General features: G+C 49.4%; 1 protein-coding gene and 1 long non-coding RNA gene across 2 annotated transcripts; one reads left to right on the top strand and one right to left on the bottom strand.

The window, feature by feature from the left end:
• Window positions 1–21,047: 21,047 nt before the first annotated feature.
• LOC147096406 (uncharacterized) lies at window positions 21,048–28,098 on the bottom strand. Its single transcript, XM_085973816.1, has 3 exons — window positions 28,056–28,098; window positions 22,875–26,747; window positions 21,048–21,159 (listed from the first exon to the last, which is right to left on the bottom strand). Exons 1-2 carry the CDS (start codon window positions 28,096–28,098, stop codon window positions 24,658–24,660), a joined length of 2,133 nt encoding a protein of 710 aa, XP_085829942.1. The 3' UTR covers window positions 21,048–21,159; window positions 22,875–24,657.
• Window positions 28,099–28,962: 864 nt separating this feature from the next.
• On the top strand, window positions 28,963–64,075 carry LOC147096405 (uncharacterized). Its single transcript, XR_015074903.1, has 3 exons — window positions 28,963–29,220; window positions 53,210–53,405; window positions 62,823–64,075. It is a non-coding gene; the product is annotated as an uncharacterized LOC147096405 (long non-coding RNA).
• Window positions 64,076–72,089: the final 8,014 nt, after the last annotated feature.

Genomic DNA, 72,089 nt, shown 5'->3' with positions numbered 1-72,089 from the left:
GACTGGGCAAGCCACATTTCACTGAATGGGTTACAGCTAAGTAAACATCACGGTAATGCATTTACGATCAACTAATGTCTGTATAATTTCTGCACGCCACCCTACATTGTTCCTATCAGCAAGGTGTAACATCGTGGGCGTCAGCCACATTAGCAACTAAAGATCAGGTTAGCCTTTTTTTACTTCTTTGCTGCCTTTACAGTTTCTCGTTTCTTTTTCATAGACCTTGGTATTCTCACACTGAACTACAGTGAAATTCATTAACACACCACCTCACACTGATCTATAGTGAAATTCATTAACACACCGCCTCACACTGATCTATAGTGAAATTCATTAACACACCGCCTCACATTGATCTACAGTGAAATTCATTAACACACCACCTCGCACTCATCTACAGTGCAATTCATTAACACACCACCTCACACCGATCTATAGTGAAATTCATTAACACACCACCTCATACTGATCTATTGTGAAATTCATTAACACACCACCTCACACTGATCTATAGTGAAATTCATTAACACTCCACCTCACACTGATCTATAATGAAATTCATTAACACACCACCTCACACTGATCTACAGTGAAATTTATTAACACACCACCTTAAACTGATCTACAGTGAAATTCATTAACACACCACCTCACACTGATCTATAGTGAAATTCATTAGCACGCCACCTCACACTGATCTATAGTGAAATTCATTAACACACCACCTCACACTGATCTATAGTGAAATTCATTAACACACCACCTCACACTGATCTATAGTGACATTCATTAACACACCACCTCACACTGATCTACAGTGAAATTCATTAACACCAACTTACACTGATATACAGTGAAATTCATTAACACACCACCTTACACTAATCTACAGTGAAATTAATTAACACACCACCTCAAACTGATCTACAGTGAAATTCATTAACACACCACCTCACACTGATCTACAGTGAAATTCATTAACACACCACCTCACACTGATCTATAGTGAAATTCATTAATGCACCACCTCACACTGATCTACAGTGAAATTATTTAACACACCACCTCACACTGATCTATAGTGACATTCATTAACACACCACCTCACACTGAACTACAGTGAAATTCATTAACACACCACCTCACACTGATCTATAGTGAAATTCATTAACACACCACCTCACACTGATCTATAGTGAAACTCATTAACACCAACTTACACTGATATACAGTGAAATTCATTAACACACCACCTTACACTAATCTACAGTGAAATTCATTAACACATCACCTCACACTGATCTACAGTGAAATTCATTAACACACCAACTCACACTGATATATAGTGAAATTCATTAACACACCACTTCACACTGATCTATAGTGAAATTAATTAACACACCACCTCAAACTGATCTACAGTGAAATTCATTAACACACCACCTCACACTGATCTACAGTGAAATTCATTAACACACCACCTCACACTGATCTATAGTGAAATTCATTAATGCACCACCTCACACTGATCTACAGTTAAATTATTTAACACACCACCTCACACTGATCTATAGTGACATTCATTAACACACCACCTCACACTGAACTACAGTGAAATTCATTAACACACCACCTCACACTGGTCTATAGTGAAATTCATTAACGCACCACCTCACACTGATCTATAGTGAAATTCATTAACACACTGCCTCACACTGATCTATAGTGAAATTCATTAACACACCACCTCACACTGATCTATAGTGACATTCATTAACACACCACCTCACACTGAACTACAGTGAAATTCATTAACACACCACCTCACACTGGTCTATAGTGAAATTCATTAACGCACCACCTCACACTGATCTATAGTGACATTCATTAACACACCACCTCACACTGATCTATAGTGAAATTCATTAACACACTGCCTCACACTGATCTATAGTGACATTTATTAACACACCACCTCACACTGATCTATAGTGAAATTCATTAACACACCACCTCACACTGATCTATTGTGACATTCATTAACATACCACCTCACACTGATCTACAGTGAAAATCATTTGCCAATTACACGTCTATTCTGAAATTTATTAATGTCTTCTTGCATTTTGTCTTCCTCAGTATTAACTCTACCTCCCAATTTGGTGTTATCGACAAACTTTGAAATTGTTCTTCTGATTCACGAGTCCAACTCGTTTATTTTAATGGTGAACAATAGTGATCCCAGTGCTGATCCCTGTGGAACACCACTTCCCACCTTTTGCCAGTCTGAGTAGCTACTCTTAACCCCTACTCTGTTTTCTGTTTTGTGACCAGCTTGCTATCCATAACAGTATGTAAGATCGACAAGATGACCAAGGTCAGGCCGTGTGGAGGGAAGGGCCAGGCAGCAGAATGGATGGAAAGCTGGCTACAAAACAGAAATCAGAGAGTTGGAGTTAAGGGAAGTTTGTAGCGATCTTTCCATCCATTCTGTTGCCTGGCCCTTGACTCCACACGGCCTGACAGTGGTCATCTTGTAGACCGTACATACTGCAGACACAGTGCACCAGTGGTGGAGGGGGTGGACATTGAGTCCTGTGGCAGGGGCGCTGATGAAGTGGATTTCTCTGTCCGTGAGTTTTGAGGCATCGCTAGTTGCGTTTTTCACCTCTTTCCACCTTTAAATAAAACCTTGCTGCCAGTTTATTAAAGCCATTAACAGCCGCTCGGGTGGGACACACCAATAAATGAGGCCTTGTAAGTTTCCCTCAGAATGACAGGCCTGAACCTGAGTTAGAAAACATTTAGTAATTAAACCAGACTGGGCGGGGCCTGAGGTGCCAGTTAGTAACGGAAAATTGGTGGCCAGCGTACTTCACACCAGGGCTGAGGACCCGGGGACTCGGGTTTCTGTGTCATTTATTGATTAATTTTGTTTATTGCCCAATCTCAATCAGACTGGCGGGTCATCTTGCTGTCTGACGGAGGCGAGGATCCCCAATGGAGGGCTCTCTATGCGGGAGTCCTTCCCAGCATCATTGGGGATCTGGGGTGGAGACTGTTGCAGGGAGCTGTCATGTGCAATAGTTTAAGCTCCTTTCCGGACTCCAAGGTCAGATGTGATGTTTGCGACCTAGAGGAGTCCACGGGCCGTGTATATATTCAGTGTGAGAGGTTACAGCCCCTGGATAGTTCCCTGAAGGGGCTGCTCCTCAACTCTTGGTTGCACTTTAGCCCCACGCTCCTAATCTTTGGCCGCCCGGTGCGGAGTGGGGGTGGGTAAGTGGGAGGATCTTCTCCTGGACCTGCTCTTGGGCCTGGTGAAAACAGCAATTTGTAGGCCCAGGATGGGCGGGGCCCATAGGGGTTCACTCTGGCTGCCTGCCTCTCTCCCATGGTCTTGTCCCTGCCCGGGTGGCCCTGGAGAGGGAGCAGGCGGTGTCCACCGGTTCACTTGATACCTTCCTCGACTAGTGGACATGGAAGGTATCAAGATGCGATAATCGATCCTCACAATCACATTGTGATTTAATTATTAATTGTGTGTGTGTCACAAATACATTTCTTCTATTTTGATACAAAAGTTCTACTAGACATGTTAAACTACTAGTTATTTAATCAGGGCTGCAGCTGCTGAAAGGTTGACTGTACTGAGGTTTGTGGCCAGAGCTGGCAGACGTGTTGTTCTGAAGTCTGATGTCTCACACCTGAAGAGTCTGTTTATGTCGTGTTGTAATGACCTTTTTCTGTTGCCTGGTGTCAGAAATAGAAATCAAAGGAAGATGATGCCCCACTCTGTTAATCAACTCTTTGACACATTTCCATTTCTTAATTTACAAAGATCACAACTCCATTAGTGAACAATGGATTGCCAGTCTGCCACTTTTTAGTGAGGCTTGAAAGGATTCGCTGTGAAGCTACACCTGCCCATCTGTCTGTGTGTCACTGTGTTTGGATTGTGTTAGACAACAGTCCTAGTATCTCGCCTACATCCATTACAATTTTTGAAATGTTAGATTGTACTTGGAAGAAGTTGAGTTTGAATCTAACAATTCTGAAATTGGGAGCTTTTAATGATTTCTGTTTTTCACATAACTATATAGTGATGTGATCAGTCAAAGCAAATTAACAGATGGTGCTATTTACTGAACACAACTGAATAATACTACAAGGATGCTATCGCAGTCTTCCTCAGTATTAACTACACCCCCCCAATTTAGTGTCATCAGCAAATTTTGAAATTGTACTTCTGATTCCCAAGTCCAAATCATTCATGTAAATGGTGAACAACAGTGGTCCCAGCACCAATCCCCGTGGAACACCACTTCCCACCTTCCGCCCATCTGAGTAAATACCTTTAACTCATCCCATCACTATAACTGGACTTGTTTCCATTCCCGTACCGAGGGGATTGCTGTACCAGATGGGAGGGGCATCATTTGGGGACTCTCGATTCTCCACCAATTCCCATTCCCCTTCTTTCTGGTGGATAACGGAGGTGCCACTGTGTGTAATGTGTAAGTCAGTAAGAGTTGTCAGCGAGGATTAATCAGCACTTTCTAATTGGAGATGATAATCAATGGAATCCTTCAGACAATGAATTGTAGATTTTATAGCAAAGATTAATATACGATTGAAGTAAAAGTTCATAATTTTGTTGTAAAATATTTCAGGAACACGCATCAGAAATTAAGGGGAAAGATCAGACAGCAGTACTTAAAGGGACTCTGCAGCCCCAACAACTCAATCAGCTATATATCCAGAATATTAAAATCCTGCCCAGTTATAGGGGTTATTAACATCAGCAGATACAAACCCCAACTGTCAGAATGAACATGGTTCAGTCCTGGATGTGATTAACAGCAGCAATAACAGCAGAATCAAACCTCTGCAGTCACTTGTGAACTTGCTGGTGTCTCAGCAGGTTGGATGACTGATTGAATCCCTTCTCACACACTGAGCAGGTGAACGGCCTCTCCCCGGAGTGAACTTGTTGGTGTGTCAGCAGGTTGGATGACTTTGTGAATCCCTTCCCACATGCGGAGCAGGTGAATGGCCTCTCCCCAGTGTGAATGCGCTGGTGTCTCAGAAGGTCAGAGGAATTAGTGAATCCCTTCTCACACATGGGGCAGGTGAACGGCCTCTCTGCAGTGTGAATGTGCTGGTGTATCAGCAGGGTGGATGAATTAGTGAATCCCTTCTCACACACAGGGCAGGTGAACGGTCTCTCCCCAGTGTGAATGCACTGGTGCTCAATGATGTGAGATGATTGCCTGAACCTCTTCCCACATTGAGAGCAACTGGTCTCTCCTCAGTGTGAAGTCGCTGGTGTGTCAGAATGTGGGATGACTGATTAAATCCCTTCCCACACTCGGAGCAGGTGAACGGCCTGAACTGCACGATGAGTTTCCAGCCGGGACGGGGAGTTAAATCCCTTCCCACAGTACCCACATTCCACAGTTTCTCCGTGGTGTGGGTGTCCTTGTGTCTCTCCAGGTTGGACAGTCGGTTGAAGCCTCATCCACACACACAACACATGTACGGTTTCTCCCCGCTGTGAACGATGTGATGTTTTTTCAGACTGTGTAACTGGTTAAAGCTCTTTCCACAGTCAGTGCACTGGAACACTCTCACTCGGGTGTGTGTGTCTCAGTGCTTTTCCAGTCACACCGATCTTTGAAATCTTTTCCCACAGACAGAACAGGCAAACATTTCTCCTTCCACATTCAAAGGCCGATGATATTCCCTGTAAAAGCAGTTTACAAAAGACATCACTGTAAGTTCAGGATTAAAATTCGGAACAGATAATTCTAGTTTCTATGGAACATTCTCTCCTCTCTTATTACATAGAATTACACAGATTGTACAGCACAGAAACAGGCCAATCGGCCCAACTGGTCCATGTGGTGTTTATGCTCCACACGAGCCTCCTCCCATCTCTCTTCATCTCACCCTATCAGCATCTCCTTCTATTCCTTTCTCCCATGTGTTTATCCAGCTTCCCCTTAAATACATCCATGCTCTTCGCCTCAACTACTCCCTGTGGCAGCAAGTTCCACATTCTCAGCACCCTCTGGGTGAAGGAGTTTAATCTAAATAGGACTTCCCTGGGCAGCCAATCAGCACTGCTGCCTCTTTTGTGCATTTCCTGGCGAGGCAAAACAGTTGATATTTTCTGATCAAAAAGAGCTGAGGTCAGCAGCATTAGTCCTGTTTTGCCTCCTTTGGAGACCAGATGTACGAGTAGAGTGAGTGCAGCCTTCACAGCAACCGCAATAAAATTGTTACAGTTGTGAAGGAACTTTGTGTAAGTGCACTGGATCACAAACAAAATATGTGTGTTGATTATTGTCTTATTACCTGATGTGCCAAATAACTTCCTGAATCCAAGAGGTTAAAGCTTAAAACTAAAGGCTTTTATTAAGTAAGAACATGGCATCGAGTTAACACAGGGCAACCATCATTCATCACTGACCCAGCCCTTATGAGTAAGACTCACACAAATCCGGAAGGATCCAGAGGGGCGGGGCTAGGGAGGAGCATTAGTGGCTACACCGGTAGAACATTCCAGACATTAACAAGTACAACAACAACAGACAATACAAATGCCAGAACACAGAGTTATTGCATCACATTACCCTACTGTAAAGTGCCTTGAGATGTTTTAAAAGCTCTATATAAATGTAAATTGTTGTTGGTGTATAGCGAACTCTGTTGAACTTTAGTGAAATGATCAATAACCAAGAAAGATCATTTCTTTGTTTGGTTCTGTTAGTTTTCATAGAATCATGGAAACGTACAGCACGAAGGAGGCCATTCGGCCCATCGTGCCTGTGCTGTCTCTTAGAAAGAGCACTCGTGCTTCATCCCACATCCCTGCTTGTTGTCCGTAACCCTGTAAGATCCTCATCCTCAAGTACCCGCCCAACTCCCTTTTAAACTCATTGATGGAATCAGCTCATGACCTTTTCAGGTCGAGCGTTCCAGCTCCCGACAACTCTCTGAGTTTTATTCAATTGTTACCACAGTTGCTTCTGTGGAGGTTTAATAATAAATGCATTTTGCTATGAAAGCAATTAAAACATTCCTGGTATATAAATAGACAGATGCATCAAAATATTAAAATTGTGGGAGGGAGGGCAGTGCTCGCCCAGGGCCCAATAAACAATGGAATTCTTGTTTCCCAACCCAATGCTCAGAAGATGAAGTCCCAGAGCTGCCTCTGGCTCGGTTCCACCTGCCCTATTCTGACAAGCTGAGGTGTTGGTCAGTGCACTGTGATTGCCCTGTGGGCAGAAAATGGCAAATCTAGAAATATGACCAAAATAACACATTTTAACCCCAAAGCTGTAAATCCCCGTCCCACACACTCTCCCTCCTCCCTGTGCTGAAATCCAAACCCATCGCACCATCTCCAACATTTCTTTCCTCCACTCCCAGTTTCCCCCCTCCCTCTACTCTGGTTGGGTTCAGTTCCACACCCGCTGTGTGAGAATAAAATCAATGAGTCAATGATTGTCCCTCTTGGTCACTGGGACCCTGAAACCTTCAGTTCCACACCTGCTGTGTGCAGAGTGAGAATAAAATCAATGAGTCAATGATTGCCCCTCTTGGTCACTGGGACCCTGAAGCCCTGCCCACTCTCTGTTCCTGTACAAAGATGGCCATGCATGCACCCTGCTGCAGGTAGAACTGGTCTGTCTTTCCTTCACCAAGATGGCGGCGTGTAACCCGAGCCTGTCACTGAGAAAAAGCCTCACCGCTGCCGTCCGGTGGAACACATTCAGCCGCTGGATCTCATTTGGGCCTGAGACCGTTCTCCAACTTTATAAACCCTGCGGCGTGGCCTACCCGCAGTTTATATATTTATATATATATTTTTTAAACATTTTTAAAATATTTTTTTTGGTTAATTTTTTTGGTGCTTTTTTTAATGACATTCACAGAGCTCAAGTCTCAGCTCTTTGTACAAAGTCACAAGCCCTCATGCCTACAAGGCAGGGGTCCCAGTCTCTGCAAGTTAATGCTGTGATCTCCAAGCTTCTTGATCATCTTCACTTGTTCATCCGGATAGTGGGTCTCCAGGAATTCACAAAGTTGAAGGTCGGCATTCCCAGTGGAGAGTTTGTGCAGATCCAGCAGACTCTGGCCGACATTCTTCTCCATCTGCAGGGCTCTCTGCATCGCCGAGCGGAGCCTCCCGCTCTCCCAGCCGAATAGATGGACTGTAAAGAAGCTTAAAAACACTGGATTAATTTAAAAAACGAATCAAATTAAATTAAAATCACATTGGCCGGGGTGATGATGCACTCCAGTCCCCACGGCACCCACCTGTCTCGGAAGGTCTCAAGTGTGCCGGCAGACACCGCGTGCTCCATCTCCAGGGCAACCCAGGCGTGAACATAGCCGTGGAAGAGAGGCAGGCAATTGGGCCGAATGACCCCCTCGACCGCCCGCTGCCTAGACCTGTTATGGCCACTTTGGCCAGGCCCAGGAGCAGTCCCACAAGGAGGTCCTCTGACCTGCCCTCTCTCCTCCGCACCAAGTGGCCGTAGATCAAGAGCGTGGGACTGAAGTGCAGCCAAAAGTCGAGGAGCAACTGCTTCAAATAATGGAACAGGGGCTGCAACCTCTCACATTCCACATAAACATGGAACACGGAATCCTCTAGGCTGCAAAAATAGCAAGAGGCCTGGGAGTCCGTGAACTTACTTAAAATCTTATTGCACGGGACCGCGCGCCGATGAGGAATTCCGTCCGAACAGGGGTCAGTTCGGACGGGATCGCCCCACGTGTCTGAGCCTCCTTGATACACCTAGTGGAGTCGAGGCCCAGTGCCGCTTTCAGCATCTCAATGGATTTGGCCGTGAGCCGGACGTTGGCCCAGGACAGGCGCTGCACCAGCTCCTCCAGCACCATCCAGCCCGCTCCTCCGCCATTGAGCAGGTCCCCGACCCTGGTCACCTTACCGGGCACAGCCCTGCCCTCCGCCAGCCGCCCGATCCAACGGTCACGGAGGTGCGGATTCCTGAGCAGCGGCTCCTGAAAGAGAGCCTCCACTCCTGACAGGGGAGAACTCCGCCTGGAGGCGACGCTGTTCCAGACCCATAGCAGTTCCTGGTAGAAGACAGGCAGCTCCCGCTGGTAGGCATGTGCATGGCCCAATTCCACAAACAGGAGCTGCGTGTCGTAGTTGAGGCCGTGCAGCTGGCGGAAGAAATACGTCACCAGCGCACACCATCGAGGAGGATTCTCGACGTACTGGTATCTTTGCAGGGTCTGAAGATGGAAAGTCACTGCCCGGGTGCGAAGGCACACCAGCGCCTGACCGCCCTCCCGAAGCGGGAGACTCAGAACCATGGCAGAGACCCAGTGCTTCCCTTTGTCCCAGAAGAAGTCGATGAGCTTCTTCTGCATCTTAGCGACAAACGCAGGGGGCGGGATCAAAGTGACCAACCGGTACCACAACATGGCGGCCACCAGCTGGTTTATGACCAGCGCTCGACCCCTGTAGGACAACACTCAGAGCAGTCCTGTCCAGCGCCCTAGGCGAGCGGTGATTTTGGCCTCCAGCTCCTGCCAGTTCACCGGCCAGGCTGCTCAGCGGGGCTGAGGTAGACTCCCAAGTAGAGGAGGTGCATGGTGCTCCAGGTGAAGGGCCTGAACTCCTCCGGCAGGGAGTCCACCCGCCACTGACCCACCAGGAGTCCGGAACATTTCTCCCAGTTGATCCTGGCGGAGGATGCGTCCGAGTAAATCTGCTGGCATCCTCGCATCCTCCGCAAGTCAGCGGGATCCGTGACCATGAGCAGCATTTCATCGGCGTAAGCTGAGAGGACAACTTCCACACCTGGCCCTTGCAGAGCCAGTCCCATCAACCTCTTCTGCAAGAGGTGCAGGAAAGGCTCCATGCAGACGGCGTATAACTGACCGGACATGGGGCATCCCTGATGCACCCCCCTCCCGAAACAAAGGGGCGCCGTCAAAGACCCGTTAACTTTTATCAGACACTCTGTGGCGGCATACAGAAGTCGGATCTGGGCGATGAAATGCATCCCAAACCCAAATGCGTGCAGAGTTCTGAAGGGATACTCATGATCCACCCTGTCGAAGGCCTTCTCCTGATCCAGGGAAAGGAAGGCAACCGACAGACAAGCCCTCTGGGAATGGTGGACCAGGTCCCGGACCAGATGGATGTTATCATGGATAGTCCGGCCCGGGACCGTGTAGGACTTGCCGGGGTGGATCATGTGGGCCAGCACAGTGCCAAGGCGGGCAGACATGGCCCTGGCAAAAATGTTATAATCCGTGCTGAGAAGGGAGACCGGGCGCCAGTTTTTTTAAAAGGCGGAGATCGACCCTCTTAGGCAGCAGGACAGTGACCGCCCTGCGCCAAGAGAGGGGCATCTCCCCGGTCGCCAGACTTTCCCCCAGGACCCACACGTAGTCGCCCCCAGGACGTCCCAGAACACCCTGTGGAACTCCTCGGTCAGCCCGTCCAGCCCCGGGGAATTTCCCCTCGAGAGCTGGCTGAGGGCGCCGGTTAGCTCCGCCAAGCTTAGCGGAGTGTCCAATTTTTTGGCGCCCTCCGGGCCGACCTTCAGCAGGTCCATCCACAAGACTCTGCACACATCCTCGCTGGACGGATCCGGAGAGAACAGAGCCCCGTAATAGGCCCGGGTCTCCACGCTGATCCCCTCCGGATCCGAGACCAGAGATCCGTCGTCGGCCAACAGCCCCAAGAGCTGCTTACAGATCCCCCGTCTTTTTTCCAGCGAGTAGAAGAAGGGGGAGCCGCGGTCCAGGTCCCGGAGGATCTGGATCCGCGAACTCACCTACGCGCTCGGGACCCGATGAGCTGCAGGTCCATCAGTGTGCCCTTCTTCTCATTGTACACCTTCCGCAGGGCCGGGTCATCGATGACTTGACCGAGATGGGACTCCAGGTCGAGCACCTCCCTCTCCAACTGCCTGACCCAGGCCTCCCGCCTCTTGGTCGACCCTCTCGTGTACTCCTGTCAGAAGAGACGGACGTGAGCCTTGGCCACGTCCCACCATAGCCTCAAGGAGGGGAAGCCCCCCTGCTTCCTTTTCCAGTTGGCCCAGAACCGACGAAACGAATCCCGGAACCGCTCGTCCTCCAGCAGCAGGTTGTTAAAATGCCAGTACGCGGACCCCCCCGGCGCGCGCAATGGAGCGAGCTCCACCCACACCAGGTCGTGGTCCATGCACGGCCCTGGCCGCATGGAAGCCGCCGGGACACAGGAGACGTACGCCTGGGAAGTGTAAAGGCGGTCGATTCTGGACCTTCCTCCTCCAGACCACACGTAAGTGAAGGCGCTGGAGTCGGGATGGAGATTTCGCCAGACGTCCACCAAGTCGGAGGACCCAACCAGGTCCCTCAACTTCTCCACCGATGCCAGGTTGCGCGGGGGACCCGAATGGTCCCTTGCCTCACGGGTGCAATTAAAATCTCCCCCGAGGATGATGCACTCGCCGATGTCGATGGAGCCCAGAAGAGCGGACACTTCTTCAAAGAAGCACACTTGCTGCGCACCGGCCACAGTGACCTGAAGCAAGCGGCCTGGCACATGCTCCTTGACCCACAAGATAACCGGCTGAAAATGCAGGGCCAGCAAGATAGCCACCCCGCTGGAATAGTTGGAGAGGTGACTCATGCTGACCCCTCCTTGCCACTCCAGGAACCACGTGGCCTCGTCCTCCAGAACGGTGTGGGTTTCTTGCAGGAAGCACACCACATACCTCCCATCCCGGAGGACCAAGAAGTTATTAAATCTACGGCGCGCATCTCTGCTGCCATTGATGTTGAGGCTGGCTATGGTTATCTTCACGACAAGAGCATAGTGCAACCTCTACTTAACCTAACGGGAGAAGGGAAACGGCTGCTATTCGACCGCCACTCCCTCAGCAGCCCAGCAAGGAACTTGTTGATCCGACGCTGCTCCCGTGGCCCCGCGCTCTTGTCCGCACCCATGGATTTGACAGCAGCACGTACGGAGCCGACGAGCAGCACCAGATCCGACCATCTGTCTAGGGCCTTGGAGGCAGGGCACTTCTTTCGTACATGCCCCACCTCCTTACAGGCGTGGCACTGCACACCATCTGATGTCCAAAAGACGTGGTGGGCAGCCCCCTCATGGCACACAATAAAAGCGCCCTCGGTGTCCTCCTCCCGGGCCAGCTGAACAAAAAGCTGGTGCTGGAAGGAGAAGACGTGCCGGAGGCTAGCCGCCCTGCATCCGAGCGGGATGGGTGTGATCCCCGACCTCACCTCCCCCAGTTGACGTAGGTGGGGGGAGGAGGAGCTCAGCCAAAACAAAGGGCGGGACGTTTGACAAGAGGATCCTCTGCACGGTGGCCTCGAGAGGATCCACCGGCAGGAAGGTCCCGCCCATGGTGAGCCCATTGATTACAGCCAGGGACACCACCCGCTCCGATGCCAGGAGGTGGTGACGATGGCTGAAGTGCCGACAACCCCAGCCATGGCCTTCACGCACGCCTCAATAGTCATGTTGGGGTGAGTGTAGCTCTTCACCCCGTGTTTTTTAGTGATGAGGTGGAATGGTGATGGGGCAGCAGAAGCAGCGGGAGCAGCCATGGCCGTGGCTGCCACACTTGCATATGACCTTGCTGGCCCCATCACCAGCGATGATGTGGTCGCCATCGTGGGGCGCTTATTATAAAGGGCTACACCCACCCAAGTCACAGGCCTGGTGATGTTAATGGCCTCAGTGGTTGTTTTCCCTGAGCAGAGGGAGCTTTAAAAGTGAAGGCACACCTCTCCCCTTGTTGATTAAATTGGGAGAGGGGCCTTCTCCCCTCTGCTCAATGGGCAATTGATGGATATGAGGTGCCTCTTTAGAGAGAGACAAAGAGAGAGGCAAAGAGAGAGAGAAAGGGGGGTGGGAAGGAGGGAGGCTGCAGTGGCTGGGTCTCCACTCAAGATGGTGGGTGGGTGCTCGCAGGGGTGCACTCTCCAAAAAATAAGTCTCTATTGATGGTCTTCTTGTGGGGGGAGAAGATGTCTTCACCTGGGAAAATAAAGCTGGAGATGCCCAGGCTCAGTCCACCACCAGGTCTCAACGATGTGATAATTAAATGATGACTTCGCCTGGGCAGCTCCAGCTGTCCCAGGTCAAGCAATAGGGAGGGGTGTTTGCTAGTGGTGTTTGCTAGTGGTGTGTGTGGCCTAGTTTTTACAAGAGCCACACACACTCACACACACCCCTAGATGTTTTCTTCTCCTGCTTCTTTCCTCCCCCCACTTAAATACAAAGTCTTTATGAGAGTGCACCATGAAACACCCACCTGTAGAAATTTTCCAACGGCTCTCGCTCCTTCTGAACAGATGTAGGATGTTCGTTTTTCTCACCTCTCTCCCTCTCCTGTAATGGAGACCAGTTGGGGAAACAGTGATGGAATGGCTTCCCCTGTTGTTAGCTCTGGTCTGGTCTCCTGGTCTCTCCTCTCCTCTCCTCTGGCACCCCAATAGTAGCTGCAGCAGCAACAGATGTGGTCTCTCCTCCTGGACAGAGAGAGAGAGAGAGAGACCTCACCTGTCCTGTCCTCTCCTCTCCTCTCCTCTCTTCTGGCACAGCAGCAGCACAAGATTCCTGGCTGGCTATCAGGGATCCCGGGGTTCATTTTTTCTCTTTTATTTAAATCTGGTAGTACTTGTTACAACTCATTAATTATGTAGTGTATGTGCCTTTAAGAGCCCCATGTGTACTGTAATGCCGGTAATGGTCACTCGGGCTATATAAGCCTGTATATTGTGTTGTATCAGTTAGTTCCCCTCCAGACTTTGTTTAGTAAACACCTATGAAACCAACTCCTGTCTTCAGTGTCTCTATCAACACACAGACACAACAGTGGTGATGAATTGGAAACGGACTTACCTGCAATTCGGCAGCACCTCAAGGACATCGATTCCTCTGGCGTCCAAAGTTGAAGAAAAATCAAGAAAAAGAAGAAGCTGTGGTTTCACCAGCTAGCCAAGCTTGTGGCAGGTACTGCAATAATCCTTCCTGGGCGTCGGGCTGGGGCTCCAGCGGCTGGCTCTACAGCTAGACCAAGCAGCGAAAGCGGAGGCAAGCAGTAACAGACGGGGAGGGAGCACTCGGGAGATGGCCAGCGCTGCAAGCAGGTCGGCGTTCAGACCTAGAGAAAGAGTCTGGCAGGAACGAGTCTCCAACTGTAAATAAATAAATAAAAAGAACGGAAACCGCGGGAAACAGCGTTGTCATCGGCAGCAGCGGCAGGGAAGCACGGGAAGCACCATTTTTTTTCTAGGATGCCTAAGTCTGGCAATATTGATGCTATTGATAACAAGATAGAGGATTGGACCACATATGTGGAAGGAGTGGAGGTATATTGCACCGCAAATGGAATAGAAGATGAAAAAAAAGCTTCAGTACTTCTAAATCTAATGGGCGCAAAGACATATAAGCTGTTACGAAGCTTAATCACTCCAGCCGAACCGATGAACAAGAATTTTAAGGAGATTGTTGATACCCTACAGTGCCAATTCGGGGCAGGACAGGCAGATTCTCTACAAGACAAATTCGTCTGCGGTCTCCTAAGTGAAGGAACACAAAAAAGGCTACTTTCTGAGAAAGATTTGACACTGGACAAGGCTTTCAGTGCAAGAGGAGCTGCAGAAAAACAGCAAAAGCCACAGGACTTCGGCACCCATGAAATGACACAGAGTTTCGAGAGATGTTACCGCTGCGGCAGATCCACCCATGACCAGAGGGACTGCTGGTTCAAGGACAAAGCATGCAGGCAATGCAGAAAGATGGGACACATTACATGTGTATGCCGATCTGGAAACAAAAAATCCACTAACAGAAATAAAATCAATAAGGAAAAGCGCAGAAAGGTACAAATGATGACGGACAGGACCTCCGAAGACCAGAAGAGCGATAGCGACTCCGGAAACAAGAGACTAAGCTCTCTCAAATTACATAATGTAATTGCCAAAGAAGATTACCAGACCATTTGGGTTACCCTCACAATAGCAGGGTCCCCAGTTAAAATGGAGCTAGATACAGGATCAGCTCTGACCGTCATAAATCGACGGGATTACGAGCGGCTATTTCCGCATATACCTTTAAAAGACACATCCATTATCTTGAAAACATATATGAGGCAGAAAGTATACCCCAAAGGAAAAATAAGGGTGCCTGTTGTATACAACGGCAAGGAAATACAGAAGTTGTATTTATACGTTCTACAAGATGGTGGTCCACCGCTGTTGGGACGTGAATGGATCAGGAAAATACGTTTAGACTGGCACTCCATTCAGGCACTGCCGGTGACCAGTAAGGAAAAAAATGATGATGATGTCATACCTGAACGATTAAAAGACATCTTGGCCAACGCCAAGGAAGTGTTTCAAGAGAAACTAGGAACCTTGAAAGGCATCACCGCCTCAATAAAAGTGGAAGATGCGGCAATTCCCAAGTTTTTTAAGGCAAGGCCGGTGCCATACACAATTTGTCCAGCAGTCGAGGCAGAGCTGGAGAATTTGGAAAAGGCAGGCGTATTATCCAAAATAGATTGGAGCGAGTGGGCAACACCCATCATCCCAGTCATGAAGAAAACGTTGAATAATGATAAATCTGAAGAACAGAGAAAAATTCGCATCTGTGGAGACTTCAAGGTGACTGTAAACCCGGTCCTTCACATGGTACAGTATCCTTTTCCGAGGATAGAAGATATTTTCACCTCACTATCCGGAGGGAAACGTTTCACCAAAATTGACTTGGCACAGGCATATCTACAGATGGAGGTTGAAGAGGCCTCTAAAAAGTATCTCACGATAAATACACACAAAGGCCTATACCAGTACAATCAACTGGTTTTCAGAGTAGCATCCGCTCCAGCTATCTGGCAAAGAGCTATGGAGCAAGTCCTCCAAGGGATTCCGGGGACTCAATGCTACCTAGACGACATCCTTGTAACAGGAGGAAATGACAACAAGCACCTTGCCAATTTGGAGCAGGTGCTCACTAGGCTGAGAGAACGGGGCCTACGAGCAAATCGCCCCAAGTGCGAATTTTTCCAGAATCAAATATCATATTGTGGCCACATAATTAACAAGGAAGGGTTGCATAAGTCACCTGAAAAAATTGAAGCGGTCATAAAAGCCCCAGCACCTGAAAATGTTTCACAATTAAGGTCGTTCCTGGGATTAATAAATTACTATCATAAATTTTTACCAAACTTATCAACTCTTCTACACCCTCTTAATGAACTGCTACAAACAGGAGTAATTTGGAAATGGAGCGAAGACTGTAAACGTGCCTTCCATAAATGCAAAGACTTAATCACGTCCAAAGAAGTTTTGGCTCATTACAACCCATCACTGCCAATCAGACTAGCGTGCGATGCATCCCCTTACGGCGTAGGAGCAGTATTATCACATAAATTCCCTGATGGCTCGGAACGGCCGATAGCTTTTGCGTCACGCTCATTGAACTCAGCTGAGCGTAACTATGCCCAAATCGACAGGGAAGCACTCAGCCTGGTATGGGGAGTGAAGAAATTCAACCATTACCTACACGGACAAAAATTTACCTTGTTGACTGACCATCAACCCCTCATCTCCATATTCAACCCTAAAAAGGGTGTTCCCATTTTGACAGCGCAAAGGCTGCAGAGGTGGTCCCTTTTTCTAGGGGCACACCAATACAACATAGAATACAAAGGATCAAAACAACATGGGAATGCTGACGGGTTATCATGCCTACCGTTGCCAACGGTAGAAGAAGCACCTACCGTAGACCCAGTGGAGATTTTCCACTCTACCATAGTCGAATGTCTACCAGTAACAAATTCTGCCATTGAAAGGGAAACTAGAAATGACCCGACTCTCTCATGAGTCTACGATTTAACAGTGAAGGGATGGCCAGCACATGGCGAACCACTGTTGCCAGCATTCTCGCAAAGAGAACAGCTGTCAGTGTGCCGAGGAACCTTGATGTGTGGATCCAGAGTGGTGATTCCACCCAAACTCCAGGATAAAGTTCTAAAGGAGCTTCACGAGGGGCATCTGGGTGGAGTGAAAATGAAGAACCTAGCCAGGGTGTTTGTATGGTGGCCAGGTATCGATGGAGACATCGAAGAAATGACCAAGAGCTGCCTAGGATGCCAGAAGGTCCAAAACGCTCCACCCCAAGCCCCTCTACATCCATGGGAGTGGCCCTCATCTCCCTGGCAAAGGGTACACATCGACTTTGCTGGTCCATTTATGGACTCAATGTTCTTAATCGCGGTTGATGCACACTCCAAGTGGCCGGAGGTAATAAAGATGTCCTCCACCACCACGGAAAAAACCATCACAGTATTAAGGACCATATTTGCCAGGAATGGGCTGCTGGAACAGATCTGTTCTGATAATGGACCGCAATTTGTGTCCGAAGAATTCAGGAAGTTCTTAAAAAACAATGGGGTTAAGCACTACACGTCCGCCCCATACCATCCCGCCACCAATGGATTGGCTGAAAGGTTTGTCCAGACCTTCAAGAAGGCCATAAAGGCCATGGGTAATGAAGACATAAAACTTCAGCACAAGGTGGATAACTTCTTGTTCGCATACAGGAATGCAACACATATGGTTACAAACCAAACTCCCGCCATGATGTTCTTCAATAGAAGCCTAAAATGCCGGCTGGATTTGATCAAGCCCAACATCAGAAGGGACGTGGAGAACCGGCAATTTCAAGGCATGAATGAAAGGCCAACTAGAACCTTCCAGATAGGTCAACAAGTTTTGGCCCGGGACTGCTGTACCGAGAAATGGCAGCCTGGAACTATCTGCACATGACTAGGACCGCTGATGTATACCGTGGACATCGGAGAAAGCATGATAAGGTGCCATGCTGACCAAATCATAGAGTCATCCGAAAAGGGACAACCTACACCACAACTCTATACGCCTAACGATGAAGTAGAGATACCCATATCTACCTCTGATCCGGTGATACTGGAACCCGGTGAACCCGACACTGGCATTCAAGCCGAATCAGCCTTGCCAAAAGAACCTACTACACCACCAGAAACTACTACACCACCGAGGCATTATCCGGACCGAGTCAGGAAGCCTCCAGAGAGACTGACTTATAATTAATTGACTGCAGCAATGTGTGGATTATTTTTCTTGTAACATGTAATTAATAATTACTTAAAATATTATGTACTGGTTGGCTGAAAGGGGAGGAATTGTAGTGTATGTGCCTTTAAGAGCCCCATGTGTACTGTAATGCCGGTAATGGCCACTCGGGCTATATAAGCCTGTATATTGTGTTGTATCAGTTAGTTCCCATCCAGACTTTGTTTTGTAAACACCTATGAAACCAACTCCTGTCTTCAGTGTCTCTATCAACACACAGACACAACAAATTACATGATAAATCCATTACATTCATTAACCACAATAAGGCTAAGCCTTTAAAAAAACAGCTTTAAGATTAACAGTACAAATACAACAATAAATTTTTCCAGACAAAACCAATGTCAACAATACAGGTACCCGTAGTAAAAAACAATACATACCAGTCGTACTGGCAATCTAGTAACTCTTCATTTTTGCTTGGTATAACCTGTTGTCCTTTTTAAAATTTTAACATTCAAGTACAACAGTACTTATACAACTCATCAGTTACATAGTAAATCCATTACATTCATTGACCAATTATGGTCAACAATATAAATACAACAATAAATTTTACAGGTAAATCAATAATGTTTACAGTACAAACTGCACCTATTTAATAAACCAAGAATCCGTACACACCAGTCCAACTGGCATCGCTCAATCATTCATTCCTCCATTCGTCCGTTCGTTTGCTCAAGCGTAAGTTCCATTGTGCATGACTGTGTACATGTGTGCCGTTTCTGTCTGCGTGCATGCGTGCATTCGTTCATCCATCTGGCAGGCCTCACGCTCACCGAGTGACCCCCGTCCTGGGGAGCGGACCCTTCATTCGGTCGAATGCAAGTTCCATTGTGTATGTGTGCGTATCATTTGTCTACCTGTGTGCATGTGTGCGTTCATTCATCTGTCCGGCAGGCCTCACACTCACCGAGTGACCCCCGTCCTGGGGAGCGAGGGCCCTTCATTCAGCCGAACGTAAGTTCCACTGTGTATGCGTGTGTGCGTGCATATATTTGTATCCGCATGCGTGCAATCACTAGAGCGTTCGTTCGTTCGATTAAGGAAGGCTTTAACACTAAATAACACCACAATATACAAAGTCCTACAACCATATCAAAAAATCACTTAAGACTTCAAGTAAATTACTTTTAACCAGAACCCGAAACTTCTTCAAAAAACAAGTAATACCAGTTCAACGCCAGTCCTATTGGCACTCTAATAACTCCTCGTCTTCAACCATATAATGTCATAATCCTTATCCACAGTCTTCAACCTTTCCACAGAAAAGAAGCCGACCACTTTCTCAAATCCCGTAAAAGAGGAAAACGAGTACTCAAATTTCCTTCTTCTTGCTGTTATCACTCACAGGACCCAGCCATCAAGACATTGGTTATTCCTTGCCGATATACCTTGTTTTGTCTTTTATTTTCCTTTTTCACTTGTATCCCGTTCTCTTTTCCCATCTTATGGCTGTTCAAGCACCAGACTATAGATAGGAACAGTCTGTCTTTCCTCCACCAAAATGGCAGCGCACAAACCCGATCCCATCACCGAAACAAAGCCTCACAGCTGCCACCAGACGAAGCACAGGCGGGGCCGCTGGAACTCATTCGGGCCGGAGACCGTTCTCCAACTTTAGAAACCGTGCAGCATGCTCACCCACAGCATCTCCCGACTCCGCTTCTGTCGACCAGCCGCTCCGCACTGGGCCCCCCGCCTGGGATCCTCCGCCCTGGGCCCCCCGCCTGGGGCCCTCCATGCTGGGCCCCCCACCTGGGGTCCTCCGTGCTGGGCCCCCCGCCTAGGACACTCTCCTCTGGGTCCTCCGTGCTGGGCCCCCCGCCTGGGGTCCTCCGTGCTGGGCCACCCGCCGGGGCCCTCCGTGGTGGGCCTCCCGCCTGGGGTCCTCCGTGCTGGGCCCCTCGCCTGGGGTCCTCCGTGCTGGGCCTCCCGCCTGGGGTCCTCTGCTCAGGGCCCCACGCCTGGGGTCCTCCGCCCTCGGCCCCCTGCCTGGGGTCCTCCATGCTGGGCCCCCCACCCTGGGCCTCCCGCCTGGGGTCCTCCATGCTGGGCCTCCCGCCTAGGGTCCTCCATGCTGGGCCCCCTGCCTGGGGTCCTCCGTGCTGGGCTCCCTGCCTGGGGTCCTCCGTGCTGGGCCTCCCACCTAGGGCACTCTCCTCTGGGTCCTCCGTGCTGGGCCCCCCGCCTGGGCTCCTCCGTGCTGGGCCTCCCGCCTAGGACACTCTCCTCTGGGTCTTCCACCCTGGGCCTTCTGCACTGGGCCCTCTGCACTGACATTCCCCGTGAGCAGCTGGGGTGTGGAGCACCGAGCACCGAGCAGAGCTGAGCTGCTGAGAATCTCGCAGCCTCCCCTGGGGTTCATTAACCCGCTCCCTGAGCTCTCTCACCTGATGTGTCAGCGGCAGCTGCCAAGGTCCGTGCATGCTCAGCTCACACTGCCCGGGTGATTGACGGGAGCTTCCGACCAATTGGGAGCGAGCGGGGCGGGGCTGGAGGAGCGAGCCGGCGGCGGGTCCTCCAACCAATCGGGGAGCCCGAGGGGCGGGACTAGCGCCGGCTGATTGTCTGATCCGCAGGGCAGCGAGTTTCTCCAGTCCCTTGTTCAGGGCCCGGGGAGGCTGTAGGCCTTTATTCCCCGCATTGGACACAAGGCTCTTTGTCTCACAACACACTGGCTCAGGTTTTAATAGAGACTTTTTTAATTCATCAATAAAAGCAGATAAACCTTGTGGAACAAAATATTTAATATTTGGGAGTAAAAATACTGTTATTTTTCCTCTGTGGAATTTGTTAGTTTCAGACAATAACAACGATTTGTATTTATAGAACGTATTTAATGTAGTAAAATGTCCCAACGTGCTTCACGGGAGCGTTATAAAACAAAATTTGACACCAGGTACAAACCAAGCACATTCCCATAAGGAGGAAAGATGGGGCGTCCAAAGCTCAAGCTCCCTGGATGACAAAGGATATCGAGGTTAGAATAAAACAGAAAAAGGAGGTTTACGACAAATGTCAGGTACAGAATGCAGTCAAAAACCTGAATAGAGAGAGTGGGGTGAAATTGAAAAAGGATATATGAAAGAAAGACTTGCATTGATATAGCGCCTTTCACGACCACCAGACATCTCAAAGCTCTTTACAGCCAATGAAGTACTTTTGAAGTGGAGTCATTGTTGTAATGTGGGAAACACGGCAGCCAATTTGTGCTCAGCAAGCTCCCACAAACAGCATTGTGATAATAACCAGGTAATCTGTTTTTGTTATGTTGGTTGAGGGATAAATATTGGCCAGGACACTCCCCTACTCTTCTTCAAAAGAGTGCCATGGGATCTTTTACATCCACCTGAGAGCAGACGGGGCCTCACTTTAAAGTCTCATCAGAAACAGTGCAGCACTCCCTCAGCACTGCACTGGAGTGTCAGCCTAGCTTTATGTGCTCAAGTCCCTGGAGTGGGACTAGAACCCACAACCTTCTGACTCAAAGAGCAAGTGTGCTACCCACTGAGCCACAGCTGAGAGAATACAAGAAAAGATTAGTGGGTAATGTAAAAGGGAACCGAAAAATCTTTTACAAACGTATGAATAGTAAAAGGATAGTTAAAGGAATGGTGGGGCCGATTAGGGACCAAATAGGAGCTCATCATACGGAGGCAGAGAGCGTGGCTGAGGTACTGAATGAGTACTTAGCATCTGTCTTCACAAAAGAAGAGGATGAAGTTAATGTCGCAGTAGAGGAGGGGGGAGTAGAGAAATTGGATAAAAATGGATAGAAAGGAGGTGCTAAATAGGTTGTCATCACTCAAAGTTAACAAGTCACCCAGTCCAGGTGGATGCATCCTAGATTGCAGAGGGAAGCTAGGGTGGAGATAGCAGAAGCTCCGACCACAATCTTTCAATCTCCCTCAGATATATGGGAGTGGTGCCAGAGGACTGGAGGATTGAAATGTTACACCCTGTTTAAAAAAAGGGGAAGAGGGACAAACTTGGGAACTACAGGCCAATCAGTCTAATGTCAGTGGTGTAGGTGGGCATCCTTAACCTGGTTTACGGTAATTTACCTGGTCAGGCAGCCTTTGCCACTGCACTGTGACCAATTCCAATCAGCGGTTTTGAATCGCTAAACCCCCCCTCCTCCAGTTCTGACTTGAGGAACTTATAATTAATGATATATTAAAAACGGACAAATGGTCTGGATGCAAGAAAGTCAAATTTTATTCAAACTAAAGAAACTACACCACACGATCAAAGTAATCACGGTAAAATTGCTTAACAGGGGAAGGCAGATGGCAAAAACGAGGGATAAATGGCTACAATGTTAACCTTACAATCTTAGCAACATTTCCCTTAAATTACCACCCCTTTACTTCTCACTAGATTGTCTTGCTAGTGGGTCAAAACCTTGCTCACCTGCAGTCCAAAGAGTAAGAGACAAAAACGGCGGCAGAGGACTTCCTGAGCTTAATCTTTATACCCTGGGAGTCTTCGTCTACGATGTGGATTAATATTTCCCGATCTTCGGGGGCTGAGGGGATTTTGCGGCCCCTACAGTGGTGGGTGAACGACTAGAGACCATTGTCAAGGACAAAATTAATTCTCACTTGGAGAAGCATGGGTTAATAAGGGGCAGCCAGTATGGATTTGTTAAAGGTAAATCCTGTTTGACTAACCTGATTGAGTTCTCTGATGAAGTAACAGAGAGTTGATGAAGGTAGTGCAGCAGATGTTGTATATATGGACTTTCAAAAGGCATTTGATAAAATACCACATAAGAGACTTACTCTGAAAATAGAAGCAGAGGGAATTAAAGGGCTGATGGTAATTTGGGTATATAATTGGCTAAGGGAGAGGAGGCAGTGAGCAGTGCTGAGGGCTGTTTTTCTGACTGGAGGGAGGTATGCAGTGGGTCCCCCAGGGGTCGGGATTAGGACCATTGCTTTTCTTGTTATATATAACTGACCTGGACTTGGGTATAGGTGAACAATTTCACAGTTTACGGATGATACTATTTACTATGTTGCCAAGTTTTGTGAGTGTAGTAGTAGCAGACTTCAGAAGGACAGAGACAGACTGTGAAATGAGCAGACACAAGGCAGATGAAATTAAATGAGGATAAGTGTGAAGTGATGCACTTTGGGAGAAACAACAGGGAGAGGCCGTATAATCTAAATGGGACTATTTTGAGGGGGTGCAAGAGCAGAGGGACCTGGGGGTCCATATTCACAAGTCTTTGAAAGTGCCACGGCAAGTTGGTGAGGCGGTTCAGAAAGCGTATGGGATACTTGGCTTTGTAAATAGTGCCATTGAATACAAAAACAAGGAAGTTACACTAAACCTTTACAAATCACTAGTTAGGAACATAGGACAGGAGGAGGCCATTTAGCCCCTCGAGCCTGTTCCACCATTCAATGTGATCATGGCTGATCTGCGACCTAACTCCATACACCCGCCTTTGGCCCATATCCCTTAATACCTTTGGTTAACAAAAACCTATCAATCTCAGATTGAAAATTAACAATTGACCGAGCATCAATTGCTGTTTGCGGAAGAGAGTTCCAAACTTCTACCACCCTTTGTGTGTAGAAGTGTTTCCTAATTTCACTCCTGAAAGGTCTGGCTCTAATTTTTAGACTATGCCCCCAGTCCTAGAATCCCCAACCAGCAGAAATAGTTTCTCTCTCTCTACCCTATCTGTTCCCCTTAATATCCTGAAAACTTCGATCAGATCACCCCTTAACTTTCTAAATTCCAGGGAATACAACCCTAATTTGTGTAATCCCTCCTCGTAACTTAACCCTTGAAGTCCAGGTATCATTCTGGTAAACCTACGCTGCACTCCCTCCAAGGCCAATATATCCTTCCTAAGGTGTGATGCCCAGAACAGCTCACAGTGCTCCAGGTGTGGTCTAACCAGGGTTTTGTACAGCTGCAGGGTTTTGGCCTCAGCTGGAGTCTTGTGTACAGTTCTGGGCACCACACTTTAGGAAGGATGTCAAGGCCTTGGAGAGGGTGCAGAGGAGGTTGACCAGGATGGTACCAGGGATGAGGGACTTCAGTTATGTGGAGAGATTGGAGAAGCTGGGATTGTTCCCCTTAGAGCAGAGAAGATTAAGAGGTGTTCAAAATGATGAGGGGATTTGATCGAGCAAGTAGGGAGAAACTGTTCACTTTGGCAAGTGGGTCGGTAACCAAAGGTCACAGATTTAAAATAGTTACTAAAAGAACTATAGGTGAAATGAGGAGAATTGTTTTCACACAGAGGGTTGTTCAGATCTGGAACGCACCATCTGAAAGGATGCTGGAACCAGGTTCCACAGGAACTTTCAAACAGTAATTGGACGAGTCCTTGAAGAGGACTAGTTTGCAGAGTTCTGGGGATAAAGCTGGGGTGTGGGACTAAATTGGACAGCTCTTTCAAAGACACGATGGGCCGAATCACCTCCTTCTGTGCTGTTAGATTCTATGATCAGTGTGAAGTCGCTGGTGTCTCTTCAACTCCCCGGAGCTTTTAAAGCTCTTCCCACAGTCAGAACATTTAAAGGGCCTCTCGTCAGTGTGAACTCGCTGATGTGTCAGCAGGTTGAATGACTGAATGAATCCCTTCCCACACACGGAGCAAGTGAACGGACTCTCCCCAGTGTGAACTCGCCGATGTGCCAGCAGGTTGGATGAATCAGCGAATCCCTTCCCACACACAGAGCAGCTGAACGGCCTCTCCCCAGTGTGTAGGTGTTGATGTAGCTTGAGCTCCCCGGAGCTTTTAAAACTCTTCCCACACTCAGAACATTGAAAGAGTCTCTCCCCAGTGTGAACTCGCTGGTGTCCCTTCAGCTCCCCGGAGCTTTTAAAACTCTTCCCACAGTCAGAACATTTAAAGGGCCTCTCGCCAGTGTGAACTCGCTGATGTGTCAGCAGGTTGGATGACTGAGTGAATCCCTTCCCACACACAGAGCAGGTGAACTGACTCTCCCCAGTGTGAACTCGCTGGTGTCCCTTCAGAACCCCAGAGCTTTTAAAGCTCTTCCCACAGTCAGAACATTGAAAGGGTCTCTCGTCAGTGTGAACTCGCTGATGTGTCAGCAGGTTGGATGAATCAGTGAATCCCTTCCCACACACGGAGCAGGTGAATGGTCTCTCCCCAGTGTGAACTCGCTGATGTACCATCAGGTGGAATGACTGAATGAATTCCTTCCCACACACGGAGCAGGTGAATGGCTTCTCCCCAGTGTGTAGGTGTTGGTGTCTCTTCAAACCCCCGGAGCTTTTAAAGCTCATCCCACAGTCAGAACATTTAAAGGGTCTCTCGTCACTGTGAACTCGCTGATGTACCAGCAGGTGGGATGAATCAGTGAATCCCTTCCCACACACGGAGCAGGTGAACGGTCTCTCCCCAGTGTGAACTCGCTGATGTACCATCAGGTGGAATGACTGAATGAATCCCTTCCCACACACGGAGCAGGTGAATGGCCTCTCCCCAGTGTGTAGGTGTTGGTGTCTCTTCAAACCCCCAGAGCTATTAAAGCTCATCCCACAGTCAGAACATTTAAAGGGTCTCTCGTCAGTGTGAACTCGCTGATGTACCAGCAGGTGGGATGAATCAGTGAATCCCTTCCCACACACGGAGCAGGTGAACGGCGTCTCCCCAGTATGAACTCGCTGATGTACCAGCAGGTGGGATGAATTAGCGAATCCCTTACCACACACGGAGCAGGTGAACGGCCTCTCCCCAGTGTGTAGGAGCCAGTGTCCCTTCAGCTCCTGGGGGCTTTTAAAGCTCTTCCCACAGTCAGAACATTTAAAGGGTCTCTCGTCAGTGTGAATAAGTTGGTGTTGCTTTAGTTCCCCGGGGCTTTTAAAGCTCTTCCCACAGTCAGAACATTTAAAGGGTCTCTCGTCAGTGTGAATAAGTTGGTGTTGCTTTAGTTCCCCGGGGCTTTTAAAGCTCTTCCCGCAGTTAGGACACTGAAATGGTCTCTCATCAGTGTGAACAAGCTGGTGTCCCTTCAGTTCCCTGGGGCTTTTAAAGCTTGTCCCACAGTCAGAACATTGAAATGGTCTCTCATCAGTGTGAACAAGCTGGTGTCCCTTCAGATACCGAGCGGTTTTAAAGCTCTTCCCACAGTCAGAACATTGAAATGGTCTCTCATCAGTGTGAACAAGCTGGTGTCCCTTCAGTTCCCTGGGGCTTTTAAAGCTCTTCCCACAGTCAGAACATTGAAATGGTCTCTCATCAGTGTGAACAAGCTGGTGTCTCTTCTGATCCTGAGGGCCTTTAAAGCTCTTCCCACAGTCAGAACATTGAAATGGTCTCTCCTCAGTGTGAAGTCCCTGGTGTGTTTGCAGGTGGGATGAACAAACAAATCCCTTTCCACACACGGAGCAGGTGAACAGACTGTCCCTGGTGTGACTGCACCATTGAACTTCCAATGCAGCCGGGGAACTGAAGCCCTTCCCGCCGTCCCCACCTTTACTCGGTTTCTCCCTGGTGTGACGGTGCACGTGTCTCACCAGGTCAGGCGATCGGCTGAATCCGCGTCCACACACTGAACACGTGTGCGGTTTGTCATCGCTGCGATCGCTGCTCTCTCCTTCCATGTGAAAAGGCCGATGATATTCAGGTCCTGATGAATCCAGCGACTCTGTCAGATCTTGACGTGATGTTTGGTCTGAGCTACCCGCCTGTAACTGCTCCACTTCTATAACCCTGTAAATTGAGATCAGAAAAGGATCAGAGGCAAACTGTTGTTTAATTTTACCCTTTCCGAACCTAGGGGCAGTGAAGCTGATTTTCAGGCCCCAGCTGCTGCACAGGTTGGTTGAAAGGATCAGCAGTAATGGCGGCTGTAATACCCACAAGGCCCTGGCTCTGCAGAAAGTGCTCTGTTGACTCTGAGTCCCGCGCATGTGCTCATGGCCCCCGCGCTCTCCCTCCTGCTCTACAATCGCCCGTCCCGATCGGTCCGCAACACGCATGCTCAGCACACAAAACCCCGCGGTTGGAACATCGGGCGTGCATGCGGAGCCGCAACATCTAGTATGCCTGAGCGGCTCAGGTGGGGGCGAGTCGGTGTTTTGCCTCAGCCGCCAGGGAGGTGCGCATGCGCAGGACGACCCAACATTCTTCCTGTCAGCAATCACTCCCTTGTTTCTTTAATAAGAACAGAAAATGCTGGAAATACTCAGCAGGTCAGGCAGCATCTGTGGAGAGAGAAACAGAGTTAACGTTTCACGTCGCTGACCATTCGTCAGAACTGCTTGCGCTTTAGTGTCTGCCAGTGGCGCAGTGGGTAGCACTCTCAACTCTGAGTCAGAAAGTTGTGGGTTCATAGTCCCACTCCAGAGACTTGAGCACAAAAATCCAGGCTGACACTCCAGTGCAGTGCTGAGGGAGTGTGGCACTGTCGGAGGTGCCGTCTTTCGGATGAGATGTTAAATTGAGGCCCTGTTTGCTCTCTCAGGTGGATGTAAAAGATCCCATGGCATTATTTCAGGAAAGAAAGACTTGCATTTATATAGTGCCACCAGATATCCTAAAGTGCTTTACAGCCAATGAAGTACTACAATGAAGTAGTCACTGTTGTAATGTGGGAAAGAGCAGGGGAATTATCCCCAGTGTCCGAGCCAATGTTTATCCCTCAATCAACATAAAAAAATGATAGATTATCTGGTCATTATCACAGTGCTGTTTGTGGGAGCTTGCTGTGCGCTAAATGACTGCCACATTTCCTACATTACAACAGTGACTACACTGCAAAAGTACTTCATTGGCTGTAAAGTACTTTGGGACGTCCGGTGGTGAAAGGCGCTATATAAATGCAAGTCTTTCTTCCTTCACTGGTCTCACCAGCGACCTCTTCTGGCGGTTGGTGGATGGACAGCCGAGAGCCCGCGCATGCGCACAGGGGGCGGCGGTTTGGGCCGAGTCCGGCACAGCGACCCCTCCCGGTCACCAAGGGTAATGACCGCGCATGCCCAGAGGAGACCAACCCCCTCCCCCACTCGGAGCTGCGCCTGCGCACTCGGATCCTGCCGGACGGAGTCGGCGCGGGGCCATTCCGGGGAAAGGCCTTGGTGTCGGTTCCAGAGTCGCGATCGGTGACGCGAAGTGAGTTTTCTCCGCTCCGATTGGGTGGAGAATGGCGCGGGGTGGATCGGGAGAGAATCGAGAGAAATAGAAAAACCTCAGAGTCCGCGAGGCCCCGGACCGAGCGGCGGCACTTGGACGGTTCACGTGATCTCCTCGGGGACACGTCACCCGGGCCCACGGCCTGATTGACGGCAGCTTCCCACCAATAGGGAGCGAGCGGGGCGGGGCTGGAGGTGCGAGCCGGCGGCGGGTCCTCCAACCAATCGGGGAGCCCGAGGGGCGGGACTAGCGGCACCCAGTGGGCGGGGCTGGTGGAGCGAGCCGGCGGCGGGTCCTCCAACCAATCGGGGAGCCCGAGGGGCGGGGCTTGCGGCACCCAGTGGGCGGGGCTGGAGGAGCGAGCCGGCGGCGTGTCCTCCAACCAATCAGGGAGCCCGAGGGGCGGGTACTTGCGCCGGCTGAGTGGAACAGAGGAGGCTGACGGGAGATTTAATTTAAATTGATTTAATTTCCCGCCTGCTCCAACCGCCCACCCTGCAACGTCACGACGTCGCCGGCGTGCACCGACTGACACTGAGCTCTGCACCAATGAGCGAGGGGAGGCGGAGCCTGGAGGACCGACCGAGGGGCTTTGGTCCTCCAATCAATCGCGGCGAAGGAGGAGGCGGGACCTGGGATGGGCCCGCCGCCATTTTGTAAAGGGGCCTGGTCAGGATCTGTGAGCCTGGGAAAGTTTATTTTTAATGTTCCTTTTTTTATTTTACAGAAGATACTTGTTTTAAACAGAGAAACATAGAAGATAGGAGCAGGAGTCGGCCATTCGGCCCCTTGAGCCTGCTCCACCATTCAATGCGATCGTGGCTGATCATAAAAAAAGCAGTTCGTTTTTAAATTGATGAAACAGAAACAAGAAACCCTGTGGAGCAAATGTGAGTAAAAATATTTTTTCTCCCTGAATTAATTTTTTTAATATTAATTTTCTGCGTTTTTAATTATTAATTTCAAGCACTTTAAGAGAATATGGGAGTGGTGGGGGTTCTCTTAAAGGGACAGGCGCTCTCTTTTTCTATGAGGTTTCATTAAAGGGACTGCGTCCCCGTGGATGACCGATTTTAATGGGATAGCGTCTCCCTTTATATAATGTATATTTAAGAGACTGACATTTAAAGTAGGGCAAATCCCCTGCTCCCGTGAGTGCTTGGTGAGAAATCAGGTGCTGTTTGCACTCGCCCCCTCCCAATTTTCTGCCAAGGGACAGAAAGCAGAGAGTAGTGGTGAACGGTTTCTTTTCAGACTGGAAGGAGGTAAACAGTGATGTTCCCCAGGGGTCGGTATTAGGATCAATGTTCCCTCTTTTTTTGAGGTGCGTGTCCCCTTTAACGGGCTGCACGACCCATTCAAATTTCCGCGCATGTGCGTTTATTCCACTTATAGGGCAGTGAGCCGGCTGCGCGGAACCTCCAGACCGCTGCGTGGCCGCGCAACTTAACGTGAACATTGATTCAGACCACTGCTTTTTTTTGATATATCTTAATGGAACAGAGGCGGCTGAGGGGAGACCTAATTGAGGTGTATAAAATAATGAGCGGCCGAGATTGAGTGGATAGGAAGGACCTATTTCCCTTAGCAGACAGATCAATAACCAGGGGGCAGAGATTTAAAGTAATTGGTTGGAGGTTTCGAGGGTGAGTTGAGCGGAACTTTCTTCACCCGGAGGGTGGTGAGGGTCTGGAACTCACTGCCTGAAAGGGTGGTAGAGGCAGAGACCCTAATCACATTTGAAAAGTACTTGGATGTGCACTTGGAAGTGCTGTAACCTACAGGGCTACGGACCAAGTGCTGGAAAGTGGGGTTAGGGAGGATAGCTCTTTGCCGGCCAGCACGGACACGATGGGCCGAATGGATTCCTTCTGTGCTGTAAATATCTATGATTCTATGAATTGTAGTTAAAGGGACAACCACCCCACAAACTCCATTCCCGAGCCACTGACTCCATCCCTCTCCCTAACATTTGTCTGAGGCCGAACATAGAAACATAGAAGATAGGAGCATTCGGCCCCTCGAGCCTGCTCCGCCATTTCATGAGATCATGGCTGATCATCCAAATTCAGTACCCTGTCGCTGCCTTCTCCCCATATCCCTTGATCCCTTTAGCCTTAAGAAATATATCTAACTCCTTCTTGAAGATATTTAATGAATTGGCCTCAACTGCCTTCTGTGGTAGAGAATGCCACAGGTTCACCACTCTCGGTGAAGAAATTCCTCCTCATCTCTGTCCTAAATGGCTTACCCCTTATCCTTAGACTGTGACCCCTGGTTCTGGACTCCCCGGCCATCGGGAACATCCTTCCTGCATCTAGTCTGTCTAGTCCTGTTAGAATTTTATAAGTTTCAATTAGATCCCCTCTCATTCTTCTAAACTCCAGCGAGTATAAGCCCAATCGACCCAATCTCTCCTCATACGTCATTCCTGCCATCCCAGGTATCAGTCTGGTGAATCTTCGCTGCACTTTCTCCATGGCAAGAACCTCCTTCCTCAGATAAGGCGACCAAAACTGCACACAATACTCAAGGTGTGGTCTCACCAAGGCCCTGTACAACTGCAGCAAGACATCCTTGTTCCTGTACGCAAACCCTCTTGCTACGAAGGCCAACATACCATTTGCCTTCTTAACCGCCTGCTGCACCTGCATGCTTACCTTCAGCGACTGGTGCACAAGGACACCCAGGTCTCATTGCACTTCCCCTTCTCCCAATCTATTGCCGTTCAGATAATAATCTGCCTTCCTGTTTTTGCCACCAAAATGGATAACCTCGCATTTATCTACATTGGGCAGATGCATGGCAGATGCAGTACAATCACCCAACTTGTCCAAATCATACTGGAGTTTCTCTACATCCTCCTCACAGCACACACGCCCACCCAGCTTTGTGTCATCTGCAAATTTGGAGATATTACATCTAGTTCCCTCGTCTAGATCATTAATATATATTGTGAATAGCTGGGGTCAAAGGACCGATCCCTGCGGTACCCCACTAGTCACTGCCTGCCACTCGGATAAAGACCCGTTTATTCCAACTCTTTGCTTCCTGTCTGCCAACCAGTTCTCTATCCAAGTCAGTACCTTACCCCCAATCCCATGTGCCTTAACTTTACACGCTAATCTCTTATGTGGGACCTTATCGAACAGGCTGGGGTTGTTTTCTTTGGAACAGAGGAGGCTGAGGGGAGACCTGATTGAGGTGTATAACACTATGAGGGGCCGAGAGAGAGTGGATAGGAAGGACCTATTTCCCTTGGCAGACAGATCAATAACCCGGGGGCACAGATTTAAAGTAATTGGATGGAGGTTTAGAGGGGAGTTGAGGAGAATGTTTTTCACCCAGAGGGTGGTGGGGGTCTGGAACTCACTGCCTGACAGGGTGGTAGAGGCAGAGACCCTCATCACATTTAAAAAGTACTTGGATGTGCACCTGAAGTGCTGTAACCTACAAGGCTACGGACCAAGAGCTGGAAAGTGGGATTAGGGTGAATAGCTCTTTGTCGGCCGGCACAGACATGATGGGCCAAATGGCCTCCTTCTGTGCCGTAAATATCCATGAGTCTATGAATTGTAGTTAAAGGGACAGACACCCCACAAACTCTGTTCCCGAGCCACTGACTCCATCCCTCTCCCGAACATTTGTCTGAGGCTGAACCACACTGTTCACAACCTTGGTGTCATATTTGACCCTGAAATGAGCTTCTGACCACATATCCACAGCATAACAAAGACTGCCTACTTCCACCTCGGTAACATCGCCCGTCTCCGCCCCTGCCTCAGCTCATCCGCTGCTGAAACCCTCACCCGGGCCTTTGTTACCTCTAGATTTGACTATTCCAACACACTCCTGGCTGGCCTCCCACATTCCAGCCCACGTCAACTTGAGGTCATCCAAAACTCGGCTGCCCGTGTCCTAACTCGCACCAAGACCCGTTCACCCATCACCCCTGTGCTCGCTGACCTACACTGGCACCCGGTTCAGCAACGCCTCAATTTAAAAATTCTCATCCTTGTTTTCAGAGGCCTCGCCCCCTCCCTATCTCTGTAACCTCCTCCAGCCCCACAACCACCAGAGATATCTGTGCTCCTCTAATTCTGGCCTCTCGAATATCCCTGATTATAATCACTCCACCATTGGTGGCCGTGCCTTCAGCCGCCTGGGCCCTAAGCTCTGGAATTCCCTCCCTAATCCTCTCCGCCTTGCTACCTCTCTTTCCTCCTTTAAGATGCTCCTTAAAACCTACCTCTTTGACCAAGCTTTTGGTCACCTGCCCTAATTTCTTGTTATGTGACTCGGTGTCATTTTTTTTGTCTTAGAACACTCCTGTGAAACGCCTTGGGATGTTTTAAAGGCGCTATATAAATACAAGTTGTTGTTGTTTCATTTTTTAAACATTTAACCGTTCTTGCAGTGACTGATGGCGGCTTTGCCTGGCTGAAGTTCTGGAGAGTCCAGAACCAGGGGTCACAGTCTCAGGATAAGGGGTGGGCCATTAAAGACTGAGGTGAGGAGGAATTTCTTCACTCAGAGGGTGGTGAATCTTTGGAATTCTCTGCCCCAGAGGGCTGTGGAGGCTCAGTCGATGAGTATATTCAAGGCGGAGATCGAAAGGTGTTTGGGCTCTCGGGGAATCGAGGGATATGGGGATCGGGCGGGAAAGTGGAGTTGGGGTCGATGATCTTATTCAATGGCGGAGCAGGCTCGAGGGGCCGAATGGCCGACTCCTGCTCCTATAGAATCAGAATGGTTACAGCACAGAAGGAGGCCATTCGGCCCGTCGAGCCCGTGCCCACTCTCAGCTAGTCCCACTCCCCGCCCTTTCCCCGTAACCCTGCACATTTCTTTCCTTCAGGTACTTATCCAATTCCCTTTTGAAAGCGGTGATTGAATCTGCCTCCACCACCCTTTCAGGCAGTGCATTCCAGATCCTAACCACTCACTGCGTAAAAAAGTTTTTCCTCATGTCGCCTTTGGACCTTCTGCCAATCACCTTAAATCTGTGTCCTCTGGTTCTCGACCCTTCTGCCAATGGGAACAGTTTCTCTCTATCTACTCTGTCCAGACCCCTCATGATTTTGAACACCTCGATCAAATCTCCTCTCAACCTTCTCTGCTCTAAGGAAAACAACCCCAGCTTCTCCAGTCTATCCACATCACTGAAGTCCCTCATCCCTGGAACCATTCTGGTAAATCTTTTCTGCACCCTCTCTAAGGCCTTCACATCCTTCCTAAAGTGCGGTGCCCAGAATTGGACACAATTCACCAGTTGAGGCCGAACCAGTGTTTTATAAAGGTTCATCATCACTTCCTTGCTTTTGGACTCTATGCCTCTATTTATGAAGCCCAGGATCCCGTATGCTTTTTTAACCGCTTTTTCAACCTGCCCTGCCACCTTCAACGATTTGTGCACACATACCCCCAGGTCTCTCTGTTCCTGCACCCCCTTTAGAATTGTACCCTTTAGTTTATATTGCCTCTCCTTGTTCTTCCTACCAAAATGTATCACTTTGCACGTTTCTGTGTTAAATTTCATCTGCCACATGTCCGCCCATTCCATTAAACATAGAAATATGGAAGATCGGAGCAGGAGTAGGCCATTCGGGCCCTCGAGCCTGCTCCGCCATTCAATGAGATCATGGCTGATCATCCAAATTCAGTACCCGGTCCCTGCTTTCTCCCCATATCCCTTGATCCCTTTAGCCTTAAGAAATATATCTAACTCCTTCTTGAATATATTTAATGAATTGGCCTCAACTGCCTTCTGTGATAGAGAATTCCACAGGTTCACCACTCTCTGGGTGAAGAAATTCCTCCTCATCTCAGTCCTAAATGGCTTACCCCTTACCCTTAGACTGTGACCCCTGGTTCTGGACTCCCCGACCATCAGGAACATCCTTCCTGCATCTAGTCTGTCTGGTCCTGTTAGAATTTTATAAGTTTCAATGAGATCCCCTCATTCTTCTAAACTCCAGTGAGTATAAGCCCAATCGACCCAATCTCTCCTCATATGTCATTCCTGCCATCCCAGGTATCAGCCTGGTGAATCTTCGCTGAACTCTCTCCGTGGCATGAACATCCTTCCTCAGATAAGGCGACCAAAACTGCACACAATACTCAAGGTGTGGCCTCACCAACTGCAGCAAGACATCCTTGTTCCTGTACTCGAACCCTCTCTATTAGCCTGTCTATGTCCTCTTGAAGTCTATCACTATCACCCTCACTGTTCACTATACTTCCAAGTTTTGTGTCATCTGCAAATTTTGAAATAGTGCCCTGTACACCCATGTCCAAGTCACTGATATATATCAACAAGGACAACTTGTATTTATATAGCGCCTTTAACGTAGTAAAACGTCCCAAGGCGCTGCACAGGAGTATTTTAAGACAAAAAAAATTTGACACCGAGCCACATAAGGAGAAATTAGGGCAGGTGACCAAAAGCTTGGTCAAAGAGGTAGGTTTTAAGGAGCGTCTTAAAGGAGGAAAGAGAGGTAGCGAGGCGGAGAGGTTGAGGCAGGGAATTCCAGAGCTCGGGGCCCCGGCAACAGAAGGCACGGCCACCAAAGGTTGAACGATTATAATCAGGGATTCTCAAGAGGGCAGAATTAGAGGAGCACAGATATCTCAGGGGGGTTGTGGGGCTGGAGAAGATTACAGAGATAGGGAGGGGCGAGGCCATTGAGGGATTTGAAAACAAGGATGAGAATTTTGAAATCAAGGCGCTGCTTAACCAGGAGCCAATATAGGTCAGCGAGCACAGGGGAGATGGGTGAACGGGACTTGGTGCGAGTTAGGACACGGGCAGCTGAGATTTGGATGACCTCAAGTTTACGTAGGGTGGAATGTGGGAGGCCGGCCAGGAGTGCGTTGGAATAGTCAAGTCTAGAGGTAACAAAGACATGGGTGAGGGTTCCAGCAGCGGATGAGCTGAGGCAGGGGCGGAGACGGGCGATGTTACCGAGGTGGAAGTAGGCGGTCTTTGTTGTACTGTGGATATGTGGCCGGAAGCTCATTTCAGGGTCAAATATGACACCAAGGTTGTGAACAGTGTGGTTCAGCCTCAGACAGATGTTAAGGAGAGGGATGGGGTCAGTGGCTCGGGAACAGAGTTTGTGGCAGGGGCCGAAAACAATGGCTTCAGTCTTCCCAATATTTAATTGGAGAAAATTTTTGCTCATCCAGAACATATCAAGAAAAGCAGTGGTCCTAGAACCGACCCCTGAGGAACGCCACTGTGTACCTTCCTCCAGTCCGAAAAACAACCGTTCACCACTACCCTCTGTTTCCTGTCACTGGGCCAATTTCATATCCATGCTGCCACGGTCCCTTTTATTAATGGGCTTCTCAGAAAAGTTGAAGCCCATGGCTGTGGCACTTTATCAAATGCCTTTTGGAAGTCCATGTACACCACAGCATAGAAACATAGAAGATAGGAGCAGGAGTAGGCCATTCGGCCCCTTGAGCCTGCTCTGCCATTCAATGAGATCATGGCTGTTCATCCAAATTCAGTACCCTGTCCCTGCCTTTTCCCCATATCCCTTGATCCCTTTAGCCTTAAGAAATATATCCAACTCCTTCTTGAATATATTTAATGAATTGGCCTCTACTGCCTTCTGTGGTAGAGAATTCCACAGGTTCACCACTCTCTGGGTGAAGAAATTCCTCCTCATCTCAGACCTAAATGGCTTACCCCTTATCCTTAGACTGTGACCCCTGGTTCTGGACTCCCTGGCCATCAGGAACATCCTTCCTGCATCTAGTCTGTCTAGTCCTGTTAGAATTTTATGAGTTTCAATGAGATCCCCTCTCATGCTTCTAAACTCCAGCGAGTATAAGCCCAATCGACCCAATGTCTCCTCCGACCAGAGCGGACCTGCGTGGGAACACTGAGCATCGGCTGCAGTGAGTGAGGAGCAGCCCGACCAGAGCGGGCCTGCGTGGGAACTCTGAGCATCGGCGGCAGTTTAAAATCAGCGGCAGTGAGTGAGGAGCAGCCCGACCAGAGCGGACCTGTGTGGGAACACTGAGCATCGGTGGCAGTTAAAACCGGCGGCAGTGAGTGAGGAGCAGCCCGACCAGAGCGGACCTGCGTGGGAACACTGAGCATCGGCGGCAGTTTAAAACCGGCGGCAGTGAGTGAGGAGCAGCCCGACCAGAGCGGACCTGCGTGGGAACACTGAGCATCGGCGGCAGTTTAAAATCGGCGGCAGCGAGCGAGGCGAGGCCCGACCAGTTCAACAGCAGGGTAGAGAGGTAAAAAGTAATCAAAGTGTGACATCACCAGGAAGCAGGTAAGTGATTGGTTGGTGAGTATTTCTCTTTTTTTTTAAACTTTAACTCTGGTTTATAGTTTCTAAGGTCTCTCTGGTGTAGCGGGGACTGTTGGTAAACCAGTTAACTGTAGTGTAATAGTGGGATTGATTGATTTAATTTAAATTCAATTAATTAAAGGGTAAGTCATGGCAGGACAGCCGGGCCCCGTGATATGCTCCTCCTGCAGTATGTGGGAACTCAGGGACACTTCCTGTGTCCCTGACAACTACATGTGCAGGAAGTGCATCCAGCTGCAGCTACTGACAGACCGCATTGCGGCGCTGGAGCTGCGATTGAATACATACTGGAGCGTTCACGATGCTCAGGACATCGTGAATAGCACATTTACGGAGTTGGACAGACCGCAGGTAGAGGTTGGACAGGAAGAAAGGGAACGGGTGACCAACAGGCAGAGTACTAGGCGCAGGCAGGTAGTGCAGGGGTCCCCTGTGGCCATCCCCCTCTCCAACAGATACACCACTTTGAGTACTGTTGGGGGGGATGGCTTATCAGAGGAAGGCAGCAGCAGCCAACTTCCTGGCACCAGGGGTGGCTCTGCTGCACAGAATGGGAGGAAAAAGAGGGGTAGAGCTATAGTAATAGGGGATTCAATTGTAAGGGGAAGAGATGGGCATTTCTGTGGCCGCAAACGAGACTCCCTGGTGCAAGGGTCATAGAGTCATAGAGTCATAGAGTTTTACAGCACAGAAAGAGGCCCTTCGGCCCATCGTGTCTGCGCCGCCCATCCATCCCTGTCCAGTCTAATCCCATTTTCCAGCATTTGGTCCATAGCCTTGTATGCAATGGCATTTCAAGTGCTCATCCAAATGCTTCTTGAATGTTGTGAGGGTTCCTGCCTCTACCACCCTTTTAGGCATTGAGTTCCACATTCCAACCACCCTCTGGGTGAAAAAGTTCCTCCTCAAATCCCCTCTAAATCTCCTGCCCCTTACCCTGAATCTATGCCCCCTTGTTATTGACCCCCCTACTAAGGGGAAAAGTTCCTCTTTGTCTACCCTATCTATGCCCCTCATCATTTTGTACACCTCAATCAGGTCCCCCCTCAGCCTTCTTTGCTCCAAGGAAAACAACCCCAGCCTGTTTAGTCTTTCTTCATAGCTGAGGCGCTCCATCCCAGGTAACATCCTGGTGAATCTTCTCTGCACCCTCTCCAAAGCAATCACATCCTTCCTATAGTGAGGCGACCAGAACTGCACACAGTACTCCAGCTGTGGCCTCACCAGCGTTTTGTACAGCTCCATCATAACCTGCCTGCTCTTATATTCTATGCCTCGGCTAATGAAGGCAAGTATCCCATATGCCTTTTTAACCACCTTGTCTACTTGTTCTGCTGCCTTCAGAGATCTATGTACATGTACACCGAGGTCCCTCTGACCCTCTGTACTTCCTAGGGTCCTACCACTCAGTGTGTATTCCCTTGCCTTATTTGTCCGTCCAAAATGCATCACCTCGCACTTTTCAGGGTTAAATTCCATTTGCCACTTTTCCGCCCATCTGACCAACCCGTCTATATCGTCCTGTAGCCTGAGGCTTTCCTCCTTGCAATTTACCACCCCACCAATTTTCGTGTCATCTGCAAACTTACTGATCATCCCTTTTACATTCTCATCCAAATCATTTATGTAGATCACAAACAACAAGGGACCCAGCACCGATCCCTGAGGTACCCCACTGGACACAGGCTTCCAGTCACAAAAGCAACCTTCGACCATCACCCTCTGCCTCCTGCCACTCAGCCAGTTTAGGATCCAACGCGCCAAGGCACCCTGGATCCCATGGGCTCTTACCTTCTTGACCAGTCCCCTATGCGGGACTTTGTCAAAAGCTTTACTGAAGTCCATGTAAACCACATCCACAGCATTTCCCTCATCCACCTCCCTAGTCACCCCCTCGAAAAATTCAATCAGATTTGTCAGACATGATTTACCCTTGACAAAGCCATGCTGACTATCCCCGCTTAATCCTTGCCTCTCCAAGTGGAGACTAATTTTGTCCCTCAGAATTTTTTCCAATAATTTCCCTACCACAGATGTTAGGCTCACTGGCCTGTAATTCCCTGGTTTATCCCTGCTACCCTTCTTGTATAATGGTACTACATTAGCTGTTCTCCAGTCCTCTGGTACATCCCCTGTGGCCAGAGAGGTTCTGAAAATTTGTGTCAGAGCCCCTGCAATCTCCTCCTTTGCCTCACACAGCAGCCTGGGATACATCTCGTCCGGGCCTGGGGATTTATCCACTTTTTGGCCTGCTAAAACCGCTAGCACCTCCTCCCTCTCGATGCTAATATGTTCAAGTATGTCACAATCCCCTTGCCTGATTTCTATGTCTGCATCGTCTTTCTCCATAGTGAACACAGATGCAAAAAATTCATTTAAAACCCCGCCTACATCATCTGGCTCTACACACAGATTGCCACTTTGGTCCCTAATGGGCCCTACCCTTTCCCTGGTTATCCTCTTGCCCTTAATATACTTATAAAACATCTTAGGATTTTCCTTTATTTTGCTCGCCAGTGTTATTTCATGGCCCCTCCTCGCCCTCCTAATTTCTTTTTTAAGTATGCCCCTGCACTTTTTATACTCCTCTAGGGCTTCTTCCGTCTTTAGTCTTTTGTAACTGCCAAAAGCCCCCCTTTTATTTCTAATGCATTTTTGTATCTCCCTTGTCATCCAAGGCTCCCTTTGCTTGTTGGTCCCACCCTTGACCTTTACAGGAACATGTTGGCGCTGTACTCTCTCTATTTCCCTTCTGAAAGTCTCCCACTGTTTTGATGTGGATTTTCCTATAAGTAGCTGCTCCCAGTCCACTTTGGCCAGATCCTGCCTTATCATATTAAAATCGGCCTTCCCCCAATTTAGAACCCTTATTTCCGGGCCGTCTTTGTCTTTTTCCATGACCACCTTAAATCTCACCGAATTATGGTCACTGTCGCCAAAATGCTCTCCGACTGATACTTCCACCACTTGCCCGGCTACATTCCCCAGAATTAGGTCCAGTACCGCCCCCTCTCTTGTAGGACTTTCTACATGTTGGCTCAAAAAGCTCTCCTGGATGCACTTTAAGAATTCTGCACCCTCTAAGCCTTTCACACTCTGACTATCCCAATTTATATTGGGGAAGTTGAAATCCCCCACTATTATTACCCTATTATTTTCACACTTCTCTGAGATTTGCCTACATATCTGTTCCTCTATCTCCCCCTGACTGTTTGGGGGCCTATAGTACACTCCCAGCAAAGTGCTTGCTCCCTTTTTGTTTTTAAGTTCTACCCATATGGCCTCATTTGAGGAACCCGCTAATGTATCATCCCTCCTTACAGCAGTAATTGACTCCTTAATTAATATTGCAACACCCCCTCCCCTTTTAAACCCCCCTCTGTCTCGCCTGAAGATTCTATACCCCGGAATATTGAGCTGCCAGTCCTGACCCTCCCTCAACCATGTCTCCGTGATGGCAACAATATCGTACTCCCATGTGTTCAACAACAACTTCTGTCTCCGAGCGGCTGCAGAACATCTTCAAAGGGGAGGGTGAACAGCCAGTTGTCATGGTGCATATAGGCACCAACGATATAGGTAAAAAGTGGGATGAGGTCCTAAAAGCGGAATATAGGGAGTTAGGAGATAAATTAAAAAACAGGACCTCAAAGGTAGTAATCTCAGGATTGCTACCAGTGCCACGTGCTAGTCAGAGTAGAAATAGAAGGATACTTCAGATGAATACGTGGCTAGAGGAATGGTGCCAGGGGGAGGGATTCAAGTTCCTGGGACATTGGAACCGGTTCTGGGGGAGGTGGGACCAGTTCAAACCGGACGGTTTGCACCTGGGCAGGGCTGGAACCAATGTCCTAGGGGGAGTGTTTGCTAATGCTGTGGGGGAGGGTTTAAACTAAAATGGCAGGGGGTTAGGAACCTGAGCAGGGAGACAGAGGAAAGGGAAACAAGGATAAAAGCAAAAGATAGGAAGGAGAAAAACAAAAGTGGCAGTCAGAGAAATCAACAGTTTAAATCAAACATGGCCACAGTAAATAATAATTCCAATAGGTCTATGAGCGTTAAAAAAACAAGCCTGAAGGCTTTGGCCTAGAAATTGAGTTGGCGCCGCGCCAGGGCTTTAGCGCCGGAAATTTAGCGCCGGCGCTAAGTCCCCCTGCGCGCGCCAAAAATTCAGTAGCACCGCGCCCAGACGGCTGCCAGCGCTACTGGCGGGCATGAGCGCCTCCCAATGGGTGCTGACTGCCGCATTGCGGCGCTAATCCGGCACTGCGGGACCCGATGCAGTGCAGCAGGCTGGGGAAGTGCAGGCCTCCTCCTTCAGTTAAGGAGGAGCTGCCTGCACCCGCCCGCTGTCCGTTCAAATATTGAAAAAAATGAGCCCGGCACCTCGGACAAGTGCCGGGCTTGCAGGCCAGACGCATCTGTTCCGCGGGGGGGGGGTGGAGGAGTCCGGGGAGGGAGGTGCGGGCAGGCGGCCGGCGGGAAAGCGGCCGGCCGCCGCGCGACCTTAATGCGCCGGCGCTAACTCGGGGAAGACTCGGTTGAAAAAATCTTAGTTGCGGCTGCCACGGGCGAGGCGGCCGCAACTCAATTTCGGCGCTGGGGCCCGTCACCACGGCAACCGGGACGCTGCGCACACCGATGACGTCATCGGTGCCGGCGCAGCGCAACCGGTGTAACGCCGACGGAAGGGCCCCACTGAATTTTCAAACTGGCCATAACTGCGGCGCTAGGCCCTCCAGCGCCCCAAATGGGGCGCTAAGCCTACTGAATTTTCAGCCCAGGGTGTCTTAATGCGAGGAGCATTTGTAATAAGGTGGATGAATTGGCTGCGCAAATAGAAGTAAACAAATACGATTTGGTTGGGAAACAGAAACGTGGCTCAAGGAAGGCCAGGACTGGGAACTCAACATCCAGGGGTATTCGATATTCAGGAAAGATAGGCAAAAAGGAAAGGGAGGTGGGGTAGCTGTGGTAAACCACGTTCACTATCGTATCACTGTTAGTAGTTAGCACTGTTCACCACTGTTCGTTATAACTGTATCACTGACCACTATTGTATCACGGTACGAGGTCGCCTCTTGCCACACTGCTATACCTGGGATGACCACTGCCGACTCCGCCTTGGCTCCACCCACCAGGCCAGGTATAAAGGTGAGCGACTGGCTGGTATTCCTCCTGCTTGGATCGGATCACCCACGAGAGTGGGCTCTGTTATTTAGTCAATAAAAACCTTTAGTCACCTTCGTAACTCTTCGCCTTTTATTGGAGGAATTGATAGGTATATCAATTTTATTGACTAAATTTAATGATGTCCGACAACGAGTCACAACCGGCGGAGGAGCCACCAGCGCAGCTCCCAGGAGCACAGCCACACCAGCCAGCTTGGCTGCGAGCCCTCAGACCGCCGTACCTGGACCTGAACCCACGAGCAGCAAACTCAGCCGCAGACTTTAAACACTGGCTGGTCTGCTTCGAATCATACCTGAGAGAATCCAGCGTCCCTCAGGCATCCAAACTAAGTGTCCTGCAGGCACAACTGAGCCCGAGAGTATACACTCTCATCGAGGACATGACTACCTACGAGACCGCCATCAACCTGCTGAAACAGAAGTACCGGACCCCGGTAAACTACATGTACGCTAGGCACCTCCTAAGATCACGGCCGCAACAGCCAGGAGAATCAGTAGCCGAATTCTCACAGGCGCTATATGCACTCGCCAGGAACTGTGAGTTTAAATCGGTGTCGGCAGCCGAAAATACTGAAGATAATATCCGCGACGCATTCCTGAAAGGCCTACGGTCCGAGTACTCACGGCAAAGACTGCTGGAAGCTAAACACCTCAGCATGGAAAAAGCTGAAGCCCTCGCTATCTCCCTGGAAGTGGCCCACCAAGATCAGGAAGCATTCACCAGGTACTGCTCGCGACCCTGGGACTCGGGCCCGACCCCTACCACAGCACCCTTCCCAGCGCCGCCCCCGGGACCTACCTCTGCGTCGGCGTCCCGGACCCGACCGGCCCCGCCACCCCCGGCACCAGCCCCGACATCGGGCATCCGCGATCGGGCCGCCGGCTGTTTTTTTTGTGGCCAGGAGAAGCACCCGAGGTCGCGCTGCCCAGCCAAGAACTCCATATGTAAAACCTGCCTGAAGAAAGGCCACTTCTCCAAGGCCTGCAGGAGCGGATCCTCAGAGGCCAGCAGTGCCGCATGCGAACTATGGGGGCGGCCATCTTCGTTTAGGGCAACTGAGGCCAGCATCCCCACACATGAGTCATGGGGGCGGCCATCTTTGTTTAGGGCAACTGAGGCCAGCATCCCCACACATGAGTCATGGGGGCGGCCATCTTTGTTTAGGGCAACTGAGGCCAGCATCCCCACACATGAGTCATGGGGGCGGCCATCTTTGATTAAGGCAACCGACCCCAATAGTGCCTCATGGGGCCCTACCTCGTGGGAGACGCCATTTTACTCACCACGCCCGACCGCCTCGCCCGCAGATGACAATGACTCGCTCAGCTACACACTAGCTTCCGTCACCCTGGACCAAGCCCGCCCGCACCATCTGTCCAAGTCAATGATGGACATCAAAGTGAACGGCCACGCCACGACCTGCCTGTTCGACAGCGGAAGCACGGAGAGCTTCATCCACCCAGACACGGTGAGCCACTACTCCCTCTCTGTCCTACCAACGCGCAGCCGAATCTCGATGGCATCGAGGTCCCACGCCACGGACATCAGCGGCTACTGTGTCGTGACCCTGTCGGTTAAGGGCACGGAGTATAAAAACTTTAAACTCCTCGTCCTCCCCCATCTCTGCGCTGCCGTCCTACTAGGGCTGGACTTCCAATCCCACCTCCAAAGCGTAACCCTAGCATACGGTGGACCCCTCCCCCCACTCACAGTCAACAACCAGCAAACGTTAAACCGCCCACCGCGTAACACCTGCAGCCTCTCCACCCTCAAGGTCCCGCCACCCTCTCTGTTTGCTAACCTTACCCCTGACTGCAAACCCGTCGCTACCAAAAGCAGGCGGTATAGCGCCGGGGACAGAGCCTTCATTAGCTCTGAGGTGCGGCGCCTCCTGAAAGAGGGCATTATCGAGGGGAGCAGCAGCCCCTGGCGTGCCCAGGTCGTAGTCGTAAAGACCGGCGATAAAAACCGCCTGGTCATCGACTACAGCCAGACCATAAACAGATATACCCAGCTGGACGCATACCCCCTCCCCCGCATATCTGACATGGTCAATCAGATTGCACAGTATAAAGTATTCTCGACCATCGACCTGAAGTCGGCCTACCACCAACTCCCTATCCACCCTGAGGACCGCCAGTATACCGCCTTCGAGGCGAATGGGCGCCTATACCACTTCCTTAGGGTCCCCTTCGGTGTCACTAATGGGGTCTCGGTCTTCCAAAGGGAGATGGACCAGATGGTTGACCAGAACGAACTGCAGGCTACATTCCCCTACCTAGATAACGTCACTATCTGCGGCCGCGACCGGCAGGAACATGACGCGAATCTGGAGAAATTCCTCCGTACGGCCCAACGGCTGAACCTCACCTACAATAAGGAGAAATGCGTGTTTAACACCACGCGCCTTGCCATCCTCGGCTGCGTAGTGGAGAACGGAATCATCGGCCCCGACCCAGAAAGAATGCGCCCCCTCATGGAGCTACCCCTCCCCCACTGCCCTAAAGCACTTAGGAGAACCCTGGGGCTTTTCGCCTACTATGCCCAATGGGTACCCAATTACGCGGACAAAGCCAGACCCCTCCTGAAAGCCACTTCCTTCCCCCTCACGGAGGAGGCGTGCGCGGCCTTCTCCCTCATTAAGGGAGACATAGCCAAGGCCACGATGCACGCAGTGGACGAGTCCATCCCCTTTCAGGTGGAGAGCGACGCATCCGACTTCGCCTTAGCCGCCACCCTAAACCAGGAGGGGAGGCCAGTGGCCTTCTTCTCAAGGACCCTACAGGGCCCCGAGATCCGACATTCGTCGGTCGAGAAAGAGGCCCAGGCGATCGTGGAGGCAGTACGGCGCTGGAGGCACTACCTGGCAGGCAAACGATTTACCCTCCTCACCGACCAGCGTTCGGTGGCTTTCATGTTTAATAACAAGCTGAAGGGCAAAATCAAGAATGACAAGATTTTGAGATGGAGAATCGAGCTCTCCACCTACGATTATGAGATCTTGTACCGGCCAGGCAAGCTGAACGAATCCCCTGATGCCCTTTCACGAATGACATGCGCCAGCGCGCATATCGATAGGCTTCAGACCCTCCACGACCAGCTCTGCCACCCCGGAGTCACCAGACTCTACCATTTCATTAAGGCCCGCAACCTGACCTACTCCATCGAGGAGGTCAGGACCATGACCAGGAACTGCCAGACCTGTGCGGAGTGCAAACCGCACTTCTATAGGCCGGACCGAGCAAGCCTGATCAAGGCCACCCGCCCCTTCGAGCGCCTGAGCATCGACTTTAAGGGGCCCCTCCCGTCCTCTGACCGTAATGTGTACTTCCTCAACATCGTTGATGAGTACTCCCGTTTCCCCTTTGCCTTCCCCTGCCCCGACATGACCAGTAGCACGGTCATTAAGTGCCTGAATGCCCTCTTCGCCTTGTTCGGGTTCCCGAACTATATACACAGCGACCGGGGCTCCTCCTTCATGAGCGAGGAACTCCGGCAATTCCTCCTAGAGAGAGGTATTGCAGCAAGCAGGACCACCAGCTACAACCCCAGAGGTAACGGTCAGGTGGAAAGAGAGAACGCGACGGTATGGAAGGCCGTCCTCTTAGCCTTAAAGTCTAAGGGCCTCCCAACCTCCCGCTGGCAAGAAGTCCTCCCGACAGCGCTGCACTCCATCCGGTCATTACTTTGCACGGCCACTAACACCACCCCCCATGAACGAATGTTCGTTTTCCCCAGGAAGTCGACTACGGGAACCACTCTACCAACCTGGCTGACCGCCCCGGGGCCGGTCTGGCTGCGGAAACACGTGAGGACCCATAAAACGGACCCCCTGGTCGAGAGGGTGAACCTCCTGCACGCCAACCCCCAGTACGCCTACGTGGCGTACCCAGACGGGCGGGAGGACACTGTCTCCCTACGAGACCTCGCACCCTCAGCCGATCCGGAAACACCGCCACCACCCCCCCCAACCTCAGTCCAGGTAGACGGCATGCCGGAACCCCACGAGCCCTCGCCGACCACGCAAACACCAGCATCAACACCGGATAAGGCACCAGCACCGGATAAGGCAACACCACCGCTGCGGCGATCGGAGAGGCTTACGAAGCCTCCGGACAGACTGACCTACCAGAATTGGTAGTACACTTCACCCCGCCGGACTTAATTCTAAACAAGGGGTGAATGTGGTAAACCACGTTCACTATCGTATCACTGTTAGTAGTTAGCACTGTTCACCACTGTTCGTTATAACTGTATCACTGACCACTATTGTATCACGGTACGAGGTCGCCTCTTGCCACACTGCTATACCTGGGATGACCACTGCCGACTCCGCCTTGGCTCCACCCACCAGGCCAGGTATAAAGGTGAGCGACTGGCTGGTATTCCTCCTGCTTGGATCGGATCACCCACGAGAGTGGGCTCTGTTATTTAGTCAATAAAAACCTTTAGTCACCTTCGTAACTCTTCGCCTTTTATTGGAGGAATTGATAGGTATATCAGTAGCATTACTGGTTAAAGAAGGGATTAACACAATTGTAATGAAGGATATTAGCTCTGATGAGGTGGAATCTGTATGGGTAGAATTGAGAAATACTAAGGGGAAAAAAACGTTAGTGGGAGTGGTTTATAGACCTCCAAACAGTAAGGTGGAGGTTGGGGATGGCATTAAAAGAGAAATTAAAGAAGCGTGCAATAAGGGCACAGCAGTCATCATGGGTGACTTTAATCGACATATAGATTGGGCCAACCAAATGAGTAACAATACTGTGGAGGAGGAATTCCTGGTGTGTTTACGGGATGGTTTCCTGGACCAATATGTCGAGGAACCAACCAGAGATCAGGCCATCTTAGACTGGGTATTATGTAACGAGAAAGGATTAATTAGCAATCTTGTTGTACGAGGCCCCTTGTGTCGGAGCGATCATAATATGATCGAATTCTTCATTAAGATGGAGAATGAAGTAGTTGACTCGGAGACTAGGGTCCTCAATTTAAATAAAGGAAACTACAATGGCCTGAGGAGCGAGTTGGGTAGGATTGATTGGGGAATGGCACTCAAAGGGTTGACGGTGGATAGGCAATGGCAAACATTCAAAGACCGAATGGATGAACTACAGAATTTGTTCATCCCAGTTTGGCATAAAAATAAAACAAAAAAAGTGACCCAACCGTGGCTAACAAGGGAAATTAGGGATAGCATAAGGTCCAAGGAGAGGGCTTATAAATTGGCCAGAAAAAGCAATAATCCTGAGGATTGGGAGCAGTTTAGGATTCAACAAAGGAGGACAAAGGGATTAATTAAGAAAGGGAAAATAGAATATGAGAGTAAGCTTGCAGGGAACATAAAAACTGACTGTAAAAGCTTTTATAGATATGTGAAGAGAAAAAGATTGGTGAAGTCAAGCGTAGGTCCCTTGCAGTCAGAATCGGGGGAATTTATAATGGGGAACAAAGAAATGGCTGACCAACTAAATACATATTTTGGTTCTGTCTTCACAAAGGAGGACACAAATAACCTTCCAGAGATGCCGGGGAACATAGGGTCTGATGAAAGGGTGGAACTGAAAGAAATCAGTATTTGTAGGGAAATGGTGTTAGGAAAATTGATGGGCCTGAAGGCCGATAAATCCCCAGGGCCTGATAATCTACATCCCAGGGTACTTAAGGAAGTGGCCCTAGAAATAGTAGATGCATTGCTGGTCATCTTCCAGAACTCGATAGACTCTGGAACGGTACCCATGGATTGGCGGGTAGCTAATGTTACCCCACTATTCAAAAAAGGTGGCAGAGAAAAGGCGGGGAATTATAGACCGGTAAGCTTGACATCGGTAGTGGGGAAAATGCTAGAGTCCATTATAAAAGATGTAATAGCAGAGCACTTGGAAAGCAGTGACTGGATCGGACAAAGTCAACATGGATTTACAAAAGGTAAATCATGCTTGACTAATCTACTGGAATTTTTTGAGGATGTAACTGGTGAAATAGATAAGGGAGAACCAGTGGATGTGGTGTATTTGAACTTTCAGAAGGCTTTCGATAAGGTCCCGCATTAGAGATTAGCGTGCAAAATTAAGGCACATGGGATTGGGGGCAAGGTATTGACTTGGATAGAGAACTGGTTGGCGGACAGAAAGCAAAGAGTTGGAATAAATGGGTTGTTTTCCGAGTGGCAGGCAGTGACTAGTGGGGTACCGCAAGGATCGGTCCTAGGACCCCAGCTGTTCACAATATATATTAATGATCTGGACGAGGGAATTGGATGTAATATCTCCAAATTTGCAGACGACTCAAAGCTGGGTGGGAGGGTATGCTGTGAGGAGGATGTCGAGAAACTCCAGTACGGGTTAGGTTGATTGGCTATGATAAATTAACCCTTAGTGTTAGGGGGATTAAATACGTGGGGTTACAGGGATAGGGTGGGATATGTGTTGGTGTAGGGGTTACGGGGATCGGGTGGGATATGTGTCGGTGCAGGCTCGATGGGCCGAAATGGCCTCTATCTGCACTGTGGGGTTTCTGTGATTCTGTGATTCTGTGATTTGGACAGGTTGGGTGATTGGGCAGAAACATGGCAAATGCACTATAATGTGGATAAATGCGAGGTTATCCACTTTGGTGGCAAAAACAGGAAGGCAGATTATTATTTGAATGGTAATAGATTGGGAGAAGGGGAAGTGCAAAGAGACCTGGGTGTTCTTGTGCACCAGTCGCTGAAGGTAAGCATGCAGGTGCAGCAGGCGGTATGTTGGCCTTCGTAGCAAGAGGGTTCAAGTACAAGAACAAGGATGTCTTGCTGCAGTTGTACAGGGCCTTGGTGAGACCACACCTTGAGTATTGTGTGCAGTTTTGGTCACCTTACCTGAGGAAGGACGTTCTTGCCATGGAAGGAGTGCAGTGAAGATTCACCAGGCTGATACCTGGGATGGCAGGAATGACGTATGAGGAGAGGTTGTGTCGATTGGGCTTATACTCACTGGAGTTTAGAAGATTGAGAGGGGATCTCATCAAAACCTATAAAATTCTGTCAGTCCTGGACAGACTAGATGCAGGAAGGATGTTTATGATGGCCGGGGAGTCCAGAATCAGGGGTCATAGTCTAAGGAGAAGGGGTAAGCCATTTAGGACTGAAACATAGAAGATAGGAGCAGGAGTAGGCCATTCGGCCCTTCGAGCCTGCTCTGCCATTCAACGAGATCATGGCTGATCATCCAAACCCTACACCGACAGCCATCCCACCTAAGCCCTATCCCCGTAACCCCGTAACCCCACGTATTTAATCCCCCCTAACACTAAGGGCCAGTTTTTATCATGGCCAATCAACCTAACCCGCACACCAGAGAGTGGTGAACCTGTGGAATTCTCTGCCACAGAGGGCGGTGGAGGCCAGTTCATTAAGTCTATTCAAGAAAGAGTTGGATATATTTCTTAAGGCTAAAGGGTCAAGGGATATGGGGAGAAGGCAGGGACAGGGTACTGAAATTGGATGGTCAGCCATGATCTCATTGAATGGCGGAGCAGGCTCGAAGGGCCGAATGGCCGACTCCTGCTCCTATCTTCTATGTTTCTAAAGACCTGATAATGGAAGTATTTGAAATAATTATCTCGATGAAAGAAATAGTGCAAGGTATGTTAGTAACAAGAGATTAAATCAACTAGACCATCAAGCTCAGAAATTACTACAACAAAGATCAGAACATTTCAAAGGTTATCATGTGCAGTCCGTGTGGAGGAGTTTTACTAAATCGAATCCACAAAGGGTTAAATGATACAGATAAGAGATTTCAAAACTTATGCAAGATAGTTCTATAAAGCTATGGTTCAAAGGAATTGCAGCTGAGTGTGCTCTTTTGCGTTAACAAATAAACTGTAGCTTAACTTAAAACATTAAAGGAAACTTAATAATTCAATTAACATTTCATTACCTGTGGTGATAAGCACTCCAGTCCCTGCGGTGTGCAGATGAGTTTACTCTTTTGTAGGGACCATAAACAAATAAACGTTAACTTAAAAAACCATTAAATGAAACTTAACAAATTAAATTAAAATTTCATTGGCCGGGGTGATGATGCACTCCAGTCCCCGCAGTGCCCACCGGTCGCGGAAGGCCTCGAGCCTGCCGGGGGACACCGCGTGCTCCATCTCCAGGGCCACCGGAAGAGAGGCAGGCAGTCGGGCCGAACGACCCCCTCGACCGCCCACTGCCTGGACCAGTTGATGGCAGTTGAGTGTAAGTGAGACCCTACAGTTCAGTCTATGACACCCACAAGTCGTGTACTCAAACGGAGCAAGCTTGGGGTTTGATGTGGTAGAAGGCGAACGAGATGAGAACAGAAATAATCTAGAGTAAGAAAAGGCCCAAGAATTAAACAGCCTGGAACAGAACATCAATTCGTCTTCTCTTATCATGGAGAAATCATATATTTGACACACTGTGTGTTTGAAACAAAGCTTATTTATTCACTGAAATAACAACAGAAAAAGCTGGAAATACTCAGCAGGCCAGGCAGCATCCGTGGAGAGAGAAACAGAGTTAACGTTTCAGGTCTGGGACCCTTCATCAGAACTGGAAAAAGCTGGAGATGTAACAGATATTACTAAGGTAAGAGGCAGGAAAGTTATCCTGGGTGGATCTGAAACAGGAAGGGTGGAAGTTCAGTTGGAATCCACGTGGAATAAGTTGGAACCGGAGACAGTTGCTGAGGAAAGAGATGTGGCTGTGAAACTGAGTCTTGGAAAATGTTGCAAATGGGGATGGCAAAATCATACAGCATGAAAAATGGGAGTAAGGGTTAAAGTCTGAAATTGTTGAACTCAATGCTGAGTCCAGAAGGCTGTAACGTGCCTAATTGAAAGATGAGGTGCTGTTCCTTGAGCTTTATTTATTCACTATTTAAACAGAATATTAATCTCCAGTGCAGATACAGGAGTTATTAAGATCAGCAGAAAAAAACCATGACTACTAGAATGAACATGGTTCAGTCCTCAATCTGATCACAGTAAATCATGTTCCATTCACTAATCTGGCCTTTTACCCAGCATTCCCCACGGTGGACCACGTGCCGCACCCAGACTACAAGAGCCCAGCGCGTAGGCGCAGGAGGGGGTCGGTATATTGAGCATGCGCAGTGTGTTACTGGAGATGGAGAGGGGCTGAAGCCGGGAGCGCGATGGTGCAGCGGGTAAAAATCGCGACCAAGCCCCCAATAATAAGCTGAAGATCCCGTGTTTGCAGTTGCGGGGATTTCTTCCCCTTATAGGCCCAGGTTAACAACAGCCATCTTTGTAAAGGAGGGTGGAAAGTTTCAATGCGACGTCACCCTATGCCTGAGCCAAAGAGCCATCTTTGTAAAGGAGAGCGGAAAGTTTCAATGCGACGTCACCCTATGCCTGAGATAAAGAGCCTTGTGTCCAATGCGGGGAATAAAGGCCCACAGCCTCCCCTGGCCCCGGGCCCTGAACAAGGGACTGGAGAAACTCGCTGTCCTGCGGATCAGACAATCAGCCGGCGCTAGTCCCACCCCTCGGGCTCCCCGATTGGTTGGAGGACCCGCCGCCGGCTCGCTCCTCCAGCCCCGCCCACTGGATGGCACTAGTCCCGCCCCTCGGGCTCCCCGATTGGTTGGAGGACCCGCCGCCGGCTCGCTCCTCCAGCCCCGCCCACTGGGTGCTGCAAGCCCCGCCCCTTGGGCTCCCCGATTGGTTGGAGGACCCGCCGCCGGCTCGCTACTCCAGCCCCTCCCCGCTCGCTCCCTATTGGTGGGAAGCTGCCGTCAATCAGGCCGCGGGCCCGGGTGATGTGTCCCCGAGGAGATCACATGCACTGTCCAAGTGCCGCCGCTCGGTCCGGGGCCTCGCGGACTCTGAGGTTTTTCTATTTCCCTCTATTCTCTCCCGATCCACCCCGCGCCATTCTCCACCCAATCGGAGCGGAGAAAACTCACTTCGCGTCACCGATCGCGACTCTGGAACCGACACCAAGGCCTTTCCCCGGAATGGCCCCGCGCCGACTCCGTCCGGCAGGATCCGAGTGCGCAGGCGCAGCTCCGAGTGGGGGGGAGGGGGGCTGGTCTCCTCTGGGCATGCGCGGTTGTTGCCCTTGGTGACCGGAAGGGGTCGCTGTGCCGGACTCGGCCCAAACCGCTGCGCCGAATGCGCATGCGCGGGCTCTCGGCTGTCAATCAACCAACCACCAGAAGAGGTCGCTGGTGAGACCATTGAAGGAAGAAAGACTTGCATTTATATAGCGCCTTTCACCACCACCGGACGTCCCAAAGTACTTTACAGCCAATGAAGTACTTTTGCAGTGTAGTCACTGTTGTAATGTAGGAAATGCGGCAGTCAGTTAGCGCACAGCAAGCTCCCACAGACAGCAATGTGATAATGACCAGATAATCTATCATTTTTTTATGCTGATTGAGGGATAAACATTGGCTCGGACGCTGGGGATAATTCCCCTGCTCTTTCCCACATTACAACAGTGACTACTTCATTGTAGTACTTCATTGGCTGTAAAGCACTTTAGGATATCTGGTGGCACTATATAAATGCAAGTCTTTCTTTCCTGAAATAATGCCATGGGATCTTTTACACCCACCTGAGAGAGCAAACAGGGCCTCAATTTAACATCTCATCCGAAAGACGGCACCTCCGACAGTGCCGCACTCCCTCAGCACTGCACTGGAGTGTCAGCCTGGATTTTTGTGCTCATGTCTCTGGAGTGGGACTATGAACCCACAACTTTCTGACTCAGAGGCGAGAGTGCTGCCCACTGAGCCACTGGCTGACACTAAAGAGCAAGCAGTTCTGACAAATGGTCATCGACCTGAAACGTTAACTCTGTTTCTCTCTCCACAGATGCTGCCTGACCTGCTGAGTATTTCCAGCATTTTCTGTTTTTATTAAAGAAACGAGGGAGTGATTGCTGACAGGAAGAATGTTGGGTCGTCCTGCGCATGCGCACCTCCCTGGCGGCTGAGGCGAAACACCGACTCGCCCCCACCTGAGCCGCTCACGCATACCAGATGTTGTGGCTCCGCATGCTCGCCCGATGTTCCAACCGTGGGGTTTTGTGTGCTGAGCATGCGTGTTGCAGACCGCTCGGGATGGGCGATTGTAGAGCAGGAGGGAGAGCGCGGGGCCATGAGCACATGCGCGGGACTCAGAGTCAACAGAGCACTTTCTGCAGAGCCGGGGCCTTGTGGGTATTACAGCCGCCATTACTGCTGATCCTTTCAACCAACCTGTGCAGCAGCTGGGGCCTGAAAATCAGCTTCACTGCCCCTAGGTTCGGAAAGGGTAAAATTAAACAACAGTTTGCCTCTGATCCTTTTCTGATCTCAATTTACAGGGTTATAGAAGTGGAGCAGTTACAGGCGGGAAGCTCAGACCAAACATCACGTCAAGATCTGACAGAGTCGCTGGATTCATCAGGACCCGAATATCATCGGCCTTTGCACATGGAAAGAGATAGCAGGGATCACAACACAGACAAACCGCACACGTGTTCAGTGTGTGGACGCGGATTCAGCCGATCGCCTGACCTGGTGAGACACGTGCACCGTCACACCAGGGAGAAACCGGGTAAAGGTGGGGACGGCGGGAAGGGCTTCAGTTCCCCGTCTGCATTGGAAGTTCAGCGGCGCAGTCGCACCAGGGACAGTCTGTTCACCTGCTCCGTGTGTGGAAAGGGATTTGTTTGTTCATCCCACCTGCAAACACACCAGGGAGTTCACACTGAGGAGAGACCATTTCAATGTTCTGACTGTGGGAAGAGCTTTAAAAGCGCTCGGTATCTGAAGGGACACCAGCTTGTTCACACTGATGAGAGACCATTTCAATGTTCTGACTGTGGGACGAGCTTTAAAAGCCCCAGGGACCTGAAGGGACACCAGCTTGTTCACACTGATGAGAGACCATTTCAGTGTCCTTACTGTGGGAAGCGCTTTAAAAGCCCCGGGGAACTAAAGCAACACCAACTTATTCACACTGACGGGAGACCCTTTAAATGTTCTGACTGTGCGAAAAGCTTTAAAAGCCCCCAGGAGCTGAAGGGACACTGGCTCCTACACACTGGGGAGAGGCCGTTCACCTGCTCCGTGTGTGGTAAGGGATTCACTAATTCATCCCACCTGCTGATACATCAGCGAGTTCACACTGGGGAGACGCCGTTCACCTGCTGCCTGTGTGGGAAGGGATTCACTGATTCATCCCAACTGCTGGTACATCAGCGAGTTCACAGTGACGAGAGACCCTTTAAATGTTCTGACTGTGGGATGAGCTTTAAAAGCTCCGGGGGTTTGAAGAGACACCAACACCTACACACTGGGGAGAGGCCATTCACCTGCTCCGTGTGTGGGAAGGGATTCATTCAGTCATTCCACCTGATGGTACATCAGCGAGTTCACACTGGGGAGAGACCATTCACCTGCTCCGTGTGTGGGAAGGGATTCGCTCGGCCCGCCAGCCTGCTGGTACACCAGCGAGTTCACACTGACGAGAGACCCTTTCAATGTTCTGACTGTGGGAAGAGTTTTAAAAGCTCCGGGGAGCTCAAGAAACACCAAAACCTACACACTGGGGAGAGGCCGTTCACCTGCTCTGTGTGTGGGAAGGGATTCACTGTGTCATCCAACCTGCTGGCAGCACGGTGGCATAGTGGTTAGCACTGGTGCCTCACAGCGCCAGGGACCCGGGTTCGAATCCGGCCTCGGGTGACTGTCTGTGTGGAGTTTGCACATTCTCCCCGTGTTTGCGTGGGTTTTCTCCGGGTGCTCCGGTTTCCTCCCACAGTCCAAAGATGTGCAGGTTAGGATGATTGGCTATGATAAATTGACCCTTAGTGTTAGGGGGATTAAATACGTGGGGATAGGGTGGTATATGTGTTGGTGTAGGGGGTTATGGGGATCGGGTGGGATATGTGTCGGTGCAGGCTTGATGGGCCGAAATGGCCTCTATCTGCACTGTGGGGTTTCTGTGATTTCTGTGATCAGTGCGTTCACACTGGGGAGAGACCGTTCACCTGCTCTGTGTGTGGGAAGGGATTCACTCATTTACCCAACCTGCTGACACATCAGCGAGTTCACACTGACGAGAGGCCCTTTAAATGTTCTGACTGTGAGAAGAGCTTTAAAAGCTCCGGGGAGCTGAAGGGACACCAGTGAGTTCACACTAACGAGAGACCCTTTAAATGTTCTGAGTGTGGGAATAGTTTTAAAAGCTCCGGGGAGCTCAAGCAACACCAACACCTACACACTGGGGAGAGGCCGTTCAGCTGCTCTGTGTGTGGGAAGGGATTCGCTGATTCATCCAACCTGCTGGCACATCGGCGAGTTCACACTGGTGAGAGACCGTTCACCTGCTCCGTGTGTGGGAAGGGATTCACTCAGTCATCCAACCTGCTGACACATCAGCGAGTTCACATTGACGAGAGGCCCTTTAAATGTTCAGACTGTGGGAAGAGCTTTAAAAGCTCCAGGGAGTTGAAGAGACACCAGCGACTTCACACTGATCATAGAATCTAACAGCACAGAAGGAGGTGATTTGGCCCATCGTGTCTTTGAAAGAGCTGTCCAATTTAGTCCCACACCCCAGCTTTATCCCCAGAACTCTGCAAACTAGTCCTCTTCAAGGACTCGTCCAATTACTGTTTGAAAGTTCCTGTGGAACCTGATTCCAGCATCCTTTCAGATGGTGCGTTCCAGATCTTAACAACCCTCTGCATGAAAACAATTCTCCTCATTTCCCCTCTAGTTCTTTTAGCAACTATTTTAAATCTGTGACCTTTGGTTACCGACCCACTTGCCAAAGTGAACAGTTTCTCCCTACTTGCTTGATCAAATCCCCTCATCATTTTGAACACCTCTGTTAGGTCTCCTCTTAACCTTCTCTGCTCTAAGGGGAACAATCCCAGCTTCTCCAATCTCTCCACATAACTGAAGTCCCTCATCCCTGGTACCATCCTGGTCGACCTCCTCTGCACCCTCTCCAAGGCCTTGACATCCTTCCTAAAGTGTGGTGCCCAGAACTGTACACAAGACTCCAGCTGAGGCCAAAACCCTGCAGCTGTACAAAACCCTGGTTAGACCACACCTGGAGCACTGTGAGCTGTTCTGGGCATCACACCTTAGGAAGGATATATTGGCCTTGGAGGGAGTGCAGCGTAGGTTTACCAGAATGATACCCGGACTTCAAGGGTTAAGTTACGAGGAGGGATTACACAAATTAGGGTTGTATTCCCTGGAATTTAGAAGGTTAAGGGGTGATCTGATCGAAGTTTTCAGGATATTAAGGGGAACAGATAGGGTAGATAGAGAGAAACTATTTCCGCTGGTTGGGGATTCTAGGACTGGGGGCAGAGTCTAAAAATTAGAGCCAGACCTTTCAGGAGTGAAATTAGGAAACACTTCTACACACAAAGGGTGGTAGAGGTTTGGAACTCTCTTCCGCAAATAGCAATTGATGCTCGGTCAATTGTTAATTTTAAATCTGAGATTGATAGGTTTTTGTTAACCAAAGGTATTAAGGGATATGGGCCAAAGGCAGGTGTATGGAGTTAGGTCGCAGATCAGCCATGATCTCATTGAATGGCGGAACAGGCTCGAGGGGCTGAATGGCCTCCTCCTGTCCTATGTTCCTAACTAGTGATTTGTAACGGTTTAGTGTAACTTCCTTGTTTTTGTATTCAATGGCCCTATTTACAAAGCCAAGTATCCCATACGCTTCCTGAGCCGCCTCACCAACTTGCCGTGGCACTTTCAAAGACTTGTGAATATGGACCCCCAGGTCCCTCTGCTCTTCCACCCCCTCAAACTAGTCCCATTTAGATTATACGGCCTCTCCCTGTTGTTTCTCCCAAAGTGCATCACTTCACACTTATCCTCATTTAATGTCATCTGCCTTGTGTCTGCTCATTTCACAGTCTGTCTCTGTCCTTCTGAAGTCTGCTACTACTACACTCACAAAACTTGGCAACATAGTAAATAGTATCATCCGTAAACTTTGAAATTGTTCACCTATACCCAAGTCCAGGTTATTTATATCTAACAAGAAAAGCAATGGTCCTAATCCCGACCCCTGGGGGAACCCACTGCATACATCCCTCCAGTCAGAAAAACATCCCTCAGCACTGCTCACTGCCTCCTCTCCCTTAGCCAATTATATACGCAAATTACCATCAGCCCTTTAATTCCCTCTGCTTCTATTTTCAGAGTAAGTCTCTTATGTGGTATTTTATCAAATGCCTTTTGAAAGTCCATATATACAACATCTGCTGCACTACCTTCATCAACCCTCTGTTACTTCATCAGAGAACTCAATCAGGTTAATCAGATATGATTTACCTTTAACAAATCCATCCTGGCTGCCCCTTATTAATCCGTGCTTCTCCAAGTGAGAATTAATTTTGTCCTTGACAATGGTCTCTAGTCGTTCACCCACCACTGTAGGGGTCGCAAAATCCCCTCAGCCCCCGAAGATCGGGAAATATTAATCCACATCGTGGATGAAGACTTGTGTGATTTAAATTGTCTCTGGGTTGGACAATGTTTTAAAACATACCCAGAACCGCAAAAGGCTGTGTTAAAAAGCTCGTAAGCTAGGCAGCACTTGGACACTGGAATCAAAGAACTTTGTGAAAATCGCACACTTTAAGATTGTACATTTTATTAAAAGATGTACTCTTGAGTTTTGGACTGTTTAAATTGCCCAGGGCATAAAAATGGCTGAACAGACCTCATGGAAACAGAATTTTAAAAGGCAGCAGAAAAGGACAGACAGGCTGTTAGCATATGAAAAGCTCAGCGCTGCCCTGTAGTAAGTTTGAATGGAGCCCGAGCTGTCAGTCACCCTGTGGTATTGGGCAGGTCCGGTAACCTACAAGCTGCTTGTTTACACTGGGGAGTAGCCCATTTGAATCAGCCAATCATCGGACGGCAAGCACAATGGGTTGTTAACACACATCCATTCACTGAAATTGACTCTACTACGTGGTGTCTCCATGTATGAATGGAGGAAGTTAAAAGCCCTTCTCTTGTGTATTCGGACTTTTCGGCGCGAAATTGCGCACGGACCTTTTCTGCGCGAAAACAGCAGGGACTCCCAGGGTATAAAGATTAAGCCCAGGAAGCCCTCTGCCCCCTTTTTTGTCTCTTTTACTCTTTGGACTGCAGGTGAGCAAGGCTTCTGACCCACTAGCAAGACAATCTAGTGAGAAGTAAAGGGGTGGTAATTTAAGGGAAATGTTGCTAAGATTGTAAGGTTAACATTGTAGCCATTTAGCCCTCATTTTTGCCGTCTGCCTTCCCCTGTTAAGCAATTTTACCGTGATTACTTTGATCGTGTGGTGTAGTTTCTTTAGTTTTAATAAAATTTGACTTTCTTGCATCCAGACCCTTTGTCCGTTTTTAATATATCATTAATTATAAGTTCCTCCAGTCAACTGGAGGGGGGGGGGGTTTTAGCGATTCGAAACCGCTGATTGAAATTGGTCACAGTGCAGTGGCAAAGGCTGCCTGACCAGGTAAATTACCATAAACCAGGTAAAGGATGCCCACCTACAAATTGGCGACCGCAGCAGGACTGGAGGTAGTTTTTGATATGATAATTGGTCTGGATCTGGAGAAAGCATCAGCTCTTGATTTTCTTGCTTTCAGTCTGTGGGTAGCCCTGCAGAAGTTAGCGGCAGCATGTAAGCTGACCTATTATAGTATAGGTGGCTGGGTTAAGAAGGGTGAGATGAGGGTGCGGGTGGAGGTTACAGAGGCCAAGAACCGGGAGTCAGAGTTTGAAAAATGCCAGGTGGAGGTAGAACGCCTCATAAGAGAGGTGAATGAGGCCAGAGATAGTGGGATGAGGGTGTGGGAAGAAAATGCCGGCCTCACACTAGTGGTCACAAAATGCCAGGCAGAGATAGAGCGCCTTGTGCAGGAAGTCACAGAGGCTAGGGACAGTGAGATGAGGCTACAGGAGGAAAACGCACATCTCACCCAAGAAGCTAGCGAGGGCAAAAGCCACACGAGGCACAAGATAGAGTTCCTAAAGTGCCAAATTACAGAAGCAAAGAGTAACGAGATGAGACTGCGGGAAGAGAATGCCCGCCTCACCTCAGAAGTAACAGAGCAGGAGGAAAAGGTCAGGGAGGTAAAGGCAGCTTATAAGCTGGCCTGCGACCAAAGATTTAGTGGAGCAGATCATACCCCATGTAACAGAAAGATAGAGAGTTTGGGTATGGAGTTATTAAGGACTAAAGGGATGGTATGTCTCATAAGTCCGAAGGGAAGTCCGTCGGACAGTACCAGCAGCCCAAATCAAACCGCCCCACAGGCAGCACCCAGAACAGAGCTGGCTAGGGAATTAGAGATCCCAAGACCGCAGCCCACAGCTCCGAGTTTTGAGGAGCTCTGGCAGCAAGAAGGGGTGGACAATGGGGTGGTAGGAGAATGCCAGCAAGTCCCACTAGGCAGGCGGGGACCAGGACCAGTGTACCCCCTCCGACAACGGAGGTACGGTCCGCCCGTGAACCTATCTGGTATCCTATGATACCCAACAGCTCAGAGGCCTGGTGAAACATATTCCCCTGCTCTCCGAAAAGGGAGACCCCTCAGTGCACTTCCAAGAGATAGAACAGGCAGCCTGTGTTAACGGCTGTGATGACGAAGAGAAAGCCAAAATGTTGCTTTTCTCTGTAGATAGTAAGCTCTATCAGACCCTTTCAGATGAGGCTAAGAGAGGGCAGAAGGATTTTGAGGACCTAAAGGAGGAAACACTGGAAGCCATGGGTGCGAACGATGGAAGTCCGTTCGATCGCATAGGGAAAACTCTGCAGAAGGAAGGGGAGACCCCACAGGCATTTGCAGACAGGCTGTGGCCAGTCTACAACAGCGCGTGTACAGGGGGACAAGATAAGGCACACCTGAACCAGCGGCAGCGGACCCAATGGCTTCGTTGCCTGGTGTCCAATTGCCTGCCCCAGATAAAAGCAAAGGCTGATACTTGGTTTGACCACCGAGACCCCCTAGCAACCGAAGAGACTGTAATCCGGCAGCTCACGGTACCATATAGGAACGGTAGGAATAGTGGGACCCCCCAGCAAAAGGGTAAGGTCCACGAGGTTAAACCTGGGGCTCAAAACAAGAAAGAGTGGCGCCAGGAGGGGAGCCGTCCCTCCCAGAACAAGGTCACTTGTTACAGGTGCGGGGAGGATGGCCATTGGCGCAGGGATTGTGAAAAGCCTGGGAGAGATGATAAAGCCAGGACCCCCGAGGCCCAACTCAGAAGGCAGAGACAGAAACTTCTCCCGATACAGTCGAGTCGATCATGGAGTCGATAAAATCTTTCCTCAGGGCCAATCAGGGAAATGTAGCAGCCATCAGTGGTGCTGCAGCCCCTTCGCCCACCTCTGCCTCCCCACAATGACTGGAGCCCGCGCAGCCTGTCCGTCTGTGTAATCTCCGGTACGATGAATGGAAGAGACCGCTCGTACAGATGGAGGTACAGAAGGTTACAGGGACTTATCTATTGGATACGGGGGCATCATGCACCATGATCCATACGGATAATCCCACCACCTCACCTCTGTCTAACGGGGTTCCATACATACTTTCGGGATTCACCGGTCAGGAGCAGGCGGGGGTAATTTATGGGCAGGCAGCAGACAGCATGGGGAAGCAGCATCGGAATAAGCGGCTGCTGCTCGAGCCTAGCAAGAGCCACCAGTGGGAGATAGGAGACCTAGTGATGGTAAGAAACTATGCCCAGGTGGGAAGTTTAGAGCCACTCTACATGGGACCCTATAGTATAGTTGATAGGGCAGCCCCATGGTCTATGCAGTAAAACTACCCCGGTGCACAAAGTGGTTCCACGCCAACCAATGTAAATTGTATAAATCTGACCATACAAGTTCAAGTTCACAGGCTGTAAAGACAGGCGCTGTGGCTTGTTTCAAGGGAAAAGTTGTCCGGCCCACCAATTGGGACACTTCCCCGCCCCAGTGGGACCTAAGTTTTGGCCAAAGTTTAAATTTGGACCAGTTATTTAGTTCAGAAACAGAGAAACCGCAGCCTGAGAGTAGAAATCTGCAGGCGGCTGCGAGTTCATTCACAGAAAATCGCTTGGGGGGCTCCAGGGAGGAGCCGCCTTTTGAAGAGACTGCCTGCTCATGCGTAGTCGCTGGTCTGGAGACAGGAATTCCCCAGCCTTTTGAACGGCCTGTTCGCGCAGGTGCAGTTCCCCAGCCCGTGACCACAGCGGCTCCCCTTCAGTTTTCTCGCGCAGGCGCAGTCGCCTGGTTAAAGTGACGAGCTTCCCAGCCCGCTTCTGGAGTGGTTCCCCCTATGGTGTGGGACTCTGGGAGGAACGGATAGCAATTCCTCTTGCAGGGGACATGTGGAAGGAGCTGGTACCAGGTTTTGGACCTGGAGAGGAAGATTTTCAGCCACCAGCAGCGGGTGGTGAGGGGATACCTGCCCCCAGTACAGGAGTGGGTAGGGAAAAGGAGACAAACCCGGATTACTGGCAGGCTGCCAGGTATATTAAACAGCGCGGGCTGTTTGCATCAGGGGGAGAAGGTTCCCAGTCAGCTAGGGCTGTGACCCAGGCTCAGGGTCCGTCAGCCAAAGTTCCCCCCACAGAGACGCCCCTCAGAAGGTCTCAGCGGGTCCACAAGCCCAAGATAAGATGGTCACCAGAGTACCCGCCACAAAGAGCAATCTCCCGAGCCCGGGAGGAAACAGACCACAGAGGTCGCCAACTAGCAGCCATAAGCTGCCAGGGACTCGAAGCAGGAGGCAGTCAAGCTTTGCTGCAGGCAGCAGTAATCTGCGACAGTGACACCAGAGATTAACATGGCCGTCCGGAGATGGGCGGCATTTGTATTATAGCTTTGTGTTAAGTTACCAATGTATATAGCTTGCTTTTAAGGTGTTTAAATTTTAAGTTTAGAATGTAACTAATAGTTTTGAGTTTAAGTTCAAGGTTTAAGTTTATAAGTGTGCCAAATGCTTGTATTTTGGTCCGAAGTCAAGGGACCCGACCATGTCTCCACCTAAGACAGCAGGTCAGTGAGAGACCTGGCTGCATGTCCTTTTAAGTTCTTTTGCAGGAGAGTGGACAAAGGAGCAGCCCTGTTCGCCCAGCCCGAGCTGAGCATCGAATGAAGATATGGTTATACAGAATGTTGGGGATCACCTCGCCACTGGACGAATCTAGGAGGAGACCCCGCAGCGACCTTCGGGAGAAACCGGACAGGGTCTGGAGGAACCTGCCTATTCATCCTCCGTGGAAGAGATGGCCCCAGCTGGGTGGGGCACGGCCCCAACCCAGCACTATCCTGACCGAAATTCACTTGCGGGAAACCTAGCTATTGAGGAGTCATGGTGGGGAAGCGCGGGCGCCTTGTCAGATAGGGACGTGTTCCCTGGAAGTGGGTGGTGGTGGCCCGGGAAAGATTGTAAAGGGGAGGGGGAGACCCAAGAGTCGCGTGGGTGCGTTCGGGGAAGGGAGGAACTCACCCGGGGCCCACGGGCAAAGTTAGAGTGTAAGTGTGGCTGGGAAGGATGAGTGGGTGGCCGGATATGGGATCCTAATTTGAGTGTGGGGACAGTGAGAGCCGCCACCCATCATTTTCTGCAGCCAGTCGAGGGAAGACGGGAGGGGGTGGGACTGGGAGTCACAATCCTATACTCCCCGGTCTCAGTCTGTGAAACATGAGGGGTACCCCGCCTCCACAAAGGGACAAGGGAACGGCTCGGGGCTGGCGGATCAGACTGTTCTGTAAAATCCATTCTGTATGTTTTAAAAGTTTAAAACCATTAAAGGGGGCGGGGTGGAAGGAACATTTACTGCCCGGGTGGGAGGAGCAATACCCACTCGAATTTCGCGACCCATCATTGGCACGTGATGGTCGGGGCTTATTTCAGCATTTTGTTTCAAATGTTTAATGAAGATTTTTGTATTTTGTTTTGCAGTTCCAAGTGGTGCAGAGGTGTAGGACCCTCTCCGTGCTTGGGATCATTTTGATTACATTGTAATATGTTATAATGTAACAAGTGGTGCAGAGGTATGAGACCCCTTATTGTAACATTTTGTAATTGATGTATCTGTAGATGCCTACCGTACCATGGTTTTTCTTGGATTTGAGGGGAATAGACGGGTCGGGGAATCAGTGATAGGTAGCTATAGGTAAATACAGGGGATGATTGTTTGTGGGGGGTCAGAAAATTTTGCTCACTTCTTCAAGAGGATACTACAAGCAAGTTGGAAGTATCCAAGGGGGAATGTAGGGGTCGCAAAATCCCCTCAGCCCCCGAAGATTGGGAAATATTAATCCACATCGTGGCCGAAGACTTGTGTGATTTAAATTGTCTCTGGGTTGGACAATGTTTTAAAACATACCCAGAACCGCAAAAGGCTGCGTTAAAAAGCTCGTAAGCTAGGCAGCACTTGGACACTGGAATCAAAGAACTTTGTGAAAATCGCACACTTTAAGATTGTACATTTTATTAAAAGATGTACTCTTGAGTTTTGGACTGTTTAAATTGCCCAGGGCATAAAAATGGCTGAACAGACCTCGTGGAAACAGAATTTTAAAAGGCAGCAGAAAAGGACAGACAGGCTGTTAGCATATGAAAAGCTCAGCGCTGCCCTGTAGTAAGTTTGAATGGAGCCCGAGCTGTCAGTCACCCTGTGGTATTGAGCGGGTCTGGTAACCTACAAGCTGCTTGTTTACACTGGGGAGTAGCCTGTTTGAATCAGCCAATCATCGGACAGCAAGCACAATGCGTTGTTAACACACATCCATTCACTGAAATTGACTCTACTACGTGATGTCTCCATGTATGAATGGAGGAAGTTAAAAGCCCTTCTCTTGTGTATTCGGACTTTTCGGTGCGAAATTGCGCATGGACCTTTTCTGCGCGAAAACAGCAGGGACTCCCAGGGTATAAAGATTAAGCCCAGAAAGTCCTCTGCCCCCTTTTTTGTCTCTTACTCGTTGGACTGCAGGTGAGCAAGGTTTTGACCCACTAGCAAGACAATCTAGTGAGAAGTAAAGGGGTGGTAATTTAAGGGAAATGTTGCTAAGATTGTAAGGTTAACAATGTAGCCATTTATCCCTCATTTTTGCCGTCTGCCTTCCCCTGTTAAGCAATTTTACCGTGATTACTTTGATCATGTGGTGTAGTTTCTTTAGTTTTAATAAAATTTGACTTTCTTGCATCCAGACCATTTGTCCGTTTTTAATATATCATTAATTATAAGTTCCTCCAGTCAGAACTGGATGGCGGGGGGGGTTTAGCGATTCAAAACCGCTGATTGGAATTGGCCACAGTGCAATGGCAAAGGCTGCCTGACCAGGTAAATTACCGTAAACCAGGTAAAGGATGCCCACCTACACCACTGACATTAGACTGATTGGCCTGTAGTTACCAGGTTTATCCCTCTTCCCCTTTTTTAAACAGGGTGTAACATTTGCAATCCTCCAGTCATCTGGCACCACTCCCATATATCTGAGGGAGATTGAAAGATTGTGGTCGGAGCTTCTGCTATCTCCACCCTAGCTTCCCTCTACAATCTAGGATGCATCCACCTGGACTGGGTGACTTGTTAACTCTGAGTGATGACAACCTATTTAGCACCTCCTTTCTATCCATTTTTATCCAATTTCTCTACTCCCCTCTCCTCTACTGCAACATTAACTTCATCCTCTTCTTTTGTGAAGACAGATGCTAAGTACTCATTCAGTACCTCAGCCACGCCCTCTGCCTCCGTATGATGAGCTCCTATTTCGTCCCTAATCGGCCCCACCATTCCTTTAACTATCCTTTTACTTTTCATATGTTTATAAAAGATTTTTGGGTTCCCTTTTACATTACCCACTAATCTTTTCTTGTATTCTTTACCTTGTGCCAGCTGTGGCTCAGTGGGAAGCACACTTGCTCTCTGAGTCAGAAGGTTGTGGGTTCTAGTCCTACTCCAGGGACTTGAGCACATAAAGCTAGGCTGACACTCCAGTGCAGTGCTGAGGGAGTGCTGCACTGTTTCTGATGAGACTTTAAACTGAAGCCCCGTCTGCTCTCAGGTGGATGTAAAAGATCCCATGGCACTCTTTTGAAGAAGAGTAGGGGAGTTATCCCCGGTGTCTTGGCCAATATTTATCCCTCAACCAACATAACAAAAACATTACCTGGTTATTATCACAATGCTGTCTGTGGGAGCTTGCTGAGCACAAATTGGCAGCCGTGTTTCCCACATTACAACAATGACTCCACTTCAAAAGTACTTCATTGGCTGTAAAGAGCTTTGAGATGTCTGGTGGTCGTGAAAGGCGCTATATAAATGCAAGTCTTTCTTTCATATATCCTTTTTCAATTTCCCCCCACTCTCTGTATTCTCCTGGTTTTTGACTGTATTCTGTACCTGACATTTGTCATAAACCTCCCTTTTCTGTTTTATTCTAACGTCTACATCCTTTGTCATCCAGGGAGCTTGAGCTTTGGACGCCCCATCTTTCCTCCTTATGGGAATATGCTTGGTTTGTACCTGGTGTCAAATTTTGTTTTGTAACGCTCCCGTGAAGCACGTTGGGACATTTTACTACATTAAATACGTTCTATAAATACAAATCGTTGTTATTGTCTGAAACTAACAAATTCCACAGAGGAAAAATAACAGTATTTCTACTCCCAAATATTAAATATTTTGTTCCACGAGATTTATCAACTTTTATTGATGAATTTAAAAAGTCTGTATTAAAACCTGAGCCAGTGTGTTGTGAGCCAAAGAGCCTTGTGTCCAATGTGGGGAATAAAGGCCCACAGCCTCCCCGGGCCCCGGGCCCTGAACAAGGGACTGGAGAAACTCGCTGCCCTGCGGATCAGACAATCAGCCGGCGCTAGTCCCGCCCCTTGGGCTCCCCGATTGGTTGAAGGGCCAGCCGCCGGCTCGCTCCTCCAGCCCCGGCCACTGGGTGCTGCTAGTCCCGCCCCTCGGGCTCCCAGATTGGTTGGAGGACCCACCGCCGGATCGCTCCTCCAGTCCCACCCCACTCGCTCCCTATTGGTCAGAAGCTCCCGTCAATCACCCAGGCAGTGTGAGCTGAGCATGTATGGACCATGGCAGCTGCCGCTGACACATCAGGTGAGAGAGCTCAGGGAGCGGGTTAATGTGTTACTGTTGCGAAATGTGGGAGCCGGTGGACCCCATTGAGGCTCACGGTGATTACATTTGTGACAAGTGTTTGCTGCTAGAGGAACTCCGGCTCTGTATTGAGGTGCTTGAGACTGAGCTTCAGACACTGCAACACATCAGGGAGGGGGAGAAGGACCTGGACTCTATGTTTCAGGAAGTAGTCACACCTATGAAATTAATTAATTCAGATGTAGTCCGTGGTCAGGGACAGGATGGTCTGACTACGAGTGAGGCAGGTACGGGGATCCAGGAGGTAGTGTTGAAGGAGCCGCAGCCCTTGCTCTCGTCAAACATGTTCGAGATTCTTACTCCCTGTGAGGGCGGGAGCGGGGACTGCAGGGAGGATGAGCAACCTGGCCACAGCACCGTGGAACGGGGGGCCATTCAAGTGGGGGGAGTAAAAAGAAATGTTGTAGTGGTAGGGGATAGTATCGTTAGGGGGATAGATAGGGTTCTCTGCAGTCGAGAGCGAGAGTCCTGAATGCTGTGTTGCCTGCCCGGTGCCAGGGTTAAGGACATCTCTTCTGGGCTGGAAAGAAACTTGCAGTGGGAGGGGGAGGATCCAGTTGTCGTGGTTCATGTTGGTACAAACGATGTAGATAGGACAAGGAAGAAGGTTCTGTTAAAAGAGTATGAACAGCTAGGGGTCAAATTAAAAAACAGAACCTCAAGGGTAATAATCTCTGGATTATTACCTGAGCCACAAGCGAATTTGGCTAGGATAAATAAAATTAAAGAGTTAAATGCGTGGCTCAAAGATTGGTGTGGGAGAAATGGGTTTTGCTTCTTGGGACACTGGCACCAGTACTGGGACAGGAGGGAGCTGTTCTGTTGGGACGGACTTCACTTGGCCAGTGCTGGGACTAGAATCCTGGTGAATCATATAACTAGGGCTGTAGAGAGGGCTTTAAACTAATTAGTGGGGGGAGGTTTCCAGAGAGCAAATAATAAAAAATGACAACGGAGAAGGTCATAGACTTAGGTAGCAGTAGAAGAATTAAAAAACAGAGCGTGTCAGGAAGGGACAGAAGGTATGGAGTAAAAGGTAAAGTAGTAAAAGGGGAAAAAGCAGGAACTAAGTGTCCAAAAACATATTTGAAAGTTCTTTATCTGAATGGACGTAGCATTTGTAACAAAATGGACGAGTTAACGGCACAAATAACTACATATGGGTATGATCTTGTGGCTATTACAGAAACATGGCTGCAGGGTGACCATGACTGGGAATTAAACATATCAGGTTATTTAACAATCAGGAGGGACAGGCAGGAAGGAAGGGGAGGTGGGGTGGCTATGTTAATAAAGGAAGGAATCACTGTAATACAGAGAAATTATATTGGGTCAAAGGATCAGGATAGTGAAACAGTTTGTGTGGAGATAAGGAATAATAAGGGGAAAAAACACGTGGGCGTAGTCTATAGGCCTCCGAACAGATATAACTCTGTTGGACGGAGTATTAATCAGGATATAGTTGAGGCTTGTAATAAGGGAACAGCTATAATTATGGGGAATTTTAACTATCATATTAACTGGACAAATCAAATTGGGCAGGGCAGCCTTGAGGATGAGTTCATTGAGTGTATTAGGGATGGGTTTCTTGAGCAGTATGTAACTGAATCGACCAGGGGGCAAGCAACCTTAGATTTGGTCCTGTGTAATGAAACAGGATTAATTAAAAATGTCCTAGTAAAGGATCCCCTTGGAATGAGTGACCATAACATGGTTGAATTCCATATTCAATTAGAGGATGAGAAGGTTCGATCTCAAACAAGCGTGCTGAGCTTGAATAAAGGAAACTGTGCTGTCTCTCTTTAGCAATTTATGTTAGTTTCCCAGTTAATTCAGGGGTTTGAGTAAGTTGGGTCGATTCCCATTGTGTGCTGCCACCTAGTGGATATTTGGTACCTAGCAACTGCAGTAAAAGTGCAGTGAAGTGCAGTAAAGCACAGTAAGTGCAGTAAAGTAAACTACTGTATATCACAGACCTACAACTACACATGGTCTGGGAAGTTATATTGTTGCCACGCTTGAGTCTTGGATATTATTTGTCTGTAAGTACTTGAGAATGTTATAGATGATTAGTGTACACTATATTTTGCAGAAAATGTTTAGTTTGTAACTTTTCTCTGTAAGCAAACCTGCACAGCTAGCCGTGAAGTGCTCGCTCTCTGTCTAGCTGGTTAACTAGTAGCTGTATTTTGATGCACTATGTACAGGGCTAATTTAAAGAGAATGCCTTCCAGTTTGCTAAATGTATATTCACAGTAAGCTGTGTTTCCATGTGTTTGGTCATTTACATGCCAAATGTACTGTGTTGCTCAGGCGTACCTAAATTTGTGTATGCATATCAGTTATGCGCTTGTATACTAATGTGTGCTTCCATTTCTGTGTTGTATTTCAGTTTCACAATAAGAATCTTTCAGTAAAGTTTTACAAGAAAAGTCAAGCCTTGTGATTTTTATGGGAAGATATCAAGTTGTTCGCTACCTGTCTAGCTCTGCATAGGAACGCGCTGCAAGGGCAGAAAAGTGAAAAGACAACAGCACAGCGGGCTCAAGCACAAGAAGATACCACTCAGCTGCCATGAGTCTGCGCTCAGGAAGACAATATACCATAGAGGACGTCGACCAGCCAATCGAGAAGCATGAGCCTCTTCGAGCAAATGATGCCAAATCACTGTCCTCTAAAGCATCCTCTAGATCATCTCGGCGGTCCAGCAGACCATCATCATCGACAGCTTCTGCAGCCGCCAAAGCACGTGCCAAGGCAAAAGCTGCCCATGCTCAATTGTCCTTCGCTGAAAACGAAGCTAGTGTGATGAAGCAGAGAGCTGACCTCGACACTAGTGTGATGAAGCAGAGAGCTGACCTGGACGCCAGTCTCCACATTCTCCAAAGCCAGAGAGCTGCCGCTGCCGCTGAAGCTGAAGCTGCAGCTTATGAAGAAGGTGAGGAGAACGAAGGCGGGGAGCACAGCCATGAAGCATATGTTTTAGAACAGCCCCTCAGTCCAGTGCAATGTACAAGTGAGTATGTCCAACAACACTCCAAATTGCTCTTCAAGGAAACATCCAGATATCTCGACGCAGAACCAGCTACTCACCACAGTAACAAACAGCCTGTTTTCGGAGACACTGAGCTTAAAGGAGAAGAAACAAGTAAGACTTACCTGCAGAGACCTCCGCAGCACTCGGCCAATCCAGCCAAGCAGTCCTCACCCGAGCCACAAGGTGCACAAGACCTCGCTAGGTACCTCATCCGCCGAGAATTGTTAAGTTCAGGTCTTCTAGAATTTGATGACCATCCTGAAAATTATTGGTCATGGAAAGCGTCCTTCCTGAGTACCACCAAGGACTTGAATCTGTCAGCCAGAGAAGAACTAGATTTGATGACAAAGTGGCTCGGAGCTGAGTCGTCAGAACAGGCGAAGAGAATTCGCTCAGCGCACGTCCGCAATCCCACAGCAGGCCTCAACCTGGTTTGGCAACGTCTCGAAGACTGTTATGGGACACCAGAAGTCATTGAACACGCACTGCTCAAGAAGATTGAGGACTTTCCGAAGCTAACCAACAAAGATAATGTCGAGCTCCGAGAACTGGGTGACATTCTCCTCAAACTGGAGTGTGCCAAGGGAGAAGGTTACCTGACCGGCCTCTCCTATTTGGATACAGCTCATGGGGTAAACCCAATAGTGGAAAAGCTCCCCTACAACCTTCAAGAGAAATGGATAGCTAAGGGATCCAAGTACAAGGAGGACTACGGAGTGGCATTTCCCCCCTTCTCTCTCTTCTCCAGATTCGTCCAACAACAGACAAAGGTGAGGAATGATCCAAGTTTCACTTTCTCCACCTCCAGCAGTTACGCTCCTTTGAGAACAGAGAAACCCACAAAGTACAGCAACAAAGCCTCTGTGAGCGTGCACAAAACAGATGTTCCAGCCGAACCCTCAGTCAACCAATCCAGTTTTGCTGGGAATAAAGTGGATGACCCAGATCGTCAGTGTCCAGTACACAAGAAGCCCCACCCACTCAAAAAGTGTTGAAGCTTTAGAGACAAGCCTATTGATGAGCGCAAATCATACCTGAAAGAGAATCGCATCTGCTTCAGGTGTTGTGGGTCGACTATGCACATGGCAAAAGACTGCAAGGCGACAATCAAGTGCTTCGAGTGCAACAGTGAAAAACACATCGCAGCCCTGCATCCAGGTCCTCCTCCTTCAACCACCGAGAGTGCTGCGGTTGACAAAGAGGATAGCGGGGAGCAAAGCGAAAGCACATCTTCTTCAGTCACCTCCAAGTGTACAGAGGTTTGTGGAAATGCAAGCAGCCCACGCTCATGCTCCAAAATCTGCTTGGTTAAAGCATATCCTGCAGGGAGAAAGGAGAAGGCAATCAAGATGTACGCAGTGCTTGATGAGCAAAGTAACAAGTCTCTAGCGAAGACAGAATTCTTCAATCTCTTTGAAGTCAAGGCCAGCGCAGCTCCGTACACGCTAAAAACCTGTTCAGGGACAACAGAGACTACGGGTAGGAGAGTTGGCATCTTCATGATCGAGTCCATGGATGGGAAGCTACAGCTTCCCCTCCCCACCTTAATTGAGTGTGACATGATGCCAGATGATAGGATGGAAATTCCCTCCCCAGAGGTTGCACGCCATCAGCCCCACCTACATCCAGTTGCCAACAAGATTCCAGCTGTGGACCCGGACGCTCCAATCCTCCTGCTCTTGGGAAGAGACATCTTAAGGGTGCACAAGGTGTGTGAGCAAATCAACGGGCCCCACAATGCTCCTTATGCACAGCGGCTTGACCTGGGATGGGTCCTTGTGTGTGGAGTTTGCCTGGGAACAGTCCACAAACCAGCGGATGTCAACGCCTATAAAGCAAACGTGTTGCACAACGGTCGCACATCCTGTCTCAGCCCATGCCCAAACAGGATCCAGGTAAAGGAAGACTATGATGACATGACATAGCATCATAGGTCAACCTCCTCTGCCTGTGAGGAAGAGGCAGGCCCCACTGTGAGCACAGACAGCCTAGGATGCTCAGTGTTTGACAGGTCCAAGGATGATGACAAGCCAGCACTATCCATGGATGAGAAAGCTTTCCTAACCATCATGGATGAGGAGGTTTACCAGGACGATGGACACAGCTGGGTGGCACCCTTACCATTTCACTCTCCTAGATGCCATATTCCGAGTAACAGGGAACAAGCTGTGAAGCGCCTCTGCTCACTCAGGAGAACCCTGGTGCCGGTGTCTACCAACCCAGACATGCCTGCAGTCCTCGCCCCAGCGATGCTCCCGAGTCAAAAGATGAGTGCTATTTCAGCCCCCTCTGGAAACTTCGACATGGCTGAGCTGCACGGGAAGCAGTGAAAGTGAGTCCAGTGTCTTGCCGGCACTTTTTGGAAGAGATGGAAAGGAGAATATTTGTCCACCCTACAGAGCCATAGGGATTGGACAGAAGACAAGCCAAATGTCAAAGTGGGAGATGTTGTCTTGCTGAAAGACAGCCAAGCACACAGAAATGAATGGCCAGTGAGACTGGTTGTCAAAACTCTGCCGAGCAGGGACAAGAGGGTCCGCAAGGTGGAGGTGAAGATTGTCAAGGAGGGGACTGTCAAAGTGTTTCTGAGGCCAGTCTCAGAGATCGTAGTCCTCCTTTCTGAAGAAACCTAGAGAAAGGATTCAGAGTATGTTTGCAGCCAAAGGACGTTTTCTTTAGGTTTATTTTGTATCTGTAGTGGTACAATGGAATTGTACCAAGCGGGGAGTGTGCTGTCTTTCTTTAGGAATTTATGTTAGTTTTCCAATTAATTCAGGGGTCTGAGTAATTTGGGTCGATTCCCATTGTGTGCCGCCACCCAGTGGATATTTGGTACCTAGCAACTGCAGTAAAAGCGCAGTAAAGTGCAGTAAAGCACAGTAAGTGCAGTAAAGTAAACCACTGTATATCACAGACCTACAGCCACACATGGTCTGGGAAGTTATATTCTTGTCACGCCCCAGCCTTGGACACTATTTGTCTGTAAATACTTGAGAATGTT

The sequence above is a fragment of the Somniosus microcephalus genome, unplaced genomic scaffold (genome assembly GCF_052327205.1).
Source record: "Somniosus microcephalus isolate GS21.2 unplaced genomic scaffold, FLI_Smic_1.0 unresolved_chr1, whole genome shotgun sequence".
NCBI lineage: Eukaryota > Metazoa > Chordata > Chondrichthyes > Squaliformes > Somniosidae > Somniosus > Somniosus microcephalus.
Note: the sequence above shows the minus strand (reverse complement) of the source record. Positions and strands in the feature narration are given on the sequence as shown.

Excerpts from the sequence above, each read along its gene's own strand:
- LOC147096406 (XM_085973816.1), bottom strand. The coding sequence starts at position 28,098 with ATGCGCGGGCTCTCGGCTGTCCATCCACCAACCGCCAGAAGAG. Across the intron at positions 26,748-28,055 it reads TCCACCAACCGCCAGAAGAG|TGTGTGGACGCGGATTCAGC; the intron begins GTCGCTGGTGAG and ends ACACGTGTTCAG.